The 72,089-nt window shown below is 37.9% G+C and overlaps 3 protein-coding genes across 8 annotated transcripts; all 3 read left to right on the top strand.

Moving 5' to 3' along the window:
- Positions 1-867: 867 nt before the first annotated feature.
- Positions 868-7,440, top strand: LOC121261567. 3 transcript variants are annotated; one of them, XM_041163994.1, is made up of 4 exons: positions 868-1,108; positions 1,251-1,396; positions 7,075-7,123; positions 7,217-7,440. In XM_041163994.1, the coding sequence occupies exons 1-2, from the start codon at positions 1,045-1,047 to the stop codon at positions 1,394-1,396; spliced, it is 210 nt and encodes a 69-aa protein (XP_041019928.1). In that variant the 5' UTR covers positions 868-1,044; the 3' UTR covers positions 7,075-7,123; positions 7,217-7,440. The 3 variants fall into 3 exon arrangements, with proteins under 3 accessions (XP_041019928.1, XP_041019929.1, XP_041019927.1); XM_041163995.1 differs by lacking the exons at positions 7,075-7,123; positions 7,217-7,440 and adding an exon at positions 1,486-1,848; XM_041163993.1 differs by lacking the exon at positions 7,075-7,123 and having other exon boundaries at positions 869-1,108.
- Positions 7,441-18,187: 10,747 nt separating this feature from the next.
- Positions 18,188-25,815, top strand: LOC121259819 (basic leucine zipper and W2 domain-containing protein 2-like). The gene is made up of 8 exons (XM_041161592.1): positions 18,188-18,341; positions 19,261-19,284; positions 20,287-20,392; positions 20,492-20,560; positions 21,539-22,032; positions 22,410-22,671; positions 24,760-24,968; positions 25,472-25,815. Exons 1-8 carry the CDS (start codon positions 18,337-18,339, stop codon positions 25,536-25,538), a joined length of 1,236 nt encoding a protein of 411 aa, XP_041017526.1. The 5' UTR covers positions 18,188-18,336; the 3' UTR covers positions 25,539-25,815.
- Positions 25,816-48,305: 22,490 nt separating this feature from the next.
- Positions 48,306-71,292, top strand: LOC121259706 (riboflavin biosynthesis protein PYRR, chloroplastic). 4 transcript variants are annotated; one of them, XM_041161423.1, is made up of 11 exons: positions 48,306-48,453; positions 48,565-48,698; positions 48,861-49,333; positions 49,691-49,825; positions 53,439-53,538; positions 53,629-53,754; positions 53,855-54,168; positions 55,051-55,170; positions 66,699-66,944; positions 67,022-67,147; positions 70,895-71,292. In XM_041161423.1, the coding sequence occupies exons 3-11, from the start codon at positions 48,992-48,994 to the stop codon at positions 71,156-71,158; spliced, it is 1,773 nt and encodes a 590-aa protein (XP_041017357.1). In that variant the 5' UTR covers positions 48,306-48,453; positions 48,565-48,698; positions 48,861-48,991; the 3' UTR covers positions 71,159-71,292. The 4 variants fall into 4 exon arrangements, with proteins under 4 accessions (XP_041017357.1, XP_041017356.1, XP_041017355.1 ...); XM_041161422.1 differs by lacking the exon at positions 48,565-48,698 and having other exon boundaries at positions 48,962-49,333; XM_041161421.1 differs by lacking the exon at positions 48,565-48,698.
- Positions 71,293-72,089: the final 797 nt, after the last annotated feature.

Below are 72,089 nucleotides of genomic sequence, written 5' to 3'. Positions count from 1 at the left end.
CTTGGTTTGGACTCGACCACTGAGGGAGATCGTGGGGTGTCAGGTCGTGCTTGGGCCAGACCTGCTACCACTCTCCTATCATGGCAGTGTGTTAGGTCGCGGCTCAAACTGCTGAGGGAGATCGTGGCATGTCAGGTCATACTCGGGTCAAACCTGCTGCCACCCTCCTGTCGTGGCAAGGTGTCAAGTCATGGCAAAGCCGTCCTATGGTGCCTTTGGTAGCACGTTGTTGCATGCTGGGTCCCCTGACACGTATTGAATGCAACATGTCTTGGGCTTGGCATGCCCATGATCGGACACGTCTAGTCGCCTGCGTCTAGCAGCGATGGTCTGCAATGTATCTTATGGCAAGGCTCGACAGTTCACCAGGTCCCTAGGGGATCACTACCTTATGGTGGGCTTCTTGGCGTGGTCAAGCTTGGTGACAAAGCCTTTCTGGATGGGCTTGTGGCCGTGGGCTTGGTACGTGATTTCCCGGTCTGGGCTTCTGGCCTACTTTGGATTTCCACCTGAGAGACCTGTGGTCTCCGTGGCTTGATCTCTTTAGGCTTGGACCTTTCTCTCAGAGGGCCCCCCTTACAATAATCATATAAATTCCATTTAGTTTAAAAAAAGTAGTAAATATGAATCTCCTCAGTTGTCTTTATTTCTCAAGCTTATTCCATACACATACATATGTCCCTCAATATTGCTGATCTTTTTTTTTTTTTTTCTATCCGATTATTTCCGGGAGGCAAAATGGAGGAAGATAAAAGAAAATTTTGTGAGTGCAAATATGAGAATTTATTCAGAAAAAGAAAGATCCCAAAAATACTGGGCTTTAGAGACCCACGGCCCAAGCAAATCTATGAGGGCGTTGGTGAAAAACCTGAGAGGCTTTTTCAGGGGTGCTCGTCGGCAAAACCTCCCCAAAGGAACAGCGTTGCTCAGCACCGCTTCGGACATCAATATTCGGCAGAGGCAAGCCAAGCAGAACATCCACCTATTTGGCTATTTCCATTCGCATCTTGGGACTCTGGAACTGTTTCTGTATCATCATAAGAAATGCCAAGGGAGAAGAGCCCCGGCTTGAAAATCCTGTGGCTCTGGACCCTGGGCACTGCCGCCAGTATTGTCTCACTCTCTCCCTCTCGGTCTCTCTCTCTCGCGCGCTCGCGCGCACCCACGCACATATGCTAACATCTACTTGCACACACATATATGCTAACATCTACTTAGACACACATTTATACGAGCAATTATTCTTGCAGTACTCGTCACGAGTGTTGTTCGGAATAGGCTGCGAGATATGGAGAGCCTCATGAATGCTCAACAACAAGAACCCATTCCCTCTGATACGCTTCTGGTTGACACGGTGCCGGGGTCTGAGGATGTTGTGCGAGAAGACACATCATAGGTTTGGATCAATCCCCTTTCTTTGTAACTGGGTTTTTTGTTGAATTCTTGGAGTTGGAGGTTTGGTTTTATTTTTTGATGGGCTCGTAGGGTTTTGAGAACACTGTGTGCGGCCTGTTTGTTGAATGTTCTGAATGCGACTGCGAATTTCTGTTCTGGCTTTGTTCATGAGTTTGGCTTCCTTTCGAAGGATTTCATTCCGGTCGTTTGTGTGTTTTTGGTAGTTGTAGATGGAACTGTGGATAAATGAGTATTTCTTTCTAGGGTTAAGCTGCTTTGCCACAGATTGGAAACGGAGCCTAATGGTAGAGTTGGCTTGTGAGGGTGCATATTGAAAATCGAATTTAAACCCCCAAGTGTTGTGTTATAAATCATCTTAATTTTGTTTTGTACTTGTTGAAGCTTTACAACTGTAATTGTTAGTTGGTTCCAACTGTTGAGCCGCTTGGCAGCGCTCCGTACATGTTTTTTTTTTATTTTCTTTGGATATTGTCAATTCAAAGAAAAGCACATGGCCATAAAACTGTAATGCCTATATTAGTTGTTTTGTTTGATGTTCTAATCAGATTTCCATTATTATTGCCATCTGAGTAAATATTTGGAGCTTCTACAACTCTCTTGAACTGCATCTGATTTGTCAGTCGGTGTATATATCAGAAAAAACCTGAAATTGTTGCACATGGCAGCAGAACTGTTATGCCTGTGTTAGTTTTGTTTGATTTTCTCATCACATTTTCATTATTATTAGCATTGAGTCAATATTTGGAGTTACTTCTAGTTTGGTGAACTGCAACTGATTGGTCATCCATGCATATGTATCAGAAAAATGAAAGTCTCGAATAACAATTTATGTACCAAAACTGAAAGTGTTGGGGTTTCTTGGTGCTGTGGAAAAAAAAATACATTTTCACCCTCGTCTACCTAGCATTTTCTCCAAACTACCAAAAATGACATTGGACGCTCAAACTTGTGAAAACTGATAAATGGCACTCTCATCCAAATCCTCTTTTAGTCTGTTTCTAGACAATCTCTAGGTCTGGTAGATGTCATTGGATCATTCTGGTGCATTGGGGTTTCATGGTCCTCTAGAATTTGATATAAATAAAATGTGGTTTCTTTGTACCTTCAAGAGAAGGTTCTGATTTCTTTAGGTAGTAGGTAAGAAACATGGTGCTTTTGGAGAAAAAGACTTGCACTTTTTGGGTGCTCAGAACCTGTAGATAATTGATTCAGTGGCAGAATACTTCTGGTCCTCTAGGGATATTTACATTGTCTACATTTATTTCTGCTACATGTAGATGATTGGTTAGACATGATTTGATCATGTTATGTTTCAAGATCCATATGATGATCAAGGAAGAATCTCATGTTGGTAAAAATGCTTTTGATAGATTTAATTTGTGCAAATGGTAAAGGCCTTGATCTTGAGGTTATGCTTCTCCCAGGTCTAAGGTTCGAACCCTTGGATGCAAATAATTTCTCGGGGCCATGTCTCATTGGTGAAAAGCCAACGATTTACGTGATTTCATGTGACGTGGTCATGTTACATGGGTCCAGGGTTTAACTCGGTAAAAGATATATCTTGTTTGCACTGTTGTCGGAGGTCCTCATCATAAAATAAATAAATTTAATTTTCTCATTGCAACTTCTTATATCTATAAGTTACTTTTGAACATTTGACTAGCTTTCAGAACAGTGATTTAATCCTTTTTGGAGACAACACGACCTTGCATGGTTCTTATGATAAATGAAGCTTAGATAATCAGAAGAATCCCTTTTGCTTTGAAAATTTAAAGATATTCTATTGTTAATATATCCTTCTGTTTGAAAATTTTAAGTCTCTTTAGGATCCTAAGCATTGCTTGAAAGATTTTGCTTGATGCCATGCCAGTTGTTTTCACATGATTGTAAAGTTGCTACTCATAAATGGAACTTAGAAATACCAACGATCTGTTGTATTGAGTAATTTGGCATCCAGAAATGTTGGAAATCCCAAAATTCTATATGATTGAGAAATTTGTTACTCAATGTTGCAAGAATGGATGATTGTTGTAGGAGCGCCTTGCTTCACCTTAAAGTTTCTCTACGAAGCATCATAAGGATATTGGATATGGGACAATTTGACATAGGTAAATTCAAGTTTATAGTTTTTAGAAATGTAGGATATTACAGTCTACAGATTTGTTAATAATAGATCTCTTCTATTTATATATGCCAGTTTTTTTATTTTAAGTTTCTCTCCTATTGAATAGTTATGTGTTGTAATTAAGGTGCAATTGAGTCAAGTAGTAAGTATGCGAGCTCGGCTCAATTAACATATATAGTTGGCTCGTTTCATATTAATTAATTTTGAGTGAAACAAAACAAATGAGCTTGAGCCTGACTTGAAATTGAGTTTTTCTTTTCTTGCAAAAGTATTGAGTACTAGTAATCATCATAAACAAAATATAAACTACATTAAATTTTTTATTAATCCTAAAAAAGTTATATTTCTATTAACATAAATAAATTACAGATTATACAATAAACTCTAACTATTTAAAAATCAAGTTAAAGTTGATAATAGATACAATTATTTATACTACATTATATGCATATATGAATACAGCATCTATAAGTTACACTGAAAGTAACTATATATATTATGGAATGTATATTATATTTATAATATATATTCGACTATTCTAATATAAGTTACACGCATTGGAAGTCTAAAGGGAGGGCATTGTGAAGATGGGAAACAAGGGGTTGGGGTTGGGGTTGGGTTTTCGGATAGAGTTTTAGTTCTCCGGGAAACAAGGGGTTGGGGTCGGGCTTGGTGTATTTTGGGTTGTTTTTCATGGGCTTTTTGGGTCATTAGGGGCTTTCTAATATGGGCAATGTGTTTTCTTGTATACATTCAATGTACTTGGTTACTCCTATTGATATATATATATATATATATATAAAATATTTTTGATTAATAAAAAAAAAAAAAGTTATATATGTTGTACCGCTCTATGTTACATGAGTATGTTATGAATTAAGTAACAACATAACTAGGTATGGTGGTTTGGGGTTCAAAAACTTGCGTGTGTAATTAGGCATTTGTTAGGCTAATGGTTGTGGTGCTATGCGATGAAGAGAAAGGCTTGATAGTGGAGTATCTAGTGGCAATGATGTGTGAAAAAATATAGGACCCTGTGGGATGGATGGTAGACTAACTTGGTCAATGGAATTTGGAGTTGGGGTGTTGACAAACATTTTCCATGGATGAGGAGATTTTTCGATAGCCATCATATATGAGATCGAAAACAGGTCAAGAGTTGGTTTTGGCATGTTGTGTAGTGTGAAGATCAGGCCTTGAGGTTTATATAGTATCTCCTCTCACAAGGAGGCCTCAGTGGCTTAGTTTTTTGGAGGTTATGAATTACAGACCATAATGGAGTATCTATTTCATCAGATTTGTGTCACTCCTCAACGCCGTTGTATTCAATAAGGTTGAGAGGAGACTATGTGGACAAAATAGGGTGGATCCATGCCAAAAGAAGACAATTTGAGGTCAAATCATTTTAAGGTTTCCTACACCCCTTGGATGCATCATTCCTTGGAGAAGTATATGTCAAAACAAGGCTACCTCAAAAGTGTCATACTTTGTATGGATGGCTACACTAGGGAAGATTCTAATGAGGGATAATTTAAGGGTGTGGTGCATAATGGTGATGAATTTGTGTTGCATGTGCATGAAGAGCATGGAAACCAACGATTGCATGTTGCTTCGCTGTGAAGTGGCTAGTGTCTTTTGGGCAGAAGTCCTCCTACTTCATGAAACAAAATGATTGATACCATTTTGAGTGGTGGAGCTAATGGTGGCTTGGCTACTTGGGAAGGTGATGCAGCGTGCAGACCATATCTGATGCTATGGATGCAGCGGAATAGACAAAACAAAGATATGCGTCACGGAAACAAAGCAACTCTTCGCAACTCTTCCATAAATCTTAAAGATCTCACTCTAAGATAACAGGAAATAGAATAAAAGAGTTCTCAAATTGAATAAGATACAAAACCGATGGGTATAGACGGAAGTGTTGCCCGTGTGTCGAGCAAGCTCTAATAGCATGCCTCACTTAATCGAGAGACTCGAGCAAGGTCTTGAGCGAACTCTGTGGAAGGATCTAGCTAGACCAAAAGTCGAGTGAGTTGTCCGGCAAACTCTCAGGTTGATCCACATTGAGAGCCCTAGATCGGCCTTTGCTCGACCGAGACTTGATAAAAAAATGTGTCAAGTGAATTCTCAATCAATGTATTTCCTCATTCCTTTGCTTGTTTTTCTTCCTCCTGGAACCCTTATTGCCTTCTAAGGTCTCAATGTACTTGAGGCCATGCGATCTTTATTAGAAGTTATACGAGATAGAATCATGGGTATAGACGGAAGGATGGCTCCTCTGTACTTGATGTTAAGTATTTTGAATGATTGTAATGCCAAAAACTTCAAAGATTGTGGAACGATCTGATGAGAGATTATTTCAAGGGGAAAAAAAAAAAAGCACAGGTATCAGATCTTAACATGGACAAAACACAAGGGTGATAATTGATTGATAAAAAAATTCCTAAAAACACTATATGTAGCATAACTGCAAACGTATAAAGAGTAATGCTACTCATCATACTTATATAAAAAGAATGTTATTCATCATCTCAATTCTCATTATTCTCTCATCATCCCATGATGTAGCATTAGATGATTGGAGACTATTTATTGTATTTCACTAATAAATCTATCATCTAATACCACATCATGAGATGTTGAAAGAATTATGAGAAAAAAGATGATGAATAGATTTTTTTACGTCTAAAATACACAAATATATATCAAGTCTGTACGAGCATTTCATTAATTTTCACTATTTAATGAACCAAGTTGAGTCAACTAGATTTATTCATAAACAGCTCAGTTCAACTACAGTCCTATGTAAGGTTCCTTCAAGAACCTATTGTAATTCAAGCAATTCACACGTAATCTCAAACAAGAACACAGGGAAGGTAACACTTGAGTAAGGGATTGAATGAGCAAGATTCCATTATGAAACTTATAGAGAATCTTCGAGGGATTCTCAACCTCCAAAAAACTAGAACTCCGTATGATCAATATTCAAAATGATAAGCATCCACATCACTGCTTATATGCTTGCAGGCTGTGATGGAAAGATCTAAACGAAACAACAACAATTAAAACGCATCTACAAAGATTACAATACACAAATGCTCCGTTTCATTAATCATTTCTCATAAAACGCAGCTGCTTTGCACGCCGAACGACACCCAACCCTTTGCCTCCAAAACTCCCCGTTTCATTAAAGCCTTCATTACGTTATTTCAGTTACTTCCCCTTCCTTGTGAATTCCTTCTTCAACAGCTAACCATCCTTCAGCACTTCTTAAAGGCCGCACCCAACTGCAACTCTTCAAGGCCAGCCCCAAGGCACCAGTGACATCCTAATTGTAACGATTCAATGTTATTAATATACATTTTACTTCCAATGTATGTTGATGATATCTCCATATAAACTTAGAGAGTATCTATCTTAGAAGTATTAAATATACCTCAACAGTTGGAATTATTTTTGAAAACTTTGATAGTTATCAACCAAAAAAAAAAAAAATTTTTTTGATACTTGATGAAATATCTGTTACATAATAGGGAGGACATACCAATTTGTATCCTATGTGGATACGGCTCCCTTCCAGAGGTATCCTTGATGTTTCCTTGTACTATTCTTTTGTTGTTTACCTTCTTTCTCTCTCTCATTATGCATATCACTATCTTTTGCTCTCATTGCCAGTTGTGGTTGTGATAAGAAGACATGGAGAAGAGCATACAGACATGTTAGGAGAAGGTACTTGGACCAATTTTATTCTATTGGACTACTTGCTGGAATCTGAGGAAGTTTCAGAGTTACTGGATTGTTTCCATGTCATCTCGTAGCAAACTTTTTTGTTGATTTTTTTTTTTTCTCAAAAATTTGATTCTTGTTGGACAGGAATATAAAAACGATGTTCTATGGGATTTTTCTCTTTTCTGATTCTTTATTTTGACATTTCTGTCTTGCAATTGGTGAAATTATTCTGAAAACTAATGTCCCCCCCATTGACAGGATGAACCTTTCGAGCAATTATTTTAGTTGAATTTTAATAAAATGGGATGTGAAGAAAACTTTTAAAATTGAATGAGAAACTATGAATTTGCTAGAATTAATAAGTGTAAGCAATTTGCCCACTTGGTGTTCCCTTACTGCAAATTGCACTTTTAAAAAAAAAAAAATCAAACATTTTTTAAACATGTCTAAATATATATATATTTTTTTAATCAATATACTTAATGATCATTTCATTGACCATTAAGCAAAAAAAAGTAATAATAAATAAATAAATAAAAACAAGAGTGGTCAAAATGAGGAGGTAAAATGAAGAGGCATATTAGCATTATTTTTTATGTTTAATAATGGTTTCGAAGCATATATTCAATTGCATTATTCTTTATGCTTAATAATGGTTTCGAAGCATATATTCAATTGCATTAGTCTTTATGCTTCATAATGGTTACGAAGCATATATTCAATTAAAGGTAGAATTTTCCCCCTCAAAATCGATTGATGTGCTCGTGCCTGTCAAATTTTCGAATCAGAAATAGTTGCTTCTACGCATTCCAATTTAACAAAAATAATTATCTTTACGTATCTAAAGGGTAAAAGACAACAAGCATTTGGATGATTTTTCATAGAACGCTGATACCTATCACGATTCACCACTTTAAAAGGCAAAAACTGACTGAAGTTTTTATTGATAAAAGCCTATTTAAGTTATATTCACTAGAAATTAACTTTATGTGTTGATTTGATTCTGAAATGACAAAGGGTCCATACTCTAAAAATTGTAGAAATATCAACCGTACGCCTTTAGAATCAAGGAGATGGTAAATGCAGTTTGAAAATTTTCGGGAAAAAAATAATCTAAAACAAACTTTGAAAACAATTGCTTCGTGCATTTTATATATTAAAAAGTAGTGTAACTTAAAAGAGAAAATGAGTCAAGTCTATCATTCATAATGTTTAATATAGGTTTCATAGGAATGTTATATATCAGCCATTATTCATCCTACATTCCACATCTGACAGTTGGGGTAGGCAGCGGAGGCCCGCCCCCAGCCCCCGTCTGCCTCGCGTCTGCATGGGCGGGAGGACTACCCCGCACCTCACATCCCGTAGGGGGCAGCCCTGCATGAAGAACCCCTAGCAGGGGTGCATGAAGAACCCCTAGCGGGGGTGGGGGGTGGGTTGACCCCAGCCGGCTCCGCACCCTCCCAAATTTATAATAAAAAATATTATTTTTTATATTTATATAAATATATACAATTTATTAAAAACTTGAATTCAAGTTAATGGATTGTCTTGACCTCTTAGGCCAAGTCAATTCAAAATATAACTCTAATGAGTTTATATTTTTTTGAATAAGATTTATAATTATATTATATTATAATTTGGGTCTAAAAAGACTTTTAGACCCAAAAAAAATTATAGAACCAGTGAATCATTGAGTTGAGCGGGGTGCGGTTTCAACCCCACCCCCCGCTACCAGGGCGGGGGACCCTGCCCCAACCACTCGGGGGCGAGGATGGGGTGCCCTGGCCCCACACTATGTGGGTAGCACCTCTACCTGATAAGTTTTTTTTTTTCATACGGTGTAGGCTTAGGGGTAACGAATAGTGGCTGATGAAAAGAATTTTTTTAAGCTCCATGGGTGATGAGTGAGTCCTCATCCTTGTTCGATAGGGTTGTAATCGAGTCAAGCTGATCTTTGATTTGTCGAGCTCGGGTCGACTCAAAATACTCGAGCTCGAGCCTGAGCTCGAGATTTTTTTTTTTTATTCTTTGTTCGAGCTCGACTCGATAAGCTAAACTTTCAAATCAAGCTCGAATTGTTTATTTTTTAATAAGATTTAATAATTAATAAATTAAATAAATAAATAAAATAAAGATCTAATATTTGAATTTATACAACTAACAAGTAGAACCTCTATTGAATTATAAAATTTTCAAAAATTTATAAATAATTAATATCTAACTAGTTGATATTTATTCAGAATAACAATATATTATATGCCTACATATATTATTAATGCATACACTTAATATGATAACATATATCTATTTTATATATGGTTCTTACATACTAATATATGAAATTATTAAATTTTATCGACTAATTATTATAAAAATTATAAAATATACCTATAAAGTATATTCACCATATATAGACATAAGTAATTGGATTATATATTATATATTTAATTATAAAAGTGGTATGCTTATATTATTAGCTAATACATATATATATATAGGTGTATGTATATATTTATCAATATATGAATGAGTTTTAATTGAGTCGAGATAACAAGTCGACTTGAACATAAACGAGCAGGCCTTAACGAGCCTTAGCTAAGTCGAGTCAAGTTATGTTGGGTATGTGTTATTTACAAATCGAGCAGGTATCCACTTTCACGAACGAGTTTTTTTTTCACAAGTCAAGTTCGATTCAAATTTAACCGAGCGGGCTATTGAACAGACTGGTTCATTTACAGCCCTATTGTTTGGCCTCTAGCTCATCATCCGTATGAGAGCCTCTTCAGGCCGGACAGGAGTGTAAATTTGAAATTTACAACCCCGAATAGAACACAACCACGTGAGAAAGCTCATATTGTTACAATAGATGCAAATGTAGCAGAGCATATGGATTCATTTCAACTAAGTATCGTCCCTCTCAAGCGCTCTCTCTCTCTCTCTCTTCTCAAAATCACAGGCCAATTCAGAATCCATTATTTGTTTGTACCTAATTGTTCACCCTTCCATCAAGCGAATGGATACTTCCACGCACATGGGGAGCAATTTGTAAATGTGAAGTACAGATTCAAAATGGAAAATGATAATTATATTTTTTCTATAACTTCTCTAGCAGTAGAAGAAATGATAGGTTCACCAATGGCTCTTATGGGAGGGGTTATGGCAGCAACAAAAAAAATGGTGAAGAGCTTCTAAGTTGTCAGTATTAAGAAGCTAGTGACTGATTTGCAGTGGAGGAAGAGTTGTGTGATAATGAAGAAAATTTTCAATATAGGGCTTTGTTCATGGTAAACATAAAATCTCTAGGCATGACCGGTATAGAAGTTTCTCTTTCCCTTTTACGGTTTTTTTAATGTTTGTTTTTTTTTTTTTTGACAAGCTAATTTATTTAGGCTTTGGGAATTTTTACTTGTGTCTCCATTTACTTTTCATTTTTTGCGGCAAATGTAAGATCATTTTCTAATCTTTGTTCTTATTCACTAAAGATGTTAATGTAACACCCCGCTTCTCAAAAAGACATTTTAGAATTTTCAGGAAGTCAGTGTGCTACTACTAAACTTAAACTTAAAAACTTTTTCTTTTTAACAACGCGCCAAATGCGAAAGTTTCCATAAATAAAACAACTTTAATAGATACTGAAAATCTAAAATAGAGTCTACGGAAGCACTTATTTTAAAAAAATACGGAAGTCTCATGTGCTTATCAAAATAATTTATTTAAACTTTAAACCAACATAGCATAATCTGTCTAGGCCTCTGTCTCGCCTCCCAGGGTCAAGTCCTGTCCTGCAGTCTCATCTTCATAAAGGTCATCACCTGGGATAGTTTAAAAACATAAAAAAAAAATAAATTAAAATGAGTCGAATACTCTATAAGCAACACATCATACAATAAACATAATAAACATAAGGTTTCTAGAAAAAGTGCATATTCATAAATACATACATAAATAACATTAACATTAACATTAACTTATCTTTCACTTATCATAGGTCGTTACCCCACTGTTGATCCCGTGAGTTAGGGTTAGTGAATCTAAATAGATTCCGATTTCGCCCATGGCCGCAGGTTGTGGAATCCATACATAAGGAAGACATACTGGGTGCACTACCAGTATGCACAACTTGGCAATACAATATGCCCATAACATAGGTACCGTCTTCATATCATAACATAGGCCGTTACATATTTTATCATAATCATACTTGCATACTTGTCATTTCATAGATTTCAAAAGAAATCACATACATACTTGTCATATCGTATCATAGATTTCAAATGAAATCGCATTCTTTCATAAATATCGTGATACATGTTCTCTCACATAAATTCATGATTTTTCTTAAATAATTTTATGAAATAACTTTCACATAAAATCATGACTTTTCATAAATAATTTTATACGTAACTCTCACATAAAATCATGCATTTTATAAATAATTTTATGAAATAACTCTCACATAAAATCATGTATGACTTTCCATAATTATTTTAATGCATAAATTATCACATAAGATCATCAATATTCATAAACCTTTACATAAAATCAAGACTTTCATAAAATACTTTAATGCATAAATTTTCACATAAAATCATAATTTAGGTACGTAAAAAGGGGCTTCCGATGGAGGGCGTACATGCATCATATTTTTATAAAAAATAATATGTCATCTACCGTACATACGTGTAAGGGTATGGTCATGTTACTTACCTTGCAATGTTAATTAACTATTTTCGGCACGTAATCGGTCGCCAAGAGGAAGAAGGAAGTTGTGACGATGGGTCTGGGGGCTGGGCACGGTGGTAACCTGACAAATGGCGGCTACGCAACTGAGAGTGAGAGAAAGTTATGAGAGAGAGAGAGAGAGTGTGTGTGTGTGTGTTTACGAGAGAAACTACATGCCGTGAGTGACTATGCATGGAAAGGGTTGGCATGAACTTAACGAGCAAGGGTGGTGGCTTGTTGTGGCGTGCCGTGTCGGGCAGTAGTCTCTGAGCAGTGCGGTGACGACGTGGAAGGGGTTGGTGCCGTGGGGTGGCTGGGCTGTGGCTCACGGTGGGGAGAAAAAAATCCCCTATTTCGGTGCAGTAAAACAGAGTATTGTCCGTGTGTTGGTTGGGCGGTGGGCTGGCGGATATCGTCAGACGTGGTTGGCTTGGCCGAGCGACGGTGGTGGAGGGCAGCCTTATGGAGGGTGTCGGCACATTAGGTGGCTTCCGTTCGGGGTCCTTGTGCTGTGTTAAAGGGGGTGTGGGTTGGCAGTGGAGATATCGTGAGTTTGCTGTGTGTGAAGAAATCGACGCGGACCAACTCGGCAAGTGAGGTTATTTTCTATGGTTTATGGTGGTCGTCAAGGAGGAGGTCTTGGGTGCAACTGGCCAGTTTGTGGACATGGGCAACGTATGGAGGCTGCACGGCTGTAGGGCGGCAATGGAGTTTTCTTTGAGGGCTAAAGCATTTTTATAAACATAGGTGGATGAGAAACAAAAGAGAAAAAAAAAACTCTAGAGGTGATAAACGTGTATGCGGAGGAAACGGATGAAGCCGTGCATGCATAGGTTTGATGCGTGAGAGGAAGATTCACGGTGGAGGACTTGAGGCTTGCAGTTTTGGTGAGTGTAACACACACACATATATATATATATATGATTGAAAACCTAAAAGAAAACCCTAGATAAAAAGAGACGTGAATGTGCATGTGAGTAGATTGTTGAAATTCATAGAAGAAAAAAAATCCGGTAGGGAGGAGTTTTATTATGAAAATGACTCGTGAGCTTGGAGAGACAATAATAATAATAATAATAATAATGGAGCCTTAATTTGTAAAAAAAAAAAATAATCTATCCGATAAATTTTCTATTGACTTTAACTTATTTATTGAGCTTAAAAAAAATTATCCATAATTTATTCCTAAAAAAATAAAATAGAAGATCGGTCGTTACAGTTAACCTTCTCTGTTGTAACTTTTAGTTCTTAACATTGCATGGTATTTGATGTGGGACTCCATTCGGTAGTTAGGATGAACAGTTTTCTAGTGGAGAGAGAGACTGAGGGAAAATGGGGGTTGAGAAGAGAGAGGGAGAGAGACTCAGAGGGGGAAAGTGAGACTTTTATTCGACACACTTTGATCTATGGTAAGTATATGAAACCACCGAGGTGTCTTTCTGCTATTGGAGGGTGTAAAACTCACTTTGTCACCTCATCCAATTTTAAGGTTTTACTAGCCTAATCCGACATCGACACCTCTAGCAGCCATGTCGACGCTGTCTTTCCCACTCTCTACCATGAACTTGTAACTCTTCAAGTACCCAACTCTCTCTCTCTCTCTCTCTCTCTCTCTCTCTCACACACACGAGCGCGCATGCCATGACTGGTTCTTTAGTGTTTAGGCTATCTACGGAGAGGTTTGTATTCGCAACTCATCTCAACTCATTTCAACTTATCTCATTATTATTCATCAACTTTAACTCACAAATCTCACTACTATTCACAACCCATCTCAACACATCTCAACTTATCTTCGAATCCAAACGACACCTACGTCTCTCTCTAATAACTGTGTGAGGATCGCACCCTTCGAAGGAAGAAACTCCCCACGTGTGGGCAAAATGAGACTAAGTGAAAGATTCTCAATCTTGGGGGCAAGGGAAAGCTCAATTGGATGGTCAAGATGACCAAAAATCTCAGGCGAACAAACCTTAGGCAAATAAGGTTCGGGGCAGGCAAAGGTTCAATTAAAGGAAAGATAGCTTGAGGGAAGGTTTAGGCAAAACTAGTATATTAACGCATCATCTAGGTGTGAGTGAGGGCGCAGGCGAGCAAAGGAAAATAGGCAGTGCATCATTTCATGTGAGCAAAGATGTGGGCAAGCAAAGAGTAGGCGAGTGCAATATGGTGCAGACAAAAGAATACAACAAGCGAACAACGTGCAACCCAAACACATCTCAGGGCAAGAAATAAACACATGGTACGAGGTCAGTTGGGGGCCTAGAGAACTATAGTGCCCAGAGACAATATGGGAGTACTAAAAAATGAGTTTCAACTAGAAACCCTCACGGTGCCCATTATTTCCATCTAAACTACATCGTAGCAAAATAGTCATGTATTCACTATTCATCCAACCATGAGCAATGACTTTATCGTCACATGGACAACATTCACCCGCAACATTATAGGAGGCCAACCCTATTAGAAGAATTCATCACTCACTAGTGAAGCCTCTAAACTCTAGTAGAACTAATCATTTCAAAGTTTTGCCACCATTCCGCGTACACCTAGACAGCTGAGGACCCACCGACCAACAGACCAATCCTGCAACCAACTACGGAGAACCTGTGAGTGATTTCCTTCCCTTCCCTTTTTATTCTCTTCATTGGATGTCACCGTCACGAACTACGAACTCTCTCTCTCTCTCTCTCTCTCCCCCTAATTTTTTGGAGATGGAAGCCTAAGCACACGCTTGGATGTTAAAAGGCCATCATCAAATTTCTAACAACTCGATGACAACCTGACTTAGGAGAGGCCTACGTTAAACATGTAAGTATTTGCCATGCTGATACTTACAAAATGGGTGAATGATAGTGAAGTATGCGAGCCCTATGTGTATGTTAAGGAGAGTATTCATTACCTAGCAATTCCTTGTACCATCTCTCTAATAAAGAAAGATTTATTTATGCATTTTTAATAAAGAAAGAACTTTTTAATTGAATTTTCTCAAGATATTATGTCTCGAATTTTTGTTAACTTTTTATAAGAAGGATGTAGTATATTTATAGGGGAGTTTGTGTGTATATGTGTCACGACCCCAAGCCGAAATTGAAAATTATCTCGATAGAGCTCCCTTGGTCGCTTAAGAGCATGTAATAATAGAGTGACATCCTCTGGGTTGACGTTGGACGTCTGCATCGACGGGCTCGAGTGGGACGATAACACTCTTGTACCGTAGTTGGTGCCTCTCTGTTGGCTGAGGTCAGAGAATGCCATGTTTAAGGATGAGGATGCGAAGCCAGGAGTTGCTTGTAATGAAGACCCACATGTGGCTGTTACCCGTTGTGTGACAAAGAGAACTAGGGTGTGTGCATAGTAGTATAGGGGAGACCGTGGAGCATACTTTAAAAATGAGTGTTTTAAAGCCAAAAGAGTAAAAAGGCCTACGGCCGTAAGAGAAATACGTGGATAAATGGAGAACATGGGGTTCTCGAATTTATGGAACTTTGGACTTATAATTGAGCTCTGGATGCTCGGATCATTAAACTATGTTAAAATGGCATTACTTAAGGTTTTCATGCTGGTATTAACTTTGATGCTTGCCTTTTCAAATTCGTAAAACTTATGAGTTATGTATATTATTATTCGATTTCCTCATATTGTTCAAATTTTTAAAATGCATATGTGATATTTCTTTATACTCTCGGGGTTGCAATCCCTAACACAAATTTTGGTTGCTTGGTTCCTTTATTCAGTAAGTAGATCTCATTGCCTCTCCCTGTTTTTAGTCAAACTCTATAGATATGTAATTGTTCAAGTTTTAAAGACTTAGTGAATTATTTATGGGATGTAATAGTTTAGCTAACTTGGAGACTTATGATGGTTTTCATGACTTACGGATATTTATAAAGTTAAGTTTCATATTCTTAAATTCTCTGGTACTCACATTTATAAATTTATCCTATACCTCTTTTTTCTTTCTCCTGCGAGAATTTTATACCCACGTGTGCTAAGCATACAGGCAGGCATACAAACCTTTACACAAAGCGAGGGATGTGACCCGTGCAAAATTTGATGTACTGTCGCAGGCAACCAAAAATAAAACTTATACTCCTAAAAATACATGTAGTAGTGCAAGTAAGGATCATTCCTACGGAGAGTATTTAGCCTAGTTTTATGCTATGTGAACAAGGATGGGGGTTTGAGTATAACGAAAACAATTTTAAGAAGAACAACTAAGAAACAATTCAAATTAAAGTATCGAAATCAATCAAAAGAACAAACCTTGGTCTAAGTCAACATCCACCATCGGAATTTTACAACTGATCATCAATGCAAATATATATTAATTCATACTTTGAATATTCACCGTTGGAATTATTTTCCTATCTCTCCTTAGTCGCAGTTAATTAGAAAACAAGCGATCTAATTAACCCTAACTACTAAACAACACAAGACAAGCGCTAAATGTTTAATCTAGTAACCGCCTTAAGAATTAGAGAGATCGATAAAGCTAAACAATACAAACACAAGCAGTTGCATTTAATTTCGTCGAGCGTTCTTCATAAGATCTAATAATTTCTGACGCAGCAAATCATCAAATCTTAGTTGCTTCACAAATTAGAGGGATCAATAAATTACGGATTTGATATCTAATCTAGCAATAGATTGCAACGAATAATAAACTAGTAGGCATCCTAGTAATTAAACGAGACAATCATGAAAATAGACATAGAAAAACATTCGATACTCAAAGCATAAATTGAACACTAAAAACAAATCAGATCTCACAGTTTTATTGATTCCGAGGTTTCCATTTTCTTCGACCAATTATGAAAGTTTAGCCACACAAAGCCATCATGAAAACTGGAAGGAGGAGTTAGAGAAGAGGGGAGAGAGATGAGCTAGTATGATGATCTTTTTCTTTTACATGTCCATCCCCCCTTTTTAGAATCCTCCCAAATCTCCTAAAATATCCTAAACATTATCCTCAAATAACCATATCCAAATCTGATTTAATTAAGGGAAATATTAAAAATAAAATAGAGTCCTAATATAACTAGGAAAGTAGTGTTTTCCAGCTGTAACCTTCGTGCACCTGATCTCCAAAACATCTGCAATTAAATCGCATATTTGAATTGCACAATAAGGTCGAATGTTCTGAAACGTCAGCAGTGCAGGTGCGTCAACTTCAAGACCGATTTCGACCTTTATGCATCCAGTATCTTTCAAAACTCAAAACATAAAAGTTGTATATATTTGTCTTGGGATTCCATATCATCTTGAATCATCTCAATCGGAGCTAAGACTAGAGAGTTATGCCCAGATTACGAAGCAGTATCTAAACTGTCCAGAACCGCCCAATTAATTTCGTTTTGCATTAAACGACTCTGTTTGCTTCCTAAATAAAAATATAAGAATAATGAGTACATTTAGACACTAAATAAGTATAAAAGACTAAACATTAAGGGAGAAAAATATGACACTTTGCATTCTCATCACCTGTCCGGTGCACATCCTGACATCGCGGCCACCCACCAAACCACACACGGGGATCGAGGGCATCACAATTTGTCTCTTATCTCCTGTTTTGGTCATATGGTTGCTTCAAAATATCTCGATGATTTTCAGAGTGTTGTTTCTCAACCTTACCCTACCGGGGATTTAAGTAAGCTTCATTCCACTCATTTTAATGCATATTAGATTAGGTTTGTAGTTGGAAGATAAGATTTTGGTTAGAATATATTGGATTGGCTTAAACCCATCAAACCCTAATTGGGTTTGTGTGTCAGTTGGATTGTGTTCATTTGTTGAGTCTACTATAGTGATTTATTGTGCACTTTAGCTAAAATTTGGCCAAATTTTAGTTTTGTTGAGCTCACTATTAGTGCTCTTACTATTCATTTATTGTTTATATTGTGTTTGGAGTTTTTTTTTTTATCATTTTATTTTAAATATTTTTTTAACATCCTTAACTATTAAAAAAAATTAAAAAATATATATAATTTTACTAATAATTACTTAATTAACTATTAAGTAAAATTAAAAATTAAAAAAATTAAATATAAAAAAATAATAAATGAACAGTAGGAAAGGAATATCTCTATCATTATCTATCTGAATAACTTTTTGCAGAAATATATATGTTTCTTATAATTAATTCCCAACATAATTAACATCTCATTATTTTATTTGTTTTTATTACCTCTCCCCCTTTCTCTAGTCTCTGTATACGAAATAAGTACCCGTGCAAACCCACTAGCTTTAGCCTTAACTCTCTCTCTCTCTCTAATCGCAAGAACTTCGGGCGCAGAGAGACTCCGACTCACATCTCCTTCGATCCGTCTTCGTCTTGGTTTATGAGGTACCTCCCTCCCTCCCTCCCTCCCCGTCTAGGCTGTCTGATCTGCTTCCTGGTTTCTTCGTAGATCTGTTTCTGTATGTATGAGATTCGAATTCTAAAACCTCGTTCATTTTTTTCAACTCATCTCATCCTTACAATCTTTTTAAATTTTTAAGTAAAATAAAATAAATAATTTAATATTTTTAAATCTCAAAATAAAAATAATATTAAAAAAATATATTCTAACAATATTTTATTCAATTTGGAAGTTATCTGAACTCATCTGGTCTAAATGGTGTTTTCTGGCCTATTTGTGCTGGTCCTTTTGTATAGAGTTCTTTATGTTTTGGTTCATGACGTTCTTGTTGGGTTTGCTTGCTTTGGGTTGTTGTTGAATTGCTCGATCTTGTAGGTTTTCCAGTTGAATTATTTTATATTATAGGTTTTTGGCCCTTGATAGGGAGTAGAATTCTATGACGGATTTCGTCTTTATTAATTTTTTCCAATAAATATAAAATATGATAGAATTAGGTATTTATATTGTCGGGTTTGCATTGGGTTTTTCCCTCTGATCCATATCTTGATAAAGAAATATTCTTTGGATGTGGATTACAGTTGAAACTTGATGGGATTTATTTTATTGTATTTTTTATGGGTTTCTTGATTTCCAGTATGTGCAGGGGGTGGAGTTGGGGATATTTATCTTTTCCACGTTTTTTTTCATGGGAAATAATATTTCTTTATACTTCTATTTTAGTTATGTTGAGACGGGTTTGATATTCTTTACCTCAAAACTCCATCTTTGTTACATCAGTTATGATTCATTTTACTTGCAGACAAAAATTATGATAGAATATTTTCTGCAAGATCCATTCTTTTTTTCATCTTAAGGTTATCGCTCAAAACCACTGATTAATGTCGTTTGGCTCTGTTTCTGCAGCTCGAAGGAGAAGCCCACTCTTGGGTAAGACGTCTTCTCTGTTTTACGCTCTGCGTTAGCTGGTCTATTTTTTTGATATTTTGGGATTTTATCTAATTAATGAAATAGTGTTTTTTATTTTGTTCCTTTCATTCATTGCTGAATAGATAATTAGAAATGGTAACAATATGTTAAATCTTAATTTTATACTGTCTTGGTTTGGGGAAAGGAGAAATGAGACGGATGAATACCCCTGGCCAACTTGTTGTGTTAGGCTCAGTCATACTGGGATCTACATTTCTTTGGTCGTTGATGGAATTTTCTCCATTTATGTCAAGAAGCCACTGGAAGACATGTCTGCACTATTTTCTATTACAATCGATGGAACCTTTACATGTTATAAATCATGTTCAGTTTTCATGTATCTTCTCAATGATCCAAGATAGCATCGTGTTAAATGATTTATTGTTATCGAGCTACCTTGAAGTTATCACATGCTACTATGATGCTTCATTGCCTTTACTCTGTTCTTTTCTTTTTCAGAGGTTTCTTCCCTATCATCCTATTTTGATTTTTGTTTTTCTTACAGAATATGAATGAAACTAGAATCTTACCACCGTGGATAATGAAAATATACTTTATGTGGGAAATGAATTTAGTGCTTTTCATTATGTTCGTTTGTTCTCTACTGGTTAGGTTGGTGGATAGGATGCATACATTTGTGAATTCCCTCCAATCATTGTATTTTTAAAAAGACTAATTGTAGCATTATCCATTGAAAATGGCACCAATCATCCTATTGTGCTCAATTCATCTGATTTTTAAAGAAGTGATACCTGATGTTGTTTTTAGGGATACACTTGATGTGCTTATGGTAACTTAAAAAAAAAGTGCTTGTGCATCATGGATCTTACATAGTTGTGGGTAGTCTTTCCTTCCATAACATCATTGTTATTAATTAGTATTACAATAGCTACTACTACGACAACCAGAAAGTTTTTAGCTTCAACCTCATTCTCATTTAGTTTTATTGATCCTCATGTCCAGTGGTACGCGGATTAAGACCCGCAAACGGAACATCGCAGCGCCTCTGGACCCTGCAGCATTTGCAGATGCAGTGGTCCAGATTTATTTGGATAATGCTGGTGATTTGGTAATTGTTACCCATGCATAATCTTAATAACTACAAATGTGCATGTGTGCGCTGTGTCCATTTTTTATTGTTGTATGTGACCATACCTTTTACTTGCAGGAACTTGTTGCCAGGAGTCTTGAATCTTCAGATCTTAACTTCTCTAGATACGGTGACACCTTTATTGAGGCATGCTTCTTGATCCGTTAGATATTATTTTATATCCTCTGACAAAAAAAGGAAAAAAAACCAATCGTTATCAGTTTCACTGGATCTTCACACGTAAAGAATGGCAATCCTGGGCTAGATCAAGGAAAATATATTCATCAAATAATCAAATTTACATGTGGATCAGGTCAGTCATAACAAAACTGAAAAGAGAAAAAATAAAACAAAAAGGAAAACCTGGTCCTTTTTGTTGATATCAGTCTAACATTTGATATACTTCATGAAATATCAAATTTATCATTTAGTCCCAACTCCATTATTATTATTATTGTTATTATTTTTTATGTCGGGGAACCTCTCCAAGGTAGGGCCCTTGGGACCCGCTCTTGCAGAGTAAACCTTGGTCCCGTGCACCGCACCCTCGCAAATTTCCCTACACGGAATTGGTTAAATCGCTGGCTTTTCACCAGGGGTGTGGCCCCAAAGGATTGGTTGCACCCATGAGGTGTTGAACCTTGGACCTTGAAGGGAGTGATACTCTAAGACCAAGGCCTTCATCACTTGGGCCAACCCCTTGGGGTTATCCCAACTCCATTATTTAGATTAGTATAAAATTAGTTTTTCTTATGTGATTTTTTCTTTAACATTCACCAATTATCTCTTAAACCACTCATCCATATATCTGTTACACAATACTTGTCTGTGTGATCACAGCAGAAAATGCATCACATTTGGTATTTTACTCTTTTTTTTTTCTTTTTTATTGGTAAACAAGATTTTATTGATCATAAGAATAAGAAAGAGCCCAAGTATATGGGACATTAGGACATGTACTAGAGCAACACCTAAGTGTGCTAGTTTAATAATATAGTATTGTTATTTTACTCTTTACATATATTTTATGGGAAATTTTACCTATCAAAAAAAAAAAACATATATTTTGTCGGAAATTTAAGTTATGTTTAACTTTCCTGATTTTGTATTACTTGATTACTGCAGGTTGTTTTCACAGGAGGGCGTACGCAACCTGGAACTACCAAACCTGATGAGGGGGAGCGCCATCCTTACTCTATAATAGACTGTGATGCTAAACGTGAAGCTATCTTACCTTCTGTAATCTATATACAGAAAATTTTAAGGCGGAGGCCATTTCTCATAAAAAATCTTGAAAATGTCATGCGAAGATTCCTGCAGTCCTTGGAGCTTTTTGAGGAGAATGAGACGAAGAAGCTGGCAATTTTCACAGCACTTGCATTCTCTCAGAAGCTATCAGGTCTTCCACCAGAGACTGTGTTCCAGCCACTGCTTAAGGATAACCTTGTGGCCAAAGGGCTAGTTCTTTTATTTATAACAGATTTCTTTAAGGAATATCTGATTGATAATAGCCTTGATGATTTGATTTCTATACTGAAACGGGGTAAAGTGGAAGAAAATCTTCTGAACTTTTTGCCATCTGCAAAGCGATCTCCTGAGGGTTTCTCAGAGCATTTTACGTGAGTTTGTACTTTGTACTATTAGATTGTGGAAATGTTGTTACCGATGCTTTTTTAAGATACTTTCCTCCTCTCTCTCTTCCTAATTCCGGATCTACCATTATATGTTGCTTGTGCGGACCTGCCTTTATATTTACCAAATGCATTCTGCTCAATTCTATAGAAAAGAAATGTTTAGTAGCTTGATGGAATATTTCTTTTTATATTCTGCCTTGTTGTATTCTTTGAGCTCACTACTTATAAAAAAAAAAGGTATTTCTTTGAGTTCACATTACATCTTTTTTCCCCCATTGTTTTATTGTTTTTAATTTCATCACTGTTATGTCCTTGACAGATAATTTGGAACTAATCTATGTTTATTATTGCCAATGTTTCAGCAAAGAAGGGCTGGTAGCCTTGGTTGAATATAACGAGAAGAAAATATTTGAGGTGAAACTTAAGGAAATGAAATCTGCTTTAACAACCCAGTTAACGGAGGAGGTTGATATATCTGAAGTCATAGAAACAGTGAAGCAGCGTGTTAAAGATGCTAAATTGCCAGACATTGAGGTTGTGAGGATTCTGTGGGATGTCATAATGGATGCTGTTCAGTGGTCTGGAAAAAATCAGCAACAAAATGCTAATTCTGCTCTACGCCAGGTATGCTTGGGCCTGTACTTGTTTTGTGCCTTTTTTGGAACAGGCATGTTGAATGTTGTACATGTTGGTTGTGTGTGTCGCATATTCATATATATTTTGGTGATGTGGAACCTCACCAAGGTAGGGCTCTTCTGACTCACTTGTGGAGAGTAAACCTTGGATACACAACCTCGTTGACCAGAACTGTGTATGGTAATCCAAGGAAACACCTAGTAAGGAATTGAACCCAGAATCTTTGAGTATGCAGCCCATTCCAATTGAGTATTTTGAGCGAGTTGAATCTTTTGTTTTCTGGTTGGGTTATTTTTTTTTTTTTTTTTTTTTTGTTTTCGGGGCAGTGGGTGGCAATTAAATATAGTTTCTTAATTTTCCAAACTGGATGTAGAAGAATAATCTACAACTTTCAAATCGAAAGAAGTTGGCTCTGTGCGCACGCTCGCGCGCATGTGTAAGAGAGAGAGAGAGAGAGAGAGAGAGAGAGAGTACAGGTGGGATCATTGATCCCCCGTGGCTTGTTGAGTAGTCTTGTTTGTTTACAGCCCTAAGTAAAGTCTCTAATCCTCTTTGGATTTTCAGCATTGTCCCTTCTAAATCCGGAAACCGAGTTTTCAAAGTTAGATTACCAACCCCTAGGGGTTGGCTCAAGTGGTAAAGGCCTTGAGCTTGGGGGCATGCTCCCCCAGGTCTAAGGGGCCATCAAACCGGGAGATTTTCCCCTTGAATTACCCAATGTGCACTTGCAGGAAAATTCTTGCCGAGGGCCTGGGGTGGGGATTAGTCAGGACACTGTTCTCGGACATCTGGTGCCAAATTACCAAAAGATGGTTCTGACAGTAAATGTGAATCTTTTATGATAGCAGAAAGCAGAATATGGGTTGCTTTTGGCTTGCTTTGCCACGTTCTTTTCAATTTCATATGCATATGACAGTCTCACTGTTGTACTTGTACATTGCCAGTGGAGACATTGTAGATATTCTTACTTGGAAGTGGTTGGCAGATGCTTCCTTCTAATGTTTAGTCTCTGTTTTTTATGCAATTTTTGGACAAACTTGATTTTTTTCCTGTAACTTCGCTTACTCTTTACTATTGAGTGTTTTCATTTATTTATTTGATAAGTGTTTTCATTTATTTTAGGGAGCAAATTAGTGAAGAGATTCTTTCTCTGAGATGGTTAGAATGTGATTATTTAATCAAAGAAATGCAAGTGACTTGTGTGTGATTGGTGATTAATAAGGCTATGGGATCCCACATTTATTTTTGTGTGGAAACCCACAATTTTGATTAGAGAAAGGAATCAGTGAAAATATGAAGGTCAAGAGGATGGTCATTAGTGTGGAAGGTCGTGTTAACATACGAGGAAAAAGCATGCCAGAGCCTTGCTAGCAAGAGTACATGGGCTTAGACAGTAAATGGTAAAGTTGGAGCTGTGTAGCGGACTAGTCAGAGTGTAAGACTTTTGATTTGGGTTGTGGATTGTAATAGGGTTAGTTGTTAGAGCACAGCTTTTATACCATAGCAAGATTTAAAGGTTTCCATCCAGTGGATAATCATCTTTTCTGGAAATGTTTGCTGTCTGTGCTCAAAATACATGTTTGTTTTTTTCTTCTTCTTCTTTTTTTTTTTTTCCTTTTGTTACTTCGTTTATCTTAAACCATAGATTATAATTCCTGCCGCCACAATGGTTATGCTTGTGTTCATATAACGATTTGGCATATTGATCACAAAAAACTTCACCTGCACCAAAAGAGTGGGAAAGAATAGGACCATGCAAATGTCTTTCCTGAAGTTGAATCTGGATTCTGCACAATTCATATCATGTCAAGACTGTGATTTACTTTTTCTAAATTTATGTCATCTGGTATATCATTTAATGCATAGCATTTTTAAGAGTGTTTGGTACTTTCTGCTAATGTCATTTCATTACTTTGCATATGCAGTAAGACTGGATCCTGTGGATATTACATACAATTGATTTTTTTTAAGAATTCTTGCATAAGATAACTGAATGTCAGTTTCTCATCCCATTTGAAGAAAGTGATGGCATTAAATTGATGGTGGAATTGTGTTTCATATTTTTTTGTGATATAGGTGAAAACGTGGGCAAAACTGTTGAATACTTTCTGCACTAATGGAAAACTTGAGCTGGAGCTCATGTATAAAGTTCAGATGCAATGCTATGAGGACGCGAAGCTCATGAAGCTGTTTCCTGAGATTGTGAGGTCTCTCTATGACCAGGATGTGCTTGCAGAAGACACCATTCTGCACTGGTTCCGCAAAGGAACAAACCAGAAGGGCAGGTATTTAAGTTCATTTAATTTCCACTGTAGGGATATTAGATTTGTCATGATCACTGGGATTGTTTTGGTCAATAGTAGTTTATCTTGAGATTGGCTTCCATTGTGTCAACTCAAAATACTTCTGGCCTGCAAAAACAAGCTATTTATGTGTTAATACTATATGAGAAATGATACTTGCAGTCGTGAATGTGCAAGCGCCGTGCAATTACTTTAAAAAAAGTGAATAAATACGGGACTCACATGAAAAAAAATTAATTTTTTAATAGTGGACCCCATTCTTTTTCAAAGCGACTGCACGACGCTTGCACACTCCACGACTACATGTAACATTACTCATAGCATGTAGTTAATTCGACATCTGAAATGGAGCCTTCCTTAAGAAGACGATGAAAGATTTAAATGGGTTAACTTTTCAGGATTTTCTTTTATGGGTTACCCATTTTAGTATTAATTCTGTTCCATTTTCCTTGAAACTTATAACTTTGTGTCGGAAAATGCAACAGGCAAAACTTTGTGAAGGCACTGGAGTCCTTCGTGAATTGGCTGGAGGAGGCGGAAGAAGAGGAATAGGTGCGCAGCCAATGATGCTGTAAACCTCAACGCTTTTATCCTACTATCTTATTTCTATCATTGTCTTCGATATGAACTAATGAATTTCCATGTCACTTTTCTCTCCTTTTTTAGTATTTTACGTTGGTATTCCTGCAGATGATATGATAAAACCATTGATGGTTTATTGCTTGTAATAATCAGTTCCTCCTCTCTCTCTCTCTCTCTCTCTCTCTCTCTCTCTCTCTCCCTCTCTCTCTCTCTCTCAGAATCCCCCCATAATTTGGGAAACTTATTTGGTGAGTGTTTTGACTGATGTTACCGACTGTTATATGGTTTGTAATAACCCAATGTGAGTAACGCTACTTTTCATTCAAATTTGAGAGTAGCGAAAGGAGGAGGGCTTCACTGAGCGTAAGAATTTGTGCTGGAGTTTAAATTTTCAAAAGTTGAATTACAGTTTGATAGGTTTTGTTTGAATTACAATCAAAGCATTTGTGTCGTCTTTAAGCTTGATTTCTCATTTTGGTTTCTCATTGCTGATGATTTAATGGCTGAGATCATTTTAGTTCCAGCCATTGCTTTCTGATTTTGATCAATTTTTTTTTTACAACTTTTCAACTCCGTTTTAAATTGGGGGAAATTATGTTTGTTTATTTTTCTTAATTCTGATTGTATGCAATCATTCTCTATAAATTATGATTACCTTTGGTTAAGAAAAGTTTTGAGCATCTATGAGAATATATAAGTACTTTTTCAAACATCTAGTTTATGATTTTGTAAATGTATGTTTGGAAATTTGACTAACAAACTTTTTTGAGATATATTTTCTATAGTGGTTTGTGAAGCAGGCTAGCTACCCTTCCTGTCGGGACTGAAGTAGGCGAGGGCGTCCGCCCACACATAGCGGTAAGTAGGTAGGCATCTGCTTGCTTGAAGGGGATGCTGGGGGACGAGTGTCAGGCTGGGTCTATGCTTGCCCGGCTCAATATATATATATATAAAAATTAAGTTTTGTAATGAAATGATGATGTTTCAGTAATTACAAGGTTAATGAGAACCACCCTCCTCCCCTCCCTTGACGTGTCTCGAGTCACTCTCTCACTCATACCTTCTCTCAGCTCACGCCATCGTCGTCGCCGTAGCTCATGCCATCGTCATCATCAAAATCTTTTTTCTCTTCATTTCACCTTATAATTGTAAGTATCTTGAACTTTTGAACCGTAAGTATTTTGAAATTCATTTCTTTTTATTTACGATGGAGGATGGGGTTGTGTTTTGGATGCTGTGGAGTTTTCTTTTTGAGTGTTTGAATTTCGGTGTTGGAATTTTGATTTTGAAAACATTTTAGGGTTTCAATCCGAAACCCTAAATAATCTAGGGGTTTAATCTGAACCCCTAACCCAATTTAGTGGTTCATATTGCACCCCTAAATTAGTTTAGGGTTTCCATTGAAACCATAATTTATGTTAGGGCTACCGATTAAAATCCTAAATTAGGTTAGGGGTTCATAACCTAATTTATTTTGGGATTTCACTTTTGTAATCCTAAACTATTTTGGGGTTTCAAAATTGAAACCCCATACTATTTTGGATCCATCTCGAATTTTAGTCTCTTATAAGGGTGCTACTTGCACCTCCCGGGTGTGTAGTGAGGAGCTCCACCCCCCGCCCCCCCGCATGGGTGAGTTTGGCCCTCGGCCTCGCCCCTATAGGTAGGTGTCCCCGGGCTGTCCACTCGTGGGCGTCAATGGGCCCAGAACCTTTTTATGGGCCATTTTTAGGCCTATAATTCATTTTTTGAGCCAATTTGACCCAAAACCTATTTTCACTTCAATTGAAATTAAATGTATAAGATATAAAACTAAATGTTATCTCAAAATATAAATAAACCTAATAAAGTTGCTAACTAATAATTCTAACCTATTATAAGTAGTATAAACTTTGCACATTAATCTAAACGATTACAAATTGTCAAATAGCTTGAATGAATAACAATGTTACAACAATAGAAATACATTTAAAAAATGAAAAGAAATAAAGGTAACAACATGTAGTGAACATTTGCCAACTCCAAGTGACATTATAAAACTTGAAAAATAAAGCAAGAAAAAAAAGAGAGAGAATATGAATAATATGATGTTTCAAAAAGAAAAGAACGTTAATTAGGGGAAAAAATCATTATTAACATATATACAAACTACAAAGAATTAACTAACAAAGTTAGCAAACCAATGGTGGTGTATTAAAGTCAAATTAGGGTTGATGTAGATTACGATGGAGCCTCTTTTCTCGAAGTTGCTCATACAACAATTGAATTTGAAATTAAGTTTATCAAATAAATTAAATAAAATCTATTATAAGCAAAATCAAAGTAATGAATTAAGAGCTATTATCACTTCCAGGGTGATCAACCTCCACTCCTCTTCGTATCTCTCTGCAAAGTCTACCACCTCCCAAACCTGAATTGGATGTCCTTTAATCGAATTCTAACTGCAAATCAAAGCGTCTATAGTGCTAGGAGAGTCAGAAGTTGAAAATTGTTTGAATATAATTTGTAGAGTAATTTTTGTTTTAATTTTTGAAAATGTTTTCTTAATTTTTGTGTGTTTTACTTTTTTCCAGAAATTTAATGATTATATGAAAAGTTTAAATTAATTACTTTTTTAGAGTTGAAAGATTTTTAGATTGAAGTTGATTTTTTTTTAATTATTTACAACCAAAGATGACTAAAGGTAACGCTACATGTAGGCAAGAGGGCAACCCCAAAATAAAGAAAAAAAAAAAAACTTTTGGGTCTAAACACAAATTAGAAAAAGCATTTTTAACCCCTAAAAATATTTAAAAATCTCGAGTTTCCCCAAAAATACAGAAAGCCTTCTCTAAGAGTATCTATGTTAGATTCCCTAAAATCTTGTCAAAGTTTTAGCCAAGGAAGTCTTTGACAACCCATCTCTTGGCCGGGGCAGGGGCTCCGTCTGTAGAAAGGGGCGGATGCAAGCAAGCTTTTGGCTTTAGAGGGCCAGGGCCTAGTCAAAATTCATATATATATATATATATATATATATATATATATATATATTTTTTTTTTTTCTGAAGTTCCTAAGGACTCTCGTAATAAAGTCCTACCTCTCAACAAAGTCAAGCCCTCCTTATATAGGCAAAAGGGGTTTACTAGTATAATAATTCTCTGGATGAACAGTGATGAACAATAATTGTGGCTTTTTTTACTATTCATTTAACCAGAGAAAATTTATTTGAAAGCAGGGTTAAAGCAGCGGAAATCTCTTACTAACTCTTCAATAGAGTAGTCTTCCTCATTCTAAACATCCTATTTATTCTCAATCACACTAAAACCCTAAGGTCAACACTTACTTATCATGTTTTCTCTCAGGTCTGTTGCATTTCATAACACATATCCTAATCAATTGTATACCGTTCATGCCATACACTTTAAACAGGTCTTACTATTTGGTGATTAGAATTCACTTTACAACTAGGGTGGCGTCAACAATGACAAAAAATAGACACAATAGAGTAAATGATGAAGATAGAAAAATAGAATATAGGAAATGAACAAAATGAATAGAAATAATATGTCTATCACCAGCCAAATCGAGTTGGTGCTGATACCAAAATGGGGTAGAAGTACAAAGAAAGTAAAGCAAGAAGAAAGTACAGTGAACAGATAACTGGAGTCCAAAGGGAGCAGATGACTGGAATGCAAGTTTTAAGTATAATAAGAAAATAAGAAATATTGGGATCAAATAACTGGAGTCCAAGTAAATAAGAAATATTGGGACTGGATAACTAGAGTCCAAAGGGACCAGATGATTGGAGTGCAAGTTGTAAGTAAGTAAATAAATAGTAATGGAGGCGGAAAGAAAGTAAGCAAGATAAAATATTCAGAATACTCACAAATTATCAAATGAAATAGTTGTTCTTCATTTAAGATGAACAACAATACATGAAATCTTTTAGGAATTACAATGGAAGAGCAAGAAAGCAGGAGAAGACAATGGTTCTTAGGTTCTGAAGTTCCTAAGGATTCTTGTAATAAGGTCTTGTCTCTCAACAAAGACAAAGAGGGGCTTACTAGTACAATAATTCTCAGGATGAACAGTAATTTTGATTTTATTTACTATTCATTTGACTAGAGAAAAGTAACTTGAAAGCAGGGATAAAACAATGGGAATCTCTGACTTTTCAGGAACTAGCAGCAGTAATCAAGAGGTCTTTAGCAAGGGTCTTCAGTAAGGGTCTTTAGTAATAATGTGGTAATTTTTTGTTGGTTTGAACCAACATCAATAATTACATTATCATTGAATGGGGGATCAATCAATGGATAGCCTTGGGATGGTTTCCTATCAAGTCCAAATATATTATTATAAGGTATTATCAACAGAGGCTCTAGAGGATGCCTTAGACTTATCATTAGAATTATTATCATCGTCTTGAAGGGACTTCTTCAACAAATAATTAAATCTTTTTTTTTTTTTTGAGTTATTGGGGAACATACTTCTTCTTGGACTTAGCATATTTACTTGATTTATCAGATGAAGCAGGTTGTTGTTTTGCCTGAGCAATAGGGCACATAGGCTCTTGAATCAGTGTTTTAGCGATATGAAAATGTATAGGAAAATGCTCAATACTTCCTAGATTTGGAGAAATTAGAGGAAAGTCTCTGTTAACATTATAAATCACATCTTGGGTATGAGGAAACCTATCCCACCACTTAACGAATCAATTGCGAGCAAGGATTTTTTTTTCTTAGCATAACTCCACTTCAAGATCCAAGGAACTTTGGATTTTTTGCAGAAGTGAAGGGAAACAGAGAACTTTTGACCATGTTGATCAGTCTTGTAAACAGTGGTGAAGTAGTTAATAGCACCATTGAGTTTATTAGGAAAAATTTCCAGAATTGGGCTGAAATGTGTCCACCATTTCAAAACCCACATAGGGAATTGAGAATTGAACTTCTTTTTTTTTTTTTTTTTTTTTTTTTTTTTTTTTTTAATTTTATCAAAGTTAATAAACCATGAATGAGACATCTTAGTATTCTTGAATAACATGTATTTGAATCAGACTTCAATGTAATCATAGTAGCAATAGGAAACATCTGAATCAGGAATTTTCTTGAATCGTAGGGATGAGTTCCCCAGGGAAAAATATCCAAAGGCGATGGCAACGTTGCAAATAGCACAGACTAGTGTCTGTAGTCACGGGAAGCGCCACATAGCAGCACCACCCTCGTTGGAATAGCCTAATCATGAGCCAAAGTCCCGCTGTATGCCATTGACTTGCACCACCCCACCACCTGCCCTAAACCAAACTAAAAAGCCTCTGTTTTCCCTACATCAAAACAGAGCAAGAAACTCCTCTCCAAGCTCTCAGTTTTTAGCCATTGTTTTCTCGATGAAAACAACCACACTAACGAATTCCCTAACTTACAAGCATTGAAACCCATTTGGTTTTCTCTCAGAATTTCCACCGTCGTTAACACCCTACTTGGCTGTTAGCCGCTGGTGACACCGCAACCATGTTGGAGACCACGTGGCACAGGCTCCTCCACCGATGAACCACTCCAGTTCCGCATGAGCCGCAGCTGCTCCTACCTCTTGGCAATCTCTCTCCTGACGTGAGCCGTCTCTCAGTTTCTCTCACATTATTCTCTCTCTCTCTCTCTCCACAGTGAGTAACGGTTTTCTCCCTCTTCCTCTACATGCCACTATCTCGATCTACGGCAGGACATTATTTCTCCCACAATCTCCGACGTCGACTGCCACTGAGGAAGTCGAAAGACCACTCGGGCTGCACAAAAAGTTTCGACTAGACACCTCCCATCATCGTGCGCCACTCCGGTTGGTTCTTCCACCCTCTGCCCATTCCTTGGTAAGTCTCCATCACACAACCCTTGTTTCTCTTCGATGAACGTTTATCCTTTGCATATTTAAAAGTTGGTTTTTGCCTTTCCATAAAGCACATACATGCCTTTAAAGTTATTACAAAATGCTTGTAATTACGTTTATACCCTTAATTGTAATCCATGGCAGAGTTTCTGGACTTGTTTTCTTTACTGGGCATGATTTTTTTGATAGGCTCATATTTTGAATTGGGTTTACATTCAGTTGGACTTCCATTAAGTTGGGTTGGGCTTGACCTTTAAATTGAATTTGTGTTTTAAAATCGGATTGGGCCTAGTTATATTTTGTTACAGAAACTAGAGTGGCTCTACAGCCACACATGAGGGATACCGATGGTGCTTTTTCTTTTTATTTTTTCGTGCATTTTTTAACACTTTTAAATATATTTTTTTAAAAAAAATTGAAAACATCATTAAAAAACACTTACTTAATCATTAAGTTAAAAAAAAAAAACATTTCAGGATCCCCTATCTGTAAGAGCAGCATTTCTCCAGAAATTATATTTTTAAGTGGGCTTGAACTCACATGGGCCTTGTTTGTCTATTGGGCTTAATTTTAAATAGACTTTTGTTTGAGTTGGGATTATGTTAAGTGAATATTAAGCTGGAGATATATTTTACATGAGTTTAGTTTTAATTGAGTAAATGTGTAGCCATACACTTTACTTTATGAAAATAATCTAGAGTTTAATGTATTAGTCAGAGAAATTAAGTCGATATCTATTAATTTGAGAAATGATGATATTTTAGGATTACAATAATTTTAGGTTGTTAGGAAAAATAAGTTATTTTAGTATTTCAGGCTTAAATATCAAAATACGTGTTTAATTAGAGATTTAAGTAAGTTATGTATCTATTTTATAGGTGACAATTAATATTCATTTGGCATTATTGTGGGAACATTCAGAAAAGTTAAAAAGTCCAAGTAAGCGGGGTTTTTATGCTAGACTTTGCATAAAAAGTATAAAACACATGCATATTTTGTTATGAAAATAAACTTGAAAGCAACTTCGGTCATTTTATCTGCATTACTCATGAAATCTGTATAAAAAGAAAAAACTATTTTCTATTATGATTGGTGTAGACATGAGCTATTTTTGACATTCTGTCCCTAGTTGTATAAAAAGAATGAATATGAAAATTTGTGCACAATTATATGAAGATGACATGAATATGTTATTATTTGAATATCTTCAGTACTTTGTTATGGTATGATGTGACCTCTGAAAATCTCTGGCATGACATTTTGTTTCTATTCTGTTATGACCTTATCACGTATGTAAAATTGTAATCTCTGTTTGGGTTAGTACCAACTTCTTTGTTTCTTGTTCACCAACTTTGAAAACAAAATAGTTTTTTGTGTGGTTTTTCTTGTTTGCATACTCGAGGCTCCTAACATAATAAGGAAAAGATTTCACATTCTGTTTCTACTTGGTTGGCCGCTGAGGTTTGCACAACCCTACCACGAGGGTAAAACATGGAAAGTCTGGTATGATGTTTCAGTTATGCTATGCCAAAGAACTTTTGAATAAGAATATTCCTCATCTGTCACTCTAATATTTTTTATAAGATCTTTCGATTTTGCATTTTTATATCAGCTCATGTTTACATACTAGTATATGTTCTCTGCTTACTGAGTTATTGATAATTTACCCTTTATCTCCACAATATTTTTAGATGTTTTGAATATTTCAACTAGGGATGGATCAAGAATAGGAAGCATGTGTAAGGTTATGTGAACACAGTGGATTAAGTACGAAGAGGGTACTTTGATTATTGGAGAATTTTATTCAGTAGATTCGTTTTGTTTTGTTGACTTGGTATTTTGGATTGACTTTTATTTTGAGACTTTGTGGTATCTTAGATTAATTATATTGTAGTAGTTGATTCGAAACAATGAGTTTTATGTTTTATATAGAATTTTGAAGCTTATATCGATATTGTGAGATGTGATTGTTAAGTGAAAGGAAGTAACTCTTCGACCCTCTGAGTACGAGGCATTACACATCTTATTCATTGTATTGAGGATTTCTTGTTCTATTAATCCATAATGTTCCACTCTTAAAGCTTATCAGAAGAAACAAAAACCTGTGTGAATTTTTTTTTCTTCAAATTGTATATCAAAAGGAGTAGGTTTAGAATACCAACTTTTTGTGAAACTCATAGGATTAGGTTTCCGGGAAAACCTTTTTATCTCAAGTTTTAATAGATCATTTTTTTCAAAATTTTCTTCGATAAAAGTATCATGATTAGTAGAAAAATGAGAAGATTTTGTTTTTGGGTCTTCGTCAGAGATTATCTTCTCTCTTTTAGTGATAACACAAGTAGTACTACTAGTAGAAGCTTTGGTATTTTCTAGTTTTCACTTTTTTGTAAATCATAAAACATTTGGTCAATTTTTTCAATGGTTTTCGCTTTGTTAGTCTTGAGATTTAAACCTTACCTTGTTTCAAGTAAGTTGACCAAAAGATTTTCAATATTAATAGAAGAAATAGGTTTTTCAGATTTTTCTTCAATACAGTCCAATTGTTGACCAATAACATGTAAAGAATTATTGACAAAATTATTTTGTTCAATAATCTTCTTTGTTTAAGTGGAAGTGAGAACATTAGAATCAACAACATGAATTTTAAAAGGAGAAACGGCCCTGTTTGTATACAGAAATTGTTTCATCTCATCTCTTCATTACAATTTTTTTAAATTCCTACACAAAATATAATAAACAATTCAAAATTTTCAAATCTCAAAACAATAATAATTTTAAAAAATAATATTCTAACAATATTTTATTCAACTCATCTAAAACCATCTCATCTCATCTCACTATCTAAACGAGCCTAACCTCAGCTCCTTAATAGTTAATAATAACTGTCTCAAGAGGCAGATGTCTTGAGCAAATAATAGATTTGTTTTCAGTATCAAAATTTGATTTTTTTTTACCATATTTAAAATATTCTAAAAAACATTCTTTGAAACATAATAGTTTTCAATAAAATCAAAAAATAGTATATGCTTTTACAGATCATGCATTTTTTCTTTTTATTTTCTTTTAACACGTAAGTATTCTTTATAATCAAAAGTAGCATGACAAAATTTTCTTTTTTTCTTGTTTTTATAAGAACTATACTCATTATAAAAGAAATTAAATCAATTTTAAAAACTCTATTTATCATAGGTAACTGGTTGTTAATAATAGGAGCATCAATGTTAGAAGCAGTAGGAGACATGGAAGATGTCTCTTCTTCTTCTTTAATAACTTTATATTTATCAGATAAATCTGTATTTTTAGTATTATAATAAGTAATACCAACTTGGGAGGCATTACCAGAAACTCCGTTTAGCTCTAAATCAGGCTTAATAGTACTCTCTAGAAAATTATTGAGATCTTGATCTCTCCTTACTAGATTTTTTGAAGCAGTAGATACATCGAAATAATTTCTTCTTTCATTGATTATCAGAGGTTTATTAACCTTATTATCAAAACAACATTAGGATTTAAATTAGTTTTTAACACTCTATAATAAATATGATAAATAATAGCAATGGGTTTACTAGCTTCATCCATATCATAACCAGATGTCAAAATATTCAAAGTTAAAGTATTAAGAATATTAGATCATCCAAAGTAAGGGCTAGATTAGGAAAGCAATAAAAATGAACAGGGCCATTAAACAAAGATGATTGAATCATATCAAGTATACTAGTTTCAAATTTTTTGAATCTATCATCTTTCAAACATAGAAGCATGGAACCAATATGTAGGGATTTATAACCTTTAATAGGAAAATCATGAAATCGAAAATCGATTAAACAATCAGCATCTTTCATGAATTTTGGAAATAACATAAGTATGTTCAACAGTCTTAACATTAAACTTAGTCTTAAAAGCAAATTGTATCCAGTTTTGTAAATAGCCTTGACATCAATCTTAGGAATACTCCGTTTGTTTAAATCAGGGCAATCAAACTCGTTAACAGAGCAGTCTTCCACATTAATAATAGGCGGAAGCACGAAGAAAGTAAAGCAAGAAGAAAGTAAAGTGACCAGATAATTGGAGTCCAAAGGGACCAGATGACTGAAATGCATTGTAAGTAGGTAAAACAAGTAAATAAGAAATATTGAAACCAGATAAAATACTCAAAATTCTAACAAATTATCAATTGAAATAGTTGTTCTTCATTTCAGATGAACAAAAATACATGAAAATATTTAAGAATTACAATGGAAGAGTAAGAAAGCAGGAGAAGAGAAGGGTTCTTAGGTTTTGACTGTTCATTTCCTATCTTCTATTTTCCTATCCTCACCATTTACCCTATTGTGTCTATTTCTTGTCAATGTTGGTGCTACCCTAGTTGTAAAGTGAGTTCCGATCACCAAACAGTAAGGCCTGTTTAGAGTAGGGCTGAGCAAAAATCCAAAAATCAGACTTCGATTTCGACTCTACTCCAACTCCGCTCCGATCCGACTTCGACTCTAATATTGTACATGTGAAAAAAATATTTTATATAAATAGAATTTATATGGTTAGTTAAATTCAAAAATATACTAGTAATTAGTAGTATGAGTTAATTTTATAAAATAATATACTTATACTATAGTATAAATAGACTAAATTGAATAATAATAGTTTAGTATATATAAACAATGAATATCATAATATTACTACCATGTAATACTAATGTATAATAACACGAATATAATAACATGCAATACTATATTATAATAAGTTAATAACATGTAATTAAACACGATAGTAGAAGTCTATAATAAGAATAAGTTAGACACTAGTATAGTACAAGTATAATGAGTTAATAAAATGTAATACTAATATATAATAATACTAGTATAATAAATTGTATTTAAACACTATGGTACAAGTCAATTTAAATAGTAATTATTAATAATCAATACTAACAATTAAATTGAGTGATAAAAAATTATGAGAACTATAAATAGAATTATCAATATTAACAAACTATAGTATGATAACATATGATTAGACACTAGTGAATTAATATTTGTTAATAATCAATTCTAACAATTATAAAAACTATAAATAAAAAACTTAGGGCTAAAACAAATATTAAAATTAAAATTAAATTTAGGGTTTAAAAAAATAGGGTTTAGTTTAGGGTTTAGAGAAAAAAAAAAAAGCCCAAAACAGGGGAAAAAATTGGTTTTAGAAGCCCAAAATCGGAGCAGCCCAACCCAAATTCAGTCAAAACGGCGATATTTTTCCTAAAAAAATGTGCCATTTTGACTACTTTTTTCCCCAAGCAAAACAATGTTGATTTTATAGGAAAAAAGGCACCATTTTGACTACACCGACTACTTTTCTACCCATCTGCACGCACGACCTCACTCTCATTTTCATCTCAGATTCTCTTAAAACCTAGGTCCTAACTCAGCCATCGCCTCTCTTTGTCTTTTCCCATCGTGCGATCGTTGATAGACTCCACATTGCCGTCCAACTCACTCACTCTTACTTACTCGCTCTCTCTCTCTCAAAGATCTGCGATTTCGCTTAGGATATCAAGACATCAGAACCATCGAAACAACCAACACCATCGAGCACAATCGATCGAACGACGAAGCACGCAAATATAAAGCCGGAGCAACCAACACCCTCTGCCTCTCAATCCATGCCTCTCGAGTCTTAATCTGTGTCAATTTTTTTTGCTTTAATTTTTTGGTTTAACCCGATTTTACATATGCATTTTGGTTTATTTTTTGGATGATTTCGGTGATTGGGTGGTTCATGGTTGCTGGTTGTGATCTGTGATTGGTTGTTTGTGATATGTGATTGGGTGGTTGTGAATTTGTATTCTCAGATCTGTGATTGGGTGCCGGGGAGGTTATGGATCCGACTCCGCTCTGATTTTGACTTCAACTTGTCGGTGTGAAGTCTATAATGGTTGGAGCCAGAGTCAGTATTAGGGCATATCGACTCCGATCGAATCGGTGCTCAGCCCTAGTTTAGAGTGTAGGGCATGAGCTGTATACAGTTGATTAGGATATGTGTTATGAAATGCAACAGAGACTTGAGAGAAAACATGATAAGTATTGACGTTATGGTTTTAGCGTGATTGAGAATGAATAGGATGCTTAGATTCAATTCCCATGTTAGCTCCAAATCTAGTTTTCCTCAAAACGTCGTTTATACTTACCAAGTAGTATATAAATCGAGAACCCTAACTCATTCTCTTCTTCTCTCTCTCTCTCTCTCTCTCTCTCTCCCTCCTTCTACCATTCTTAGCTTCTTAGTTCTCATTTCTCTCCCTCAGATGTTATCTCCTCCTCATCCTCTTCTTCTCCTACTTCTCATTTTCCTGTTTTCAATTTTTCTTTTCGGTTTTCCTGTTTGTCGTGCCACTTTGTTTAACTATATGTACTTTGTAATTTCTTGGATTTGTTGGTTGATGATAGATTTGTAGATTTTAGGGACGAATTAGTTGATTTGGTATTGTTTTTTGGTTGTTTTGGATTTTTTTCAATTATTTTTACTTCTTTCGGTTATTTTTCACCATGGATTGGTGGTGGACGAGGTGGGGAAGACAACCGTGGGGGCCAATCCATGCCCCAACATCTGGATGGGGGAGGTGGTGGGGTCTAAGGGCCAAAATGTCTCCCTCGCCCATGCGGGGGCAGGAGGCGAGGCACGGGCACAGGCACCCCTCTTTCGGGGGTGCAAGTAGCACCCCTAATATATACATCTCACTCCATATATTTTTGTTAGTCCATTTACATAGTATTTCTTTTTTTTTTCTTTAATATTATTTTATTCTTTCTTGCATATACTAATTTTGAGCTCATTTGAATTAGAAACGAAACACAATCAAACCCACTTGAATGCTTACCAATGGAGCATATTAGCATGACTTTCAAGAAAATTGGTGATTGGCTTTTAAGAGAAAGTTAGGATTGAAAAGTGAATTATATTTGCTTCAAAGCTTTGAATTTAATCACTTTCTAGTTTTAGTATATTTCTAGGTAATTTACTAAGAAAATCATTCCGAGAAAAGTAAAGATTTTTTTTTACCATGAGGAAAGTGAAGCATTGAGATTTCTACAATTACTTGTCAAATGGGTAATCTTTTTCTAGTATTAAGGAGAGTTGATGTTGAACTCTTTTTAATGATTTTTGACAAGATTTTAATTAGAAAGCTAATAGGAATGGAATGTGAGTGTTCTACCCTCCATAAAAATGACAAAATATGTGTCTGTATCTAAAAAAACTTATTTATCATTTTTTTATTACTTTTTTTTATTTTTTATACTCCTCTCTGGAGGGGATATTCCCATCCCTGCCCCTAGGTTGGGCCTGAGTAGAAAACTGAAGCCATATAACCCGAGTTTCTCCCCTCCTATAGGTCTCAGAATCACCAACGAAACTCGGCCCACAAACTGTACCAGAGGAGAGGGGGTACCCTTCTGCGGGAAACAAGTCAGGGCGAGGGGGGACAAATGGGACACGCCGACCTTGACACCTTCCTACGACACCTAGCATTTAAAGATCTAAACTGACAAGTGAACGGAGATCACATATAACCCTCCATTCCTTGACGATGGGGACGGGAAGTGACTACACTGATCCTTTGCGGTCGAGACGCCACTCGGGGAGCCATGTCACATTAATGGCACCACCTCAGAAGCCACGTCACATTAAAGACTGTGGCCTGGAAACTGTAAGCATGACGCTGACCTCGACACAGGGTACAAAATGTCCCCTTGACACCTCATATAAAAGCTAGACTCTAGGTGTGAATAATCGCTCTAAACATTGATTCTACGGTAATTCTCCAAGAAGGAAGGCTGACTTTGGCGTTAGAGGCTCCCCGAACAACCACTGAGCCCACCTTTGTCTCAGTGGTTGCAGGCTGCAGGTTCTTGACCCAGGTTGCTTGAACTCGGCCTAGGTGTACGAAACATGTCATCAACTATGTGTTTTCCAATCGACTCCAAGACTCCCAAGGGAAAGAGCTACCGCACACATGGAATGCAGAACACATATGGAGATTCGTTTGTTAAATGTATAATTTTGTGTACAAATTATGAATAAAGCTATCTTTTCTTCAAAATTGTGTGTTTTGCCTCGCAGGACTCACAACGAAGTCACGGCGAGTCCAACCTTTTGGTTGCCCAACCGCACTAGCTTCCCGTTGAGTGTTAACATGTGGGTCTAGCCTTTCAACTCCTCGGCGTCCCTCACGGCGAAGCACTGGTCCAGTCTTTTGGCTACCCGACCCAACCACCTTCTCGCTGAGTGTCAACATGTGGGTCTAGCCTTTCGACTGCTCGACCTCCCTCACGAAAAAGCACAGGTCCAGTTTTTGACTGTTCGACTGCACTACCTTCTCGTTGAGTGTCAACAAGTAAGTCCATCCTTTCGACTGCCTGACCTCGGTGAAGTGTGGGTCCAGTCTTTTAACTGCCCGAATTTAACTAACTTCTCGTTGAGTGTCAACAGGTGGTTCTAGCCTTTCAACTGCCCGACCTACCATACGACGAAGCGCGGGTCTAATCTTTCGGCTACCTGACCACACCACCTTCTTGCTGAGTGTCAACAGGCATGTCTAGCGTTTCGACTGCTCGACCTACCTCACAGCGAAGTGTGGGTCCAGTAATTTGATTGCCCGACCACACCACCTTCTTGCTAAGTGTCAACTGGCTGGTCTAGCCTTTCGACTACTTGACCTCCCTTACGGCGAAGTCATGGCGAGTCCAATCTTTTGGCTGCTCGACTGTGCCACCTTCCCGCTGAGTGTCAACATGCGGGTCCAGCCTTTCGATTGCTCGACCTCCCTCACGACGAATTCAAGGCTGGTCCAATATTTTGGCTTCCCCGACCTTCACCACGCTCTAACAAGACAACTCAAGTTTGTCAATCTCACATTTGTGATTTAGATTATCTACTTTAACCGGTTTGATTTTTCTTAGCACGATCACGCACCCTTTCCAAATAAAAGACAGGTCATGTCTCCCCGAGAATTAATAGTTGAGTCCAGCCTTTTGGCTGCTAGACCTCCCTCACGACAAAGTCATGACGGGTCAAGTCTTCCGGCTGACCGTCCAGACTACCTTCCCGTTGAGAGTCGACAGGTGGGACTAGCCTTTTTGCTACCCGACCACACCACCTTCCCGTTGAGTGTCAACAGGTAGGTCCATCATTTCGACTGCTTGAACTTCCTTACGGAGAAGTCACGGCAGGTCTAGTCTTTCTGTTGCCCAACCACACCACTTTCTCGTTGAGTGTCAACAAGTGGGTTTAGTCTTTCGACTACCGGGCCTCCCCCACGGTGAAGTCAAGGTTGGTCCAGTATTTTGGTTGCCTGACCTTTGCCACGCTCTAACAAGACAACTTAGGTTTGCCAATCTCACATTTGTGGTTTAGATTATCTACAATAACCAGTTTGGTTTTTCTTAGCAAGGTAACACACCCTTTTCCAAACAAAAGACAGGTCACGTCTCCCCAAGAGTTAACAGGCGGGTCCAGCCTTTTGGCTGCCTGACATCCCTCATGACAAAGTCATGATTGGTCAAGTCTTTCAGCTGACCGTCCACACTACCTTCCCTTTGAGAGTCGACAGGTGGGTTCAGTCTTTCGACTATCCAACCTCTCTCACGGCGAAGTCATAGCAAGTCCAGCCTTTCGACTGCTTGACCTCCCTCATGGCAAAGTCATGACAAGGACAGGAATGAAGAAAAAAACATTAACTCCTCACCACGCCAACACCCTGCTAGTGCCCGACCTTTCACACACATTAATGAAGAACAAAAGAGAAGACAACTTGGAGGAGGAATAAAGAACATTAGTCTACGTACAAACAATAAGGAGAAGAAGATAGAGGAGGATCACTCGCAAAGAAAGAACGTCATTGGTTTTATATATTTATTGCACATTGGGAGTATAAATGTATAGAGAGAGAATGCATTTACAGTATTTCTTTACACAAAGAATATAAAAAAAATAAATATAAGGGAGCCAAAAATGCAACTGATGAAAGTCAACTTAGGATCAACGTTTGAGCCTTTCAAGCTAACCCTTTCCATCATAGACCCATAGTAGCCAACTTTGAGCCAATAAACACATGTAGTTTTTTCTTTCCATATGCCCACAACATCCATGCCTCTTCACATTGGAGTATAGCCTATACACTGATTTTTCGACTATTTTTACTTCTAAGTGTATACTAGGTGTGGAATTTGCATTTTCTTTCTTTTGTGTTGTTAGATTCTAAAAAAAGTTCAAGGTTGGGTAGAAATCACAAGAATACCAAAGGGCGTGCGTTTGTTAATCAAATTGTTGAAAAAAAAAAAGAGAAGAGGAAGAAAAAGGAAAAACATTATTAGTCGATGTTCTGAAAAGTTGGAGAGTACATCAAGTGAGAAGTGTGGTCTACTGAGATATTTAATAAGATTCTCTTTGTATGTACTTAGATTTTTTTAATCATTTTCATCCTTTTTTTTATATAGCCCCGAACCTAAACCACGTTACAACCTTTTGTGTTGACCATTATGATCCAAAGTAAGCTTTTGGAAAGAGTGGTGGAAGTCTCATTTGTTAGTGTTCCTATTATAAGATCAATGTTTGTTTATTGCTTGTACATAATTGCCTAATTTTCCATTAGAGTGTGTGTACACCCATTGTCAACTCCATAGAGAGAATCCTCACACAAAATACTTTTATACCCGTGAGTTATGGAGTTGAACATTTCTCTTGAGATATTCTTAATTTTGCATGTGTCAGGCCTTTTGGTTAGATGGATATAGTTTGGAACACACACACACTCTGTGGATTGCTATAGGTGGATTGCTTGTGATAGGGTTATTGAATTCCTAAGATTGCTTCGATATGTGAATCTGGAAAGTGTGACTTGGTGTTCTTTGTGTGTGATTTTCTTTGGTCTCTTTCGTTGTTTTGGCATGAAAATTGCTAGGGACTAGCAATAAGTAAGTTGGGGGTGTGATGAGTGTGCGAAAATGTACTCTAAATACCCTATTATTGGATTAAAATACTAAAATGTGAATAGAAATAATGAGATATGATTTATATTATTGAATTTAATATCTATTCACACTGAGATATATTTGAGCATGATTTTATAATATTTTAGATCTCAAATATTGCATTCTTGGTTGGCGAGAGATAATTTGCAATTGGGCTTATTCAAAATTTGATTACGCTTAAAGAATAGCACAATCAAATTTGATCTATTCCTCCCTCTGCTGCTTCTCTATATGTGTGTGGCCCGGGCGAGTGCCTCCTCAACATCTAGGTACCTCACCTATTTGACCCGGGACTCAAGAAGAGATGACTTGTTCTTCAAGGACTCGGAGAGGGACATGAAATTCTTGTGGAGCCAGTCATATGACTGAGAGCTAGAGTCATGCCGCTTCATCAGCCTTTGAGTGTTGCTCTTGAAGCTCCCAGACAGACTCATTCAGCTTGTTAACCTCCCCCGTCCAACGATCCAACAAGCCTTGCAAGTTGTCTTGCGCCTCCTCATAGAGCTTGGCCTCTAGGCAATACTGGTCATTCAGTGATCCAACAAGCCTTGCAAGTTGTCTCGCGCCTCCTCGCAGAGCTTGGCCTCTAGGCGATACTGGTTGGCCTCCTCCCGTGACTTGGCAAAGTCTGGCGTGAGGTTGGCCCTTTATTGATGGAGCCGGACTATCCTCTTTTGCCTTCGACGACGGTTGAAGTTTAGCTTCACTAGGGTCTCTCCTCTAGCTCCTCCTTCTCCTTAGTTACTCGCTTGGCTACTGCCTAACCAAGTTAGCTAAGAAGCAGAGTGCTCAGGCTTCCTCCTCCAGAGCTCCTCGGTCGTCCACGATGAGAGTCGCTAGCTAGTCCACACCCTATCATAGAAACAAGCTTAGTCAAAAAAAAAGAGAAGGAAGGAGAAAAGGGGTGCTAAAACCTACCCTAGAGAAGAAGGCTTTGAGTTTATCGGCCATCTTCTGGATGGACTTAGCCCGAGCACTCTCGAACCCCAACTCGACCCATAGAGCCTCGCCGCACGCCCCAACTGCTAGGAAGGCGAGAAGGCTTCCCAAGTGGGGGAGTCACCCGACCTCTCAGACAAGGGACCAGTGAGGCCCTCGCGCAGCCCACAACGTCATCCTTGGGCGTTCAACAACCTCCCCTTGGCGCCATCTCCAAGATTCAGTCTGGGCGCAGCCTTTGGGAGGACCGTGATGTATTATGTGTCCCTTTTAATAGCCAACTCCTCAGGAAACTCCGGCTCGTCCACGGCGCTATCGATCGGCACCTGCTCAGATGGGCTCTCCAAGTCCTCTTTGCCTGAGGATCCCATGTCTCCAGACCCCGACTCTCCAACTTGGCCCTCAACCTCCATCTCGTGAGAAGTCGCAGGCACCTCACTGACCTCCAATGCCTTCACCACGACCTCAGTCTCGGGCGGGATCGTAGGCACCTTCCTGTCCTCCAGTGCCACCACCACTACCTCAAACTCGGGTGGAACCATAGGAACCTCCCTGACCTCCAGTGTTGCCACCACTACCGCCACCACTACCTCCGTCTCAAGTGGAACCACAGAGACTTCCTTGACCTCCAGTGCCACCACCAAGGCCTTCGTCTCGGACACAACCACAGGTACCTTGCAAACCTCAGTCAAGAGGCACTTCCTCAGTCGTTGACTCTAGCACTGAGCCTGCTCCTTTTCCACCGGAAGGACATCTGAAGCCCCAATCTCAGTCAAGGGGGCCACCTCCAAGGGTGCTTCTATCGAGGTGACTTCGTGCTCGAAGGAATAATCGAAGGGAGACTTAGGGATCGAGACCTTGTTCTTGTCGAGATCGAAGATGAAGGTATGGCAAACGTTATCACCTTTGCTCGCATGTGCCTATTCCCCAGCAGCAGGGGACCCCATGCCTCCTTTAACAAACTTGCCGACCTCTGGGGAGGGAATCAGCTCTATGTCGGTCTCTAGCAGCGGAATGACGACCTGGTGGTCCCTAAGGGCAGGCTCCAAAAGGGCCCAGTAGAACTGCAACTCAAGCTCCTCCTCTCCCCGAGTGAAGATCTCGGTCTTCCTAGAGTTGCCCGATGGGATAAGAGATGACACAACCTGGGAGACAAGAGGGGGGAACAATAGCCTGGAGAACTTTAGCCATGCCGGACAGGACCCGGACCCCTTGGGACATACCCACGGCGCCCATGTTGCTTAGCGGGGTGGAAAGGCACTCAGTCCGAGAAGCATAAGTCGGCAGGATGGATAAAGCGGCCCCCACGACGACAAGAGATGGTTCCGGCCAAGAAACGACAACGGGAGCGATAGAAGGGCCTTTCGATTGGCCTGAGGTATGCTGCCCAATCTGGGAGGACTGCCCAACGGGGGGTGGTGAAGTTGAATCTGAACTGCTCTCTCTAGACTCCTCGGCCTTGGGCTTCTTCCTCTTTCCCTCTAACAATAGGATGTGAGGCCTCTTATGGTCCTGAAGGGTTGGGGATAGTAGAGGAATGCGACGGTCATCAAAATGGGGCCAGGTATCAGCCTATGCTGGCCTTCATCAGCAGGGCGTTATTATAAAAGTCCTACGAGTGCGACCTCACAAAAGCTTGAATGGTCTTTAACCGAGCCTCTTCCTCCTTAGTTAGGACTAGCTGGACCTTCTTTTCTTCCAGCACGACCCTCTAGACACAGCATGCACAGCGAACTCCTGCCAACTGATTTGCCTTATGAGGAACTCTCATCCCCTGCCAGACACGAAGAATAATCGCCAGGTCCAATCTTTGACGCGGGAAAACTGTGACTCAAGGCGGGCAACCATCTGCCCTAGGCAGAATATGGGTGAGGAGGAATTCCTGGGTAGTTCCCCTCTTACCTTAGCAGACTCTAGGTGAGGAGGAAATCCTGGGGAGTAAGGTCTCAATAGTTTGTCTCTGTCTCCTCTAGTGCCTGATGCAGAACGATATAGCAGCATACATGAATCCTTCACACGTTAGGGGGATTTGTGAAGGAGCCAGACGGAGGTAGTCCAACACGTCGTGGACTGGCCGACAGAAAGGAAGCCGCAGTCCATTGGAGAACATAGCAGGGTACAGCGCCACTTTCATGGCATAACCCTCAGAATCTACGGCCCCTTGACGGGCCTCAGGGCCCTAGAATATGACAGAGTCTGTGACTCCGTAGGAGGTCCTCAGTGACCTCAAGGTCGCTGAGGACACCTCTGACCTCAAGCTACATCCCTTAAAGTGTTAGGACTTGGTATGGACCTTGGGCAAGGGAGGGGTCCAAACTCCTAGGAGTCTGACAAGCGAAGCGTGAGCCTCGGTGAGTACCACGGGAAGCATTCTTGGGAGCCATCAAAGGAAATAGAGGAGTTGGTTGGATGGGGGAAGAAATGAGAAGGGAGCAAGAAGGCAGGGATTCAAAGGCTTCAAAAGAAAGTGAGGCAAATAGACTGAGAATAGAAGGGGACTGGGCTTAAATAGGTGATCACGTCGTATGGACTGACACGTGCTACGGGAAGGAGAGTGACTGAGTGCAGATCCCACTATAGGCGTTGCACAAAGCGACGCGGGAGGCAAATAAACATCCATAACCCAAATGAGGGAAGCCTAATGGGTGCACTAAAGTGCACGTCAGTCTATTAGCGACGTGCCACTGAACTGTCCTAAAAAATAGAAGAATTCCTACCGTAACTAGAGGTAATTGGAGGGGATATTCTCATCCTTGCCCCTAGGTTGAGCCTGGGCAGGACATTAAAGCCCATCTCGGCCCGAATTGCTCCCCTCCTATGGCCCCAAGAATCACCAATGAAACACGGCCCATGGACTATACCAGAGGAGAGGGGATACCCTTGTGCAGGAAACAAGTTGGCCAGGGGAGGCAAATGGGACACACCGGCCCTGACACCTTCCTATGACACCTAGCATTTAAAGATCTAAGCTGGCAAGTGAATGGAGATCACGGACAACTCTCCATTCCTTGACAATGGGGACGGGAAATGATTACACCGATCGTCTGCCGTCGAGATGCCACCTGGGGAGCCACGCCGCATTAATGGCGCCACCTCAGAAGCCATGTCGCATTAAAGACCGTGGCCTGGCAACTCTGAGCATGACGCTGACCCCTGGCATATAGTACATAATATCCACTAACTCGCATAAAAGCCAGACTCTAGGTATGAATAGTCGCTCTAAACACTCTGATTCTACGGTAATTCTCCAAGAAAGAAGACTGACTTTGGCATTGGAGGCTCCCTGAACCACCACTAAACCCACCTTTGTCTCTATGGTTGCATGCAGTAGGATCTCGGCTCGAGTTGCTGGAACTCGGCCTAGGTGTATGAAACACTCATCGACACTCTCAATATCATTTCACATGATATTAAATAAATAGCGCATAAATAAAACATAAAAAATAGCGTTTACTCATTTAGATGTCGTTTGGATAGTGAGTTGAGATGAAAATTGAAAGTTGAATAAAATATTATTAGTGTAAGAGGTTCCCCCCTTCTATCTTAGTGGGCCTGAGAAGGGTAACTAAGGAAATAAAAAATGAAGGTCCATCCTAGAACAAGAAGACTCTTTGGCTCGACCCATAGTTAGACCCCCTGGACGCAACCTCCATGAGGAAATGTACTGCAGGGGATGAGACTCATCGTCTAGGAGGCCCCTCGAATAATGTCCAGCCCTTGAGTATCTATCCATGTAAATGGGTGGAAGTAAGGGAGACCTTCAAACCTCTAACAAGAAGAAATTGATGGACCACTAAGGACACCAGCGAGGTAAGGCAAATCGGGGAACTATGCCACATTAATGGCATCACTACCCGAACTACACGCCACATTAATGATGCCGTCTCAAAGGCACACCGCATTAAAGGACTCTGACAAAAGGAATAGTAAAAGGATGTGGACTCCATGGGGGCAGACATGATCTATCTCCCTAGACTTCAGGTATAAATAACAACTTCTAGGTATGATAAACGCTATTTGATCTCTAGACTCTTTCATTATTTACAAACTTCCAAAATACTCTATTAACTTTGGCATTGGAGACTTCCTGGCCCCAAGGCCACCATCTCCTAGCTTCTTTCTTTTCTATTTTTGCAGGCTCAATTCTGAAGACTTGAGTTGCTAGAACCTGGCCCAAAGACGTACAGAATAGGACATTAACAGTTGAAATATTATTTTCTAATATTATTATTGTTTTAGGATTTCAAAAAGTTGAATTGTTTATTATTTTTGGTGTGATAATTCAAAAAAATTGTAATAATAAGATGAAATTAGATGAAACACTTTGACTATTCAAACGGAGCGTTAATATCACGTGAGAATGATAATTCAAATGATAGTGAATAGTGTTGCTTAATTTCTAATAATGGTAGAGAAAATTATAATTTCTTTTTTTCTAATTTTGTACCCTAATTGAAATTATAGGCCTAAAAAATTGATTCAATAACTTGGTATTGGTAAAATGAATAAGAAATGATAATTGTAGTTGTAATGTGCAAGCGTCGAGTAATCATTTTGAAAAAAGTGAATAAATATGAGATCTAAAAAAAAAAATTTAATTTTTTAATAATAAACTCCATTCTTTTTCAAAAAAAAAATTTAATTTTTTAATAATAAATTTTATTCTTTTTCAAAATGACTGCATGACTGAGCATTACTCAAAAAGAATATACGTCACTGTTTTTTTTTTTCCATGACTCTATTATTTATGAGTTGTACTATACAGAAGTCCCATACTCTTACATACCATTTAAAAATATATGATTTAATTTTTTTATTTTTATATTTTGTATGTCAATTTAATATAAAATATGAGAATAAAAAATAAAATTATATATTTTTAAGTGATGTAGAACATATGTCTAGAATTTTTCATTATTTATCTACTGAGGAAACAAGTATCAAACCGTATCGTCGCAATATCTTATCGTGTTTGAAATCTTGTGCTTGAATTCGCTTCCATTCCTCCAAACACTCGGCTTTGTATTCGAAGGATTCACTTTGAAGAAGAAGCCGATCACAAGTTCAGGTACACTCTTATCTTCGGTTCCCGGAGTTGGGTATTTTTTGAATTCTCTCTCTACCTCAATGCGACGCCCAAACCTCGTCACTGGGTATCTGTCTCATGCTTGATGTACAGCTTTAGGGAAGGAAATGAGAGATTCAAATTGTTGAATCATATGCCTCACTTTTCTTGGTAACTAACAAGGAAAAAGAAGATGAAACAAAGCGTGTTAAAAGTGGGTCTGGATCTAAGATGGCTTGTAGATATTGGTATGTGAAGGGTTGTTAAGGCTTTTAAGCTTGAACTGCAGTGCCTCGTGTCGTTGTACTGCAGTTTTGTAAATTGGGTATTTGCATTTACTGAATTTTCTTTTGTTTAGTGCTCTGTTTATGATGTGATTTTCCTCCTCTTTTCTTGGTGTCCCTTCCCAGGCCGTGACCCATGAACCACCTCTCTGCCCTGGTCACTTTCTTTTATGATATGTACTGGCACTTCTGCTAATTCTGTACTCTTTTTAGTTTCTGCCAATCAAAGCCAATAGAAGAGAGAGAGACACACAGTTATGGCGTTCTCTTTTGGAACATACAGACCACCTATACTCTGCAAGGCCACTATCAACAACAACACTAATCACTCGCTCGAGGCCTCGTACATCCGACGTGCCGCAGAGCTGGCCGATAAGTCCGCTGGCTTCTCCTCTCCGCACCCCAACTTTGGGTGCGTAATCACCACCGCCCAAGGCAAGGTAGCCGGTGAAGGTTACCTCTACGCGCAGGGCACCAAGCCCGCCGAGGTCATGGCCGTGGAGGCCGCCGGCGCGGGCAGCAGATTCGCCACCGCATATCTCAACATGGAGCCCGGGGACTGCCACGGTGACCACTCGGCTGTCTCGGCTCTTGTCCAGGTTTGGCCGCTTCTCAGAAAACATGATTTTGGAAGAGCCCACTAGTTGTATGCTGTATTCTTTTCTTTGTTTGATAACTGACGCTCTGGGGATACAATATGCAGTTCTAGCCACATTGAAATTTCTGATGTTTTTTTGGTTTTTCTTTTTTCATTATAATTCAGCCAAATAATTGTTCAGTTTATTTTTTGACAAATGCTTCACAGAATTCTGCTTTCATTTAACGTTTATGTTGTTGTTTTTCTTTTTTTAATCACAATGATTTGCTTTGGTTAATAACTTTGGCTTCTTTCTTTTCCTTTTTTCCTCACATTATTTCATTTATTTTTTGGTGTAATTGACAACTATGTTGATTAGGCAGGGATTTCGAGAGTTGTGGTTGGAATGAGGCATCCTTTGCAACATCTCCGTGGCAACTCGATACGTGCATTGAGAAGTCAAGGGGTTCAGGTTGATGTTCTTGGGGAGGATCTAAAGAGTAAAACTTTAGAGGTGTGAATCCTTTGTGAATCCTTTCTAATCCCTGTTATTCATTAGAATGATTCATCTGGATACAAGTATTGATGCATTGGATTTGGCTCTGACTTGCTAAGTGTTTCCATTGTCTACGTGGGCCATTTGGGTTTTCTGTTTGAACTTATGAAAAAAAAGAAAGGCTTTGTATTTGCAAAGTGCAGCATGGCCTGGCCTTAAACTCTTGTTGCTGGTGTTAATTATATATTCACGCATATGCTTATACGACATAAGTATTGGTAAAAAAGAAAAGCATATTGCTCCAAAAACTGTAAAGATTGAGAAATTATTTAGTTATTTGGAGCTTATTGCCTAGCTCAGGATAAAAGTGGGGAAAAAACTTATTTTTTATTTTTTTATAGTTAATAAGAATTTTATTACCAAAAATAGGCATAGCCCAAGTACACAAGATGTATAAAAGGAAATACCTACTACACTCTAGAAAGTAGGAAACTAAGACAGAAATAGATTTAGTACATTATCATCATTCCTTACAAAGATCTTAGCCCACAAACTCAAAAGTAGAAAAGAAAAAATTTCGAAGATCTTCAAAAGAATGCTCTGTCTTCAAAACATCTCCCATTTCATTCCAGCCATAAACACCACATTAAACACAAAAGGAATCATTCTTGACTTGTGGAGAAAAAACTTGTTGACTTGTAGATGCTGGAAATTATTGAACAATAAAGATTTGAGTGGGTTTTAGGTAAGGCAATAGTTATTTTTCTCTTAGAGTGCAACAAATTTGAACTATAAACCCCAGTGAAGTTGGAAATACCGTTGGAAGGGTGACTACAATAATGGCTTACTGGAGAACTGATTCTAGTTATGACTTGCAGACTAAAATATTTTGGAGGCCAGATAGAGAATATCTTAAGTTAGATTGGGGTTTTGTATGTAATGATCCACAGAAGGCCTAAGCCGCATGGGCCCATGCTCCAAAGGAACCAGTCAATGATACAATTGGAGCCTCTTTGAATCATTATAAAGGGCTTGAACTTTTCCCTCCCAAGCAATGTGGGATCCCATTCACCATCTTTGTGGTGTCTTGTTCCTTGGTAAAGAGCATGGTGAGGATACGTGGTGCCAGGGATGCCAGCCGGTCGGCAATACTCTAGTAGTTCTTGTCGGGTCTAGGCGCGTAATCTTGGATCAAATACGCGGTAAGTGAAATAAGTCGTAATGAAATACGTAAAGTATTAGTCTGAGACTAAACTAATTGTACCAGAGGTTTATACCAATGAGAAAATTCATCCATTAATAATAGTAATATACATATGTAAATGTCACTTCTTCCCAAATACTATTATACACTGTCATTAGTTCATCACTTGCGTCTAAATACAACGAACCGAACATGGTTTTTTGCCTAACTAAAATAATTTTTTTTGATAAGTAAAAATGTATTAATATCAATAGGCATAACCAAGTACACTGGGTATATACAAGAGAAAACACATAGCCCATAATAGAGAGCCCCTAATGAACATCGCCCAAGAGGGAGAAATTAGAAACCTATCCAATATATACCAAGCCCGATTGGTACAAAACACGGCTCCCCAAAGCAAAGCAAATCACTGTAACTACCCCAACCCCTTGTTTCCCACAAGACTAATACTCCACCCGAATGCTCCTACAAGGACAGAAGAAGGCTTCATACTCCTGCCCTCCCTAACTAAAATATACATCTTAATGAATACAAATAATTAATATCGGAGGTTTGTGGAATGTCATTTTTGGAAGGATGGGTATTTCTTGGGTAATGCCAAAGCATGTGGTGAATTTACTAGCTTGTTGGAGGTATGCTGGTATAACGTCCCAATGGAAGACTCAAGTCACATGGCCTATACTCCAAAAGGACTAGTCAATGATACAATTGGAGCCCCATTGAAATCTTATAAAGAGCAAGAATCTTTCCTTCCCAAGCAATATGAGATCCCATTCACCACCAACCCTTATCCTTATCATATGGGGTATCACAATCTCCCCCCCTTAAATTTCCGATTTCTTCGTCGGGCTTCTTAGTTGTAGGTGGCACGGCTTAAGTTCCATATTTCTGGTTGGGATCGGATCTGATATCATTTGTTGGGATCGGTTCCACCCCAATCATCATGGGGAATCACATTACCCATATGAAACTCATGGCAAAGTGCTATAGGAATGGCACAGGGATTCCTCAACCCGTCCATGATGATCAACACTCAGTAAGACTCAATACTTGGAAACCACAACATCATCAATCCGCATCATTCAAACTTATCATCTCAAATCATAGTATAAAGGTAAATAATAAACATAATGAAGAAGATATATATTATTTTTATGTAGAAAGAGGTGAGTTACCAAATATGCAAAGCCTAATCTTACAACATACTCATAAACATTTACCCCGCATTCCCAGTTTGGTCGTAGGAGCTAACCTATCTTAACAATATTTCTATTAGTACAGTGGCACTGGTGCTACTCCTTCCATCGCACTGTTTGAAGTCACTTGCTTTCTTGAAGGCTTGAACTGGATGTAGGGGTTAAACACTTAACAATCACAAAAGTGAGATTTTGGATTTTAGCCAATGCCTTTTAAATTGTGGAACTATCAGTTGTATCTCTAACGTTCGTCTGACTCCATATATGCTTGAATAGGGGACCTTTGATCTCGTCCATCCATTTGCTCTCTAGCCTTGCAGGATGGCAGAGACTAACGGAAACAAGGCGTGCACGTCCTCTGCAGTTTTCCTTCGATCAAAGCCTGGAGTCTGTCCTCAAATGAGGGTTTCCCAAGTGGCGCTAGACCATACCTCTAATATGATGATATGGTCTGCAGGTTCGTTATCTTTTTTCCGTGGGCTCACTTCAGATGTGACATCTCTTATGGAGTATAGGCCTTTGTGTATGACACCTGCCGCCTTTGAGTACTTTTGTGTTGTCTTGGAGAGCTCTCATGTTCGTATTGGTCTTGTCCTTTACCGTTGCTTGCCCTTGTACTATGAGCTGTCCTTTTCTAGAACTCCCAAACTCTTCAGCTTTTCGTTCTCGCCCTTGTACGGTTGGCACGATATTTGCCTGTCTGGCATTGGTTGAAAAGTTCTTTATTACCCAGTGCTGGACCGTATCAGTTAGGCTTTCTACAATGTGGTACTCGCCTTACTACTTTTGGTTTGACCGCATGTTGCCTCTTATTCACCAGCTCTTTGCCCTCAGGAGGATCTCTTCCCTGCTTTGGCACAATCGTCACAACCTTCCTATACACAATCATACATGGGTATTACATAGTAATGCCTAATGCCAAGTGTTGCCAATGAGACTGTTGAAACAATACTTCGAGAGATCAGCTGCTGATATTTGGTCCAAATGATTCCAAGATGGATGGAAAGCAAGACCGATAGAGATTTTTAATGATTTTTAAGAGAGGATGATGAACTGACACTTAATTCTTATAGCCCGAATATGATTTGTATGCTTTTTTAATTAGCTGCCTAATCTTTTTGTGTTGGATCACTCTAGCGAGTCATAGCTTATAGTGAGTCATACCCAAGCTATTTACTGATGTAAGTTCCTGTGCTATATTCTAACATGTTTGAATATTGTATTGTAGGAAGCTCAAAAGACATGCCTCCTAGTCAATGCCCCAATTATATGTAGAGCCGCGTCACAAGTTCCCTTCTCTGTTCTCAAGTATGCAATGACTCTTGATGGTGAGCATTTTGATTTTGATAATTTGTGGATTAATTTTAAAGTATTTCTTTCAAGAGGGTGAATTGTATAACTTTCTAGGATGTGAACAGGAAAAATTGCTGCTACTAGTGGACATGCAGCATGGATAAGCAGCAAAATGTCTAGAGATCGAGTTTTTGAGCTGCGGGGTAGAAGTGATGCCATTATTGTTGGAGGAAATACTGTACGCAAGGACAGTAAGTATCTTCATTACGTGCAACTATGTGATTGTTTTCTTGTGCAGTAGTTGCAGGTGCTCAAGATATTGCTTTAGATTCTAATTCTTTTCCATTTTAGATCCAAGACTAACTGCAAGACATGGAGGAGGGCACATGCCAGTACGCATTGTAATGACACAGACTCTTAATCTTCCTGAGGAAGCTAACCTTTGGGATGTGTCTGATGTATCAACTATAGTTGTAACACAAAGGGGTGCTCGGAGAAGTTTCCAGAAATTGCTTGCTTCTAAAGGAGTAGAAGTGGTGGAGTTTGACATCTTAAACCCAAGAGACGTTATGGAATATTTTCACGATCGGGGGTATCTTTCAATTTTGTGGGAATGTGGGGGTACACTGGCTGCATCTGCTATTTCAGCTGGAGTGATACACAAGGTTTTTTGTTTTTACAGTTATTAATATTTCCCATCTTTGAAATTGAATCACATTTTGCACATTGGTGAATTGTCTGCTGAATATAACTTATCTAAGTAGTTGTTAATCTCATTCCACATACACCACATAAGACATAACGGCACCATCTTCCAACAGCAGCAATTTGACGATTACCCTAAATTCCTCTCCAACAATCCAATAGATCCACCACCCTCTGAGGCATCATCCATGCAATTCCAAGCCTATTAAAAATCTCATCCCACAGAACCTTTACCACTTCACATTGGAGAAAAATTGGATCTAAACTTTATTCCATTGGTCAATTGTAATACTTTAATGGCATGAACGTGTATGATTTTCTTACTCAGGCTTGTTTTCATTAGTGGGGTGTTGACTTATATGTTAATCATTTTTTTAATCTTATATGGTGCCCTCCACTTTTTCCCATTGTGAGTTTAATGCTTAGATTTTCCATTTTTAAAACGGCTGTTGTGTATTAAATGCCTTGCTGCATCCCATACTTAATGTAAAGATGAAGTTGCAGGTATCATGAGCTACAACCAGTTACTGATTGCCATTTTAATCTGCCATTGCACTCTATGTACTTGTTATATATCTATGGTGACTCAACATGTGGGATTGGGTACTTTCTTGTGAACATAACCATGGTTGTATCTTCTGTTTGAGATGTCCTATGGTTTTGAAACTCCAAAGTACAGTTACTTCATTTGGATTGCATTATCTGGAACAATACAAGAAAATGTACAAGGATGTCAAGGGGAATATAATTTCATTTAATTGCAATCTCTCTTTGGCCTAGTTTTGTTTTAGAATAGTTTACACTCACCTTATGGATTCACAAGCAATGAATTTATTTTCCAGGTCTTTGCATTTGTTGCTCCTAAAATTATTGGTGGAAAGAATGCACCATCTCCTGTGGCTGAACTTGGAATGGTCGAGATGTCACAAGCGTTAGATTTGCTTGATGTTTACTATGAGCAGGTTTGTGGTAATTTATGGAAAATATTGCTTGCTGTTGGCTGAAGTTTGTTCTCATAATCGTAAATTTAGAATTTGTGTTCCCTCTTAAGCTGATATTCGTTCCAGCTTAGTACTTTTCTAATGTTATGTCTTCTTCAATGTGTAATTAATTGTTGGTCACTAAGTTATTCTTATAGAGCATTCCCAGCTCCATGAAAGACTGGAGACCTTATATCGTTGCAAGTGTAACAGATTAAAATGTTTTATTATATTAGATTCGTAGGTGCATGAGTTTGTATGGTGGTCACTCCTTGCCAAAAATGCTGAAGGTTATAAAAAAAGTATCAAAGTGGATTCCCTAGGATCTGGTATTGACCTGGTTGGCACTAGGCAATGGCCTTGTACTTCAAATGCAGATGAACTTTTTTTTTTTTGATAAGTAATCAAGTTGTATTAATAAAAGAATAGGCAAAGCCATGTGTAGTACAAAGAATGCCCTAACTACATAGGGACAATAGATACTAGGAAATCATGGAAATCTTGGCCATTAAAATAAACGGTAGGGGCCCAAGTACAAAGGGTTCTAAAAAAGAAAGCAATAAGTTCCTCATTCGATCTCTCTTTGTCCTCGAACGTCCGTTCATTGCGCTCTTGCCATACACACCACATGATGCATATAGGAATCATTTTCCATACCGCCTTGATCTGTTGATTTCCTCTTAGATTAGTCCAGCTAGCCAAAGCCGCTACTACTGTCTTAGGCATAACCCAACCCAAGTCTAGTCTGCTAAATACCTCATTACATAGCCCTCGAGCTACTTCACAGTGTAGTAGAAGATGGTCCACAGATTCACCCCCATTCCTACATTTGCAATACCAATCTGCGATGATTACCCTTCGTTTCCTCAAATTATCCGTTGTGAGGATCTTACCCAAGGAAGCGGTCCACACAAAAAATGATGCTTTGAGAGGCGCCTTATGTCTCCAAATTCTTTTCCAAGGAAACTGAATAGGGAGCTCATGTGAAAGGGTTTTATAGAACGAGCGAACCGAGAAAACACCACCTGAAGGTATCCACCACAATGTGTCAGCATGCTGATTATTCGGTTTGAGCGAGTACAAAAGCCTGAAAAAAGCTGCAAAGCTGTCCATTTCCCAATCATTTGCCGCCCAGCTAAAATTGATGTTCCACTGGATTTGTTCCTCTGCTATCACCATGACATCCGCCACTGAAGCATCTATTTCATTTGCAACCCTGAAAGATCCTTTAAAGCACCATTACCACACCAAGAATCATACTAGAATTTGATCCTAGCCCCATCTCCTAGGCATAATCGTGAATGACAAGAGAAAACCCCCCATCATTTTCTCCCCATATTTGCTCTCAATCACCAACTTCCATAGGGCTTCTGGTTCTTTATGGTATCTCCACAACCATTTGTCAAGTAGCGCTCGATTAAAAAATCTCAGATTTCGAATACCTAACCCACCATTAGGGAGAGGACAACAAACCTTCTCCCACCTGATTAGGTGGAATTTAAATTCCTCGCCTGTCCCACCCTACAAGAAGTCCTGCTGTAACTTCTCAATACGAAGCGCCACACTTGCTGGAATGGGGAACTAGGACATGAAATAGGTCTGTAAATTAGATAATGTACTCTTTATCAGGGTAATCCTACCACCTTTTGGCAGGTACATCCTCTTCCAGCCTGCTAATCGACGCTCTACTTTCTTAATGACTGAATCCCATACGGAAACCGCTCTTGAGGCGGCCCTCAACGGAAGGCCAAGATATGTCATAGGGAGTGAGGCAATCTTGCATCCCAAAGTATTAGCCAACTGTTTGATGTGCTGAACACCTCCAATAGGCACCATCTCTGATTTATCCAAGTTCACTTTCAACCCCGAAACTGCTTCAAAACAAAGTAAGAGAGCCTTTAAAACTTGAACCTGATTATAGTCTGCCTCACAAAATATAAGAGTGTCATCTGTAAACAATAAATGAGAAATATTAATAAATCTTCCTCCCGGGGATCCGATCGAGTACCCAGTCACACGCCCATTAGAGACCAGGGCTGTGCTTATTCTGCTCAAAGCGTCCATCACAATAACAAAGAGTAACGGGGACAACGGATCTCCTTGTCTTAAACCTCTAGAGCTATTGAAATAACCTGTTGGACTTTCGTTAATCAGGACTGAAAATTTCACAGTAGAAATACACCAACGGATCCAAGATCGCCATTTCTCCCCAAAACCACACCTCCCAAGAAGGTCAAGAAGGAAATCCCAGTTTACATGATCATATGCCTTCTCCATGTCTAACTTACAAATAATCCCTGCATTGCCAGCTTTCAGTCTATTATCCAGGCATTCATTTGCAATGAGAACTGTATTTAAGATCTGCCTATCTTTTACAAAAGCATTCTGGGGTTTTGAGATTATCTTTCCCACAACCTCACTAAGGCGTTTCGCAAGTACCTTAGAAATAATCTTGTATACCCCATTTACTAGACTAATGGGACGAAACTCTCTGATCTCTTCTACCCCAACCTTCTTTGGTATCAAAGCAAGAAAAGTGGCATTCAGGCTTTTCTCAAATTTTTCAACCGAATGGAATTCCTGGAACACCTTCGTGAGATCATCCTTCAATACATCCCAGCATGTTTGAAAGAAACCCATAGAAAACCCATTAGGACCTGGAGCTTTATCTTTAGCCATTTTTCTCACTACATCAACAATCTCAGCCTCCTCAAAAGACCTCTCCAAACGGCTACCATCCATAGGCGCAATAGAATAAAAAACCAGCCCATCAAGCTTAGGCCGCCAACCCTCCTGCTCAGTTATTAGTTGTTCAAAAAAACCAACCACATGATTATTAATCACTTGTTCATCCTTGCAAATAATCCCATCAATTTGCAGCACCTCAATATTGTTGGATCTCCTGTGAGAGTTGGCTACCCTATGAAAAAACTTAGTGCTTCGGTCTCCTTCCTTCAACCATAATGCTCTAGACTTTTGCCGCCACGAAATCTCTTCTAGTAGAATGATCCTCTCAAGGTTTGCAACCAGCACAAGCTTTTGGGCTAATTCCTCCCGTGATAAGGTTCTAGACTCTTGTAACCTTTCTAGCTCATGGATCTCCCTTGTCTTACTTTCCTTGTGCTCCCCAATGTTGCCAAAAGACTGTATATTCCAAAGCTTCAAATGCAGATGAACTTATTAAGGTTTGATAGTTCAAGCGCGGGATTAATTTTGCTAGTGCCTAAATAAATGCAACCATTATTATATATGCACTTGGATGAGCTATAAGAATAATGCATATGCCTGTGACTTTGTATATAGAATGTACACGAGTCTATGTATGCATTGAAATGGACTTAAGCATCACCTTAAAGGAAAAATGATGAATCATCTGGCCATGGTGTGTTTTACGTGATTATCAATTTGGGTTGGGGCTGAGAAAATGAATACAAAGTTGTGATAGTACAGTATTATATACTTGATAAGTGCTAGATTGACAAAGGAATATCACAAAAATAAACTCACAAACTGATGTGGTTTGATGTGATATGTCAGATCTATTTTATAGTAAAAAGAACTTTACAATCTAGTGTATCACATCAAATCATGTTGGTTTGCGAGTTTATTTTTTTGAGATTTTTTGTAGATGAAACATTTCTTTATATAATACATATTGCAAGATCAACAAACAGTTTTTTCTTTGTTTATATATAAGATGATTTTTAGCTTGTCATAAAATAAATTTCTAAATTTTTCAACGATATACATATTTTTTTGCCCATACCGATAAAAAAATATATCTATTTGTTTGTCCTATGTTGAATATGAAAAAGAAATAAAAGAAAAAACTCAAGAATGACATGATCACTCTACGTAAAAAAAAAAGGAGAACTCACTCCAGTTTTCATACAAATTTAGGGAATCAGGTTACTTGTTACTTCTCTATTCAAATAGACTCCATAATACTCTCTCTTAGGGCTGTTTGGATATTGAGTTGAGATGAGATGATTTGTAAATAGTAGTGAGATGATTTATGAATAGTAGTGAAATAGTTTGAGTTAATTCTTTAATATTATTTGTTAAAATATAATTTTTTAATATAATTTTTGTTTTAGGATTTAAAATCGTTGAATTCTTTTTTGTATTTTGTTTGGAAGTTTGGGAAGTTGTAATAATTAGGTAATGATTAGATGAAAAAGTTGAAGATTTGAAATTAAAAAGTGTTTGTGTTTGTGGTGTTTGGATATTGAGATGAGATGAGATGAGATGGAAACATCTCTCTATCCAAACCAGGCCTTATTCTTTTTTTTACTATTTCTTTATTTTCCTCTATGGTTTCTTTATTTTCTTTTATGATTTCTATATATATTTTTTTAACGATCATACTTTTCTAGCGGTCATATTCTTTATTTCTAACTGATCATATTATATGAAAGGTATATGCAAATTACAAATTTATGGTTGCTTTAAATTTCTAAAAGTGCCTGCATATTCAATGGAAAAATCCACACTTTACACATTTAAATAGAATTTTCATTATGAACAAATACCAAGCAAGATCTATAAACTTGGATGCAAAAGATATGAACAAGGTCATTAACTAAGTAGAAAGTTGGCAACATTCTTATTATCCGGATGTTGGCTAACATCCTTGGTTGTAAGGTCTCCTCTCTCCCTATGAACTATCTTGGCCTTCCCTTGGGGGTAGTTTCCAGGGCTAAGGCCTCGTTTGTTTTCACAATTGCCCTCAACTTATCTCATCTCATTTAATCATTACAACTTTATCAAATTTTCACACAAAATACAATAAATAATTCAATTTTTTCAAATCCCAAAACAAAAATAATATTAAAAAAATATATTCTAACAATATTTTATTCAACTTTTAACTTTAATTTCAACTCATCTCATCTCATCTGTGAAAACAAACGAGGCCTAAAACTATTTCGGATGTAGTAATTGAGAAGATAGAACGAAGATTGGTAGGATGGAAGAGATTGTATCTTTCGAGGGGGTGGAAGAATTACTCTAATCAAAAGTACTCTTTCTAATCTACCTACATACTTCTTATCATTGTTTCCAATTCTTGCAAGTGTGGCGACACGTATTGAGAAACTGTAGCGTGATTTCCTTTGCGATGGACTTGGGGATTAATTCAAATTCCACTTGGTCAAGTGGGATAAGGTATACTCCACAATCTCTTTTGGCGGTTTGGAAATTAGAAATATGAGGGTGTTCAACAAGGCCTTACTTTGGAAATGGTTATGGCGATATAATATAGAATAGGAAGCTTTATGGAAGTTGGTAATAGACTATAAATATGGAGGTATGTGTTTTGGGGGGGGGGGGGGGGGTTGGTGCTCTAGAGAGGTAAGTGGGGTTTATGGCGTGGGTATGTGGAAGCACATCAGACGAGGGTTGGAAGTATTTGTTCGTCATACCAGAATTGTGATTTGAGATGGCACAAGAATTAACTTCTGACACGATATATGGTGTGGAGATAGCGCTTTCAAACACTCTGTTAGGGACCCCGGTCTTGTCCCTCACACTAAGGACCACGAGCTTGCCTTGGTGAGGATGATGACCGAGTGACCTTGTCAACTTGCTTGGCCTTCCACAAAGGGTTGGTGTTTGGGTGATGGAATGATAAAGATGATGATGAACTTAGGTAGGCTAAGTGTTTAGGGAGGACAAATCAATGTGGGCGGCTTGAGACTTTTCCTTGAGTGTGGCGCCAAGATTATGGGCTATGGTTGGATGAGTGAGGTGAGTTTAGGGTTTTGGATGATCTAAGTGATGATTATGAGTGTTTGAGGCAATGTGGATGGCTAAAAGGGTGCCCTTGGTGTTTGGGCCACTTGGATGGTAATTGGGGTTGGTATAGTGAAGTGTAGCTAGGGTTTTGTGGGGTGGCTAGGGTTGATTTCGAGATTGGGAAGAGTTGGCTTAGGGTTGGAGTTTAGGATGATGTTAGGGTTTGAGAATGAGGTGGAAGAGTGGGAAATTAGGGTTTTGGGTGTATGGCAACTAGGATTGCCGAAATGGATATGGTAGGATTAGGGTTGACTTGGTCTTTGGAAGGTTGGCTAGATTTGGATGATTTGGAAATGGATATGGAAGGTTTGCAAGATGAGGGAATCTTGAGGGAAGAGGGGAATTCGAATTTGAATTAGGATGGCAAGTCAATAGTTGACTAGAGAGATTTTAGGAAGAGTGATTTAAGGGATTGAATGTGATTGTCAATTCCTTAAATTAAGGGATTTGAAATGGGATTTGAATTTGAATGTGAGGAAGTCAAGACTCCTAAAATGGATGAGTTACCTTATAGGGCTTGAGGTGGGCGGCTAGGTTTTGAGGGAGGATAGACTTATGGTGGCCGAATATGGTAAGTGAAGGAATGGAAAGATGGGAGGCAATTAGGGTTTAGGTTAAGTCAAGGTTTGTGAAGGATGAAGGGCAATTATGGAAATTGCTCACTTATGGAAAGTAGGGTAATACTAGTGGTCGAGAATGATAAGTGAGAATTATGGCTAGGGTTTTATGGATATGGAAGCAAGTGTTTCGGCTAGGGCAAGTTGGATGATGGGAAGAATTTATGCAAAGTGGCAAACACTTTAGTGGTCGAGAATGAGGGTATGGAAGGATCAAATGAGCAATGAAAGAATGAACACCAAGAACAAAATGATGAACACTCAAGAACAAAGTAAAATACTGAAGAACTTGAATGAACAAAAGGTAACAAAATCAACTAATGATTCACGGATTGCACAATAGTTGAAATAAACCGCATGAAATGATAACTTGATAAAAACAACAACTTGGATTCACGAATTGCACCAAGTTGCAAGAACAAGATAAATGAATCACACCTATTCACGAATTGCAAGGTGTGATCCTCTTTTTGGGATTCACGAATTGCACCCAAAAAGCCCAAGTGCCTAGCACTGATTATTGATCTCCTAAACAAAATAATTCTCCTCTAGGGAATTTGCCAAAAGATGTAAATGCAAAGACTAAGGGTCCTATTTATAAGGATTACAACTTGGAAACCCTCCAATAGATCCCTTGGAAAATAAATAATTAAAATAAAATAAACAATAAGCAATAACATAGTTGGCATGGGCCAAGTTGACCCATGGCATGCATGAGCCCATGGGTGGGCAATGCTGTTGGCATGTGGCTGACATGGCCCAGGAATGGCTTGGGCACTAGCCTGGCTGGCATGGCTAGTGGCTTGGCCATGGGCCACAAAACATGGGGTCCTACTACACTCATTCCCTACAATGTTTGCGCGTGATAAAGAAGTTTCAGTGGCGGACCTCAGGAAAATGGATGGTGATGTATTTCAGTGGAATGTGAACTTCATTAGGACGGCCCAACATTGGGAAGTCAACAATTTTGTGAACTTCTTCCAACTCTTATACTCCACGAGTCCGAGCACACAACGAGTTGATGCGTTGTGGTGGAAACCAGCCAGCAAAGGTATATTTTCAGTTCATTCCTTCTATAAGGCTGCAAGATAATCACTTCCCATAGAGAAGAATTTGGAGAAACAAGGCCCCTCCTCGGGCGGCATTCTTTGCATGGACAATGCCTCTAGGAAAGATCTTGACGATGGATAATCTACGGAGACGGGGGATGATAGTGGTGGAATGGTGCTGCATGTGTAAACAAAGTGGTGAGACAGTGGACCATCTTTTGCTACACTGTGAGATTGCTAGGGCGTTATGGATGAATGTATTCAGAAGGATAGAATTCGCCTGGGTTATGCCTGCAACAGTGGTCAAACTTCTAGCATGTTGATCGAGTATGGCCGGTGTTCTACAAATCTCAGCTGTGTAGAAGATGATTCTTATTTGTATTCTTTGGTGCATTTGGCAAGAGCGTAATGACTAGGCCTTCGAAGACAGAGAGAGATCACTGGAGGATATTAGATTATTGTTTGTTAGAACTCTGTTTCTCTGGGCCAATGCTGTAGATTTTAATGGCCTAGATTTTCATGATTTTCTTGTTTCCCTCCCTTCTTAGATAGGTTTAACTCTTGTATACCCATTGTGTACCTGAGCTAAGCCTATTCTCATTAATATAATATCATCGTTTACCTATCAAAAAAAAGAAAAGAAAGTTTTAGGTGTTTAAACTAACTAATTATATGGTTTACAGCAAGGCTAAAGATGCATGTGCATGTGCATGTGCACACGAAAAGAAATTTATGAATGGGCCAAAACTGCATAATTTATCAATATTTTCCTCCCACAAAGATAGATGCTTTGTTGACATTAGAACATTGCATATTGAACAATGTACACTTCGAATCTCTATCGCATAAAAGTCTGCTGCAAAATAACACAAGCTATGAACTCGGAGAAAATTTCGCTAGAAAAAGAGAAAATGAGCCAAAAAAGAGCATGAAAGAAAAGAAGGATGGCCAAAGAATAAAGAAACGAGAGAGAGAAGAGAGATATGGTTTTATGTTTCTAATATTAATGGGGTGTGTTGTGTCTTTTTCTATGATGTATTGTAGTCCCCCACTTGGTTCACATCTTAAAACCAAGTCGATTTGGGAAGGCATTGCTGAGAAGGTGGAACATAGGCTAGCAGGATGGAAGAGGTTGTACATATCTAAGGGTGCAAAAATAGGTTAATTAAGAGTTCTCATTAAAATTTTCCTGCCTACTTTCTGTCTCTATTTTCCCTTCTTGCAAGTGTACCCAACTGTCTTGAGAAGCTTTGAAGATTTTTTATGGGGCGGCATGAGAGAGGAGCTGAATTTGATCGTGTGAATTGGCCCAAGGTGTGCTCTTCAATCCCAAAGGGAAATTTTGGAATAGGAAATTGATTACATTCAATCGTACTCTCCTGGGGAAGTGACTATGGTGTTATGCCAATGAAAGAGATAGCCTACGTAGAGCGGTGATTTATATGAAGTATGGTTGTGCTTGGGGTAGATGGAGCTCTAAGGAGATGAACGGATCTTATTAGGTTGGATAACAGAAAAATATTATAAGGGGTTGGGGGAGTGTTCATGGCATGTTATAGATGAGGCGAGTGATGGATTGGCGATAAAATTCTGCATGATGTGTGGTGTGGAGATTGAAGCCTCAAAGTGGTTTTTCTGCATCTATTCCCTGTTGCTTGGGCTAAGGAATCATCGGTAGCAGATCATTTACAATTTCTAAATGGATCATCTCAACTGGTGGTTGACTTTATCAGAGTAGCACTGGATTAGGAGATGGATCCTGTTGTTTTCTGCTTGGCTGAGACAAGATGGGGGAAGACAAGATGTGATGGGCCATGTCCAAGAGAGGGGTGTTTGAAGTTAAGTTGTACTATAATAGATTGATCCCTCATGAGTGTACTAGCTTTCTATGGAAGTCCAATCAGGGGGCCCCATTAAGACCAGCTTTCTTCTTTTGGATGGCGGCACTAAGAAAGATCCTTTGGAAACCTTCGGAGGAGACATGTCTTTGTATTGGAGTGGTGTTGCATGTGTAGGAGGGATAGGAAATCTTGGATCACTTCTTACCCATTGTGAGATAGCTGGTACCATATGGCAAGCAGTTTTTGGTGTCTCCAGGTTGGATTAGGTGAGGCCGAGGAGATGGGTGGATGATTTATTAGCTTCCTGATAGGTAAATTTGAGAATGATTACAGCAGTCTCTTGTGGTGATGGTCCTGATATGTCTAATCTGGTGGATATGGCGAGAAAGAAATGCTTGGATTTTCAAAGACAGTACAAGGACAATGGAGGAACTCAAATAGTTTCTACCTAATACACTCCACTACTAGATGGCTGCTCAATTATGTTTCTCTAGTTTTAGCTTTCACAAATTTCTTGATCTCTTTGCTTTCTCAATCTAGGTGTATCCGATGTATACTCCTTGTGCACTTGGATACCACCTTTTTTACTCAGTAATAAAAGTGATCTTATCCAAAAAGAAAACATTAATGGGGGTGTGCTACAGTGCTACCCGAAATTAGGGTGATGTTGTAGCAAAATGGAAATTTAGGGAAGCTGTAGCAGTTGGAGCTGAATTTTTTGGAGCTTTTATCTAAATCTAAGGACTAGGTATGACTTAAGGAAGCTGCCATGAGTGTCCTAATGCTATGAAATCTTCTAATGCTCTTCAAAGTAGTTTCGTTCTTGTTGGTTTTGATAATTTTTTTGGTTGCTTTGGGTCTCTTTTTTGTGGACATAATCCTTGAGTTTGTTACTATCTAATGGTGAACTGCATTTAAAAGGTTGAAAAAAGAAAATGAGGGCTCCCTTGGACGCGGAGAAGAATGTGGGTCTATGAGTGGAGTGGGATCTGTCAGTTTAGTTCTAAATGGGTGGAAATATTGTAATTCCCCTCAATCTACTACACAATTTACAATCACTCCCCTCAAGTATCAATCTTGGCAATCACTCTCTCAAACTACAAAAAATTCAATGTAATTTTACCATTAAAAAGACAAAACCACTCCTAAAAATTCTAAAAAAAAATGACAAAGTGCCCTTGATAAATTAAAAAATGTTTTTAAAATAAAAAATTAATTTATTTAATAAGATGTATATTTTTGAATTAAAGATTTTTGTAGTAATATTTTTTAAAATTTTGAAAGTACTTTCTTTGAATCTTTTATATGTTTTGTAAGTTTTGAAAATCTTCATTGTTTTTTGAGATTTGGAAGGTGATTGCAAACCGGATGGTAGTTTGAGGGGGTTTGTGTGTTTATCCATTGCTAATAAGATCATATGGTTGTCTACAAGTTTTCTGAGGCTTACCTCATACCTCTTTGAGGATAAAAGGACTGGTCTTAGGGAGTGACCCATATGTAGAAATCAATGTCATATGCAAAAAGTTCAATCAATCTTGACATTATCACTTGTAATTTGGTTGGTTTGTGTTCTTTAGGGAGAAATTATGGTGTAAAATAGTTTATTCCATGGAAAATAGACAAATTGGAAATTGTTTTGATGATTGGTGTCCTTTCCAGTTCACGATTTAATTATTTATTGAAGAGATTTCCATGGGATAAAAGAGAGCCTTTCGTTTGAATGCAGTTTTTATCCTCTTTGCTGAGGGGTTAAATGACATTAATGTCGATTCTATTACCTTTTCTTCTTGTAGTCCGGTAGCCTCTTGCTCCTTCATAGCTGGAATTTACCGCAAGGTATGAAAGGATGAAGGTCATTTTACCATCTATTCTGGTGTAGTTGGATTCTGTTAACATACTGGGAAAAAAAGGCTATATTGCATAATGAGAAGTAAACCTATGCAAGGTTTGATTACCCATTTTTTACCCTCCATAAACTGATTTGTTTTGAATAATCTATAGAATACGTGCAAAATGGTCCTAAAAGATCTTATTTTTACCTGCTGATGTATTGGTCGACCTTAAGGATGTTGACAGAAAAAAAAAAAAAAGAATTTCTATGGTCTCTTTTGAAGACAGAAGCGCTTATTTGAAATAAGACTATTCTGGGTTTCTGCTGTGAGGACATTGATTGATATTGCATTTTCCTTCTGCAACATGAACTACAGGTTGGACCTGACATGCTAATTAGTGGATTCCTTCAGCCCTTACCAGATGTGACACCTGTTATCCCATCTGTGGATGAAACCTTTGCAATTGATCCTACTGTCACTCCACATGAATCAAGCATAATTTTCTTTTATAAAGCGTGGGATCCTTATGGTGCCTTTTCAAATTTTTCTCCTCATCCAATTCAAATGCCTGATAAGAATGGTGATTATGCCACTTGGTTGAGTGTAGAACATTATTACCAGGTACTTCCTTTTCTGAGTGGTTTCTTTTTGTGCACTGTGACTTTGTAGAATTTGTACAATCTTTCATAAAATTGTAGGCGCACAAATTTTCTGAGGTGGATGATCCCTTGGCACGGGATTTGGTTGAAAATATAAAATCGGCAAAAAGTCCCGAGGAAGCAGCACGAATAGGAAGGTCAATGCAGAGACAACGACGTCATCTGGTTTGTTTCTATGTACTTTTGATTAATCTCCCTTTTTTTCCAGTTAGTAAGGTGAAGTGGAAAAAACTACATTACAGCACAGGGGATTACTCATGAAAAGAAAAAGAAAATAGCAACGTAGCTGCTTTGCTATGGTATCACAGCTAACCAGAACCCTAAACTAAAGTTACATTGAAGTGCCAAGAACCAAGATAAAACTGGAAGTCTCCAAGAAGTTTACAGCCAATTTTTTCTGGCCATTTCTCTGCTCTTTCTTCATCTAACACAGCCCTATGTCTCACACAATTCCTGACTGCATGCAATATGTTCTCAGGCAGCTACTGCTTATCACTGAAAACTCTTGAATTACTCTCCTCCCGAGGATAATGTCCTGCACAGTCTGTGGACGATGTGGATAAGTTTGAGATGTCCATGTGATGATATTTTGCCAGCTATGAGGAGACCATTTACGATAATAAGAAACATAGTGGGAATCAAGGTTTTAATTTCCGTTCCGTTCCGGCCGGAATGGCTGGAATTTTCCGTGCCAGAACAGTAGGGGCACAGTTTAGCCCCCTGTTCTGTACCTGGTCAAATTTCGGCCGTTTCGGTCTGTCCTGGTTGAATTCCGGTATTCCTCCAAAATATGAGTTTCGTTCCGGAATCTGTGTGCATGACATTCTCGTAAATATCCTGAAAACTGAGGGACAAAATTGGAATTCCAGCCTGTTTCTACTTCTTCCCCTTCCTTGCAAAATCAAAACCCTAATCCTCAAAATTCACTTTTGCTCTATGTTTCGATTCTACTCATAGAGCAAATGCAGTCAACTCTGTTTCTCAAACTCATTTACTTCTTCCGTCTTTCTTCCAGTCTTTGTTGAGGAACCAGACTCTTCCTCACTCCCCGAATGTTCATATTCTTTTTAGGGGTTTTCGGATCATCTTCTCTAAGAATTTCATTGTGCATTTTATGTTATATTATGTATCTTATCGTAGGGGAGAAGTTCTCCTGCAAGCATTTCAGTTCAAATGGACTTATTACTATAGGCTGGAATTTTGTTTATGAAACTGGAACTATTTTGCTATTGGTTATCATATATTTGAATATATAAATCATTTCATGCTCAATCTATGCCTAAAATGTTCATCCATTAATATTCGGTGAAGGGTCCATTTTTTGGTCAGTGGGATTCAATTTTTAAATTGAACATTTCTGTTTTGTTCATGTGGTATTCAATTTTCGTAACGGAATTCATTATTAGTAAAGGGTCCATTTTCTGGACAGTTTGCCCATGTGGGATTCAATTTTCGTAACAGAATTCGTATTGTTTTTTAGATGAAGATGAGTGATTAGTTGGATTGACAACTTAGAAGTATTATTGAGTTTATCATATATGTGTGTTTTTAAGACTTTTATTGAGAAGTATTATTGATTATTGAGTTTTTCAATTATATATGTTTTTAAGACTTGTATTGATGTTATTTTGGAATATGATTTTTGTAATATATAATTGTTTGTATATATATATATATAATTTATCCATATAACGACTATCATGAAACAATACACTGAAACATACCGGTACCGAAATATTCTATTCTAGTACCTCAACAAGAATGGTCACTGCAACGGAATTCAAAACTTTGGTGGGAATGACACTCCAATGATTCATACCATCAATTACTAGGAAAGGCATCCTTCTTTGGTCAACCTCCCTAGAATTCCATTTTTTCGGTGCTACATGCTTCAATGAGGTCTACTTTTAAACCAAACCTTGTAGTACCAGCATTTCTAAGGTAGCTCCGAAATAGTTTCTGAGTGAGCAAAATATCATATCCAGTTCTATTTTTCACAAGGCTGTTTGAGCTTCTCCACATGGTCAGGCAAAAATTCTTAATCCTCTTGCAGTAATCTTAATATTATGCATACCAGGTGCAGCAACAAATAGGTATATTATCAGTCACCATAGTAGGATTAGCAACTTCCAGACCCAGTGAGATGGCAGTGGCGTTGAGTACCTTCAACAACTAGCCTGAAGTAAATGGACTTGGAAGCTTCAATTAAAGCTCTCCCTTGTGCCAGGTTTTCTAAATAAGTATTACACAATCCTGGGCCTGGGATTTTGTGGTCTTTGAGAGAGTTAAGAGCTCTTCAACTCCATTTTCTGTAACTGGTTACCTCAGCCAGTCTTGCTGTTCCACTTCCAATCTGAGAGTAAAGTCTTTTCTAATCTGTTGAAAGGACATGCTTCCCCAGCCACAAAAAGCTTTTTAATAGAAGAAAGAATCTTGTTTTGAAGAAAAATCTAGTGCATTGATCTCCCAAGTAAGCATTGAACTCTGGCCTTTTGTTTTAAAAGGTGATTGCTGTATTCATTTTGCTGTAATACTTGACTGCACAGCTTTAACTAGCAAGCAGGTCAGTGTTTCCGTGATTCTTCTTCTCTGCAACTCATCCATCTCCTCTTCTCGTTTAGCATCTTCAACTCAACTTTCAGTAGCAAACTTCTGAGACACGTTGAAACGTTGGAGAAACTTTCACAACTGTATTGAATACCTTTTCCATAGTAGGAAAGAACTCAGGGTGCTCACTCTAAATCAAAGAGTTTGAAACAGTTTTTTGGAGTTGGATTTCTTGACACCAATTTTAATGACAATGGGAGACTGATCGTATATACCTGCAGGTAAGAATCTTGCCAAGCGACAGACCATCTTTTGCTCATTGACTAACATTTTTTCAAGCTGTCTCCATCTAGGATTCTTTCTTAGGCTTGGGATTAAATCAGGTCAAATGCATCCTGATGTACCTCAGATCCTCAATTCAACCAATTGGTGTAGAACATGGAGATCATTCATTCAAGGAGGCACTAGTCTTTGAGCTTAACCGTCTCCCTTTCCTGCTACGAGTTGCTTTGAAGTCCACTAGGACAACCAAACGATGTTTGCAGTTAAGGCAGCCTGATATTTCTTCCAAAGATCCTTCCTTTTGGTTGCATTGTTATCATCAGACACAATAGATACAGGCCAACACCTATTTCTTGTCTACATCTGCTATATTACTAGGCATAACTTGGACTGAGAAGTTCTGCTTTTTAGGCTGTAATTTCTTGAGGATCCCAGCATGCCCATATTCTCCTTAGAGCCAAAGCTTTTCCAATTACAGTAAATTGCACTTAAAACCCTATTCACACTCACAGGTTTTACTCTAGTCTCCGGCAAACCCCAAACAGACAGCTTATGATCCCTACCAATTTTAGTTAGGTTTGTTCAGGTTTATAGACCTTCATTACATTATAGTTCTAGATTGACAGCCACCTAGATTGCATTGCTTCTCGATTGGTGTAATTTTTGAGAAACCCATCTAGCTTCCTCTTTATAAGTTATGTTCGAAGTGAGTCTATTTAGTTAGCACAAGTATGTTTCTAGACCTTCAAGATCTAGTCCTAGTACCCAGTCGCAACACAACATTATCATATATAACTTGTGCCATGTATTGTTAGAAAGGCAATGGTGTGATGATTCTTATTTAAAAGCATTTATCAAATGAACTACAGCTAAGATATGTTTCTAGAAAATTCACTTGACATTTCTATTCGCGGCTGGCGGAAAACAAGTTAAAGGTTGTTGAAAAGTGATCGTGCAATATCTCATCATGAAAAATGCATCAAACATACTGATTTTTTTTTTTTTCATTTGCCTTGCAATTTATCCAAACTTATTTTTGCTCAGGGAAAAGAATTTTAAAGTCGTGTTTTGTGTGGCTTTCAGGTGAGATCAGATTGGGACACTGTCAAGATTGACGTTATGTACAGGGCACTGAAATGTAAATTCTCAATTTACCCCCATTTGAATTCTATGTTGCTGTCTACTGCTGGCTCTGTTCTAGTTGAAGCTTCACCGCATGATCTTTTTTGGGGCGGAGGGCGGGATGGAGAGGGCCTTAATTATCTTGGCCGGCTGTTGATGCGATTGCGATCAGAGTTTCTTGGTGAGTCTTCGACCTCAAGTGAGAGCTCTTGCCTGGCCGTATGATATATAAAACTACATTTGCATCGATGAGTTGGTAATGATAATGCATTAAGTCCTTTTTGTAATATCATAGTCATCTATAAACGCTTGGTTTGTAGGCAGAGTTAGAAATTAGAGCCCTGGCATTGCAACAGCAACCTCGCTTATGTTTTGACCTCTTGCTTTTTGCCACTTGTTGATCACGTGCACCATTACACAACATTTTCACTTTATACATTGGAGTTTGACTGTTTGAGCATGGCTATTCAAACTAATCAATTTTGAAAAAAAAAAAAAGAAAAAAAAAGACGATTTGCAAACCTATGTACTAGACATCGAATATCTGCTAATATATAAACATAGTATGTGTTTTGGCTTTTTTATTGTTGTAATGGACCTCTTAGTAAGAGCATCTCCATCCGGTTCTGCATCTCTTTCCCATCCCATAATTTAGGGATTATTTTAGGGTTTTGGAGAAAAACCCTCTCCATCCCAATCCCCATTTTGCGGTTTGTTTATACGGTCTCTACAATCGTTCCCCATATATGGGGAACTACTGTACATCCGCATCTCCACTTGGTTGTTCTTCGTCCCGCGAAAACCCTCTCCATCGGTGTGCCCCTCCCTCGCAATACCAACGAATGCAATACACACCTCCATTGGCATTCCTGTAAGTTTTTTACTTCGGTTTCAAGAAACCGTTTCTCATTTTCCCTCATTTTCTTGGAATATATCTCTCCTATGTTTCTCTCTTCCCATTTTTCTTCCTCCCGACGCCATGATCAAGGTAAGCATACTGATGGAGAGCAACTCTGTCTCTGGCTCGGCGATATTTTCGCTGTTTGGTTGCAGAGAAAGTGCCGAGCTCACTTTCACTGTTATGCATTTTGGTTTTGATTTGTCACTTGGATTCAGTTTATGATTTTGGGGTTTTAGAGGAAACCGCTTCATCAAT

The sequence above is a fragment of the Juglans microcarpa x Juglans regia genome, chromosome 4D (genome assembly GCF_004785595.1).
Source record: "Juglans microcarpa x Juglans regia isolate MS1-56 chromosome 4D, Jm3101_v1.0, whole genome shotgun sequence".
NCBI lineage: Eukaryota > Viridiplantae > Streptophyta > Magnoliopsida > Fagales > Juglandaceae > Juglans > Juglans microcarpa x Juglans regia.
This window is presented reverse-complemented; position numbering and strand designations above follow the sequence as displayed.

What these genes read in the sequence shown, in the direction of transcription:
- LOC121261567 (XM_041163994.1), top strand. Translation starts at nt 1,045, where the DNA reads ATGCCAAGGGAGAAGAGCCCCGGCTTGAAAATCCTGTGGCTCTGGACC. An exon ending in GACCCTGGGCACTGCCGCCA is followed by an intron (nt 1,109 to 1,250) that starts GTATTGTCTCAC and finishes TTATTCTTGCAG; the next exon opens with TACTCGTCACGAGTGTTGTT.
- LOC121259819 (XM_041161592.1), top strand. An exon ending in AAGGAGAAGCCCACTCTTGG is followed by an intron (nt 19,285 to 20,286) that starts GTAAGACGTCTT and finishes CCTCATGTCCAG; the next exon opens with TGGTACGCGGATTAAGACCC. An exon ending in GGAACAAACCAGAAGGGCAG is followed by an intron (nt 24,969 to 25,471) that starts GTATTTAAGTTC and finishes AAAATGCAACAG; the next exon opens with GCAAAACTTTGTGAAGGCAC.
- LOC121259706 (XM_041161422.1), top strand. Translation starts at nt 48,992, where the DNA reads ATGGCGTTCTCTTTTGGAACATACAGACCACCTATACTCTGCAAGGCC. An exon ending in CAGCTGGAGTGATACACAAG is followed by an intron (nt 54,169 to 55,050) that starts GTTTTTTGTTTT and finishes TTTATTTTCCAG; the next exon opens with GTCTTTGCATTTGTTGCTCC. An exon ending in AGAGACAACGACGTCATCTG is followed by an intron (nt 67,148 to 70,894) that starts GTTTGTTTCTAT and finishes TGTGGCTTTCAG; the next exon opens with GTGAGATCAGATTGGGACAC.